We start from the raw sequence: 72,089 nt of genomic DNA, 5'->3' as shown, positions 1-72,089 counted from the left end.
CAGGAGTCTTCATGTGAAATGAATGCATAATATTAAGTAGATTTGGACAAAATCTACTTATATATAAGAAGCACTAATCCATTATAAGTTTTCTATCCTAATTTTTATTAAATAGGGGACAGTACATCAAAACACCAGAGTATTATGTTGTGATCTGATCAAAATGTCAGAAAAAGTTATAGAATAATATTTTTGTATCTTAAATTTTTCCATATCTTGTAACTAAAGGTTTATTGTGTTTTGGGTCCTGCAGACATTATTTAGGGTAGTTTTTCCTGTAAGTCCTTAATACCAGCACGAATCTATTTAACTGTAAAAAAAAATCCAGAGAACATGCATTTTATGAAGATAATAATATCTAGGCATGCCAGATACTTTATTGTTGTTATAAAATATTATTTGATAATTTTATGATCTTGTAAGGTTTATTCTAATGCTCCTCTACCAGGACTCTCCTGTGTACAAAGGGAATTAGAAACGTAGCAACTTCACATCAGAGTAAATATTTGTTGAGTGAAGAAGTTGCCTGCTTTATTTTCATAATGGGTGTCAGTAACAGTGGCCAAGCCCAGAATTTTCATATCACAGCACTGAAGATTATTCCCAAGCATACACAGAGACTCATTTCTTCCTCGTTTTCAAAACTTGAGCTGAGTCATAAACTACAGAGCATAAGGAAAAGCAGACAAGTGAAGAGAATAAATAGGACACAATGAAGTGCAGTAAGAGTGTGGGGCAGCTGTGCAGCTGGAGCTCAAGTGGAAATAGCTTCTCAGAAAACAACCAAAGAAACCAAAACCACAAACTGCATCCTAAAGAGGGTTCTGAGAGGGATTGGATTTTCTGTACTGACATATATAGATAGGAGATATAAGAAATGTTATTATTTAGGAATAACACCATGCTGGTTCTGCAAGCTAAGCTAGAAATCAGATCTGTGAACATCCATGGGCAAGAAAACACACACAAGGCAGTTGTTTTGGTGAGAAGCTTTTTCAATGCAGCAAAAGCACAAAACCCAGCAGCTATGAATACCAGAAAGAAGGGGAATAAATCATATTACATGTTATAATAATACAGCTCTATTTGGAATTAGGAGTTATACTTCTGTTATTATCTCAGGAGAAAAAAAGTTCTTAACTTGAATAGTTACACTATCTGAAAAGCTAGCAACTTTCCAGGAAGCTCCTATTTTTAATGTGTTTCTTCTTTTTTTTCTCTACTTGGGTTTATTCCAGAGACAGTGTTGTATGTTATAAATGCCTAATTTTGTTTTATTTCATTCATTAGGTTGTTTTATAGAAAAGACATATATTTTTATATAGACCCTCATGAAGTAATTTCCTCAAATTCTTCAAATACCCAGGTTAGGAGCCTCCACTGTAGTGCAATATTTAGAGATGAAAAATGAATGGCAAACTTGTTTTTTTTTCAATAAGCTGAAGGCAGCTGAGCAGGTATGGGAAGGAAGAACTGAGTAAGCCATCCTAGCAGTGACACTAAGCTAAATAAATATTAAGCAACAAACTGTTGGATTATTACCATTTTGTATTTTTGAATAAGAACAATTGAAAACTTACCTGAAAGAGAAAGAAATCCAGAAATATTTTCTCATCTTTTAAATTATTACATGCTGTTTCTTTTTTTCTGTTAACTTTTCTCTAATATTCAAGGTAAGAATCTTCCTTACTGTGTTCTTGTTAGAGTAAAAGACTAAGCCAAAAGTCCATAGAAATACATTTGCAATTGAAATGTAATTTGCAGCAAAGAGAATGCTCTCACTTGAAGCAGTATTGGTTATTTATATGAATCACCTAATCAGAAATTTTAAAAAAATTACATTGCTTTACTTAGTTTATTAACACCTCATACATATTTTGAACATGAAACACTTGTGATAACTACTCCAAATTATATTCACGGATTCTGAATTGTCTGCTAAGGGATAGGATTGAACATTTCAATTGATAAAGGGAGCCACAGGCAGCCTGAGAAGGAAAAGAGGAGAAAGTAACTGACTATATACATTAAAACAGCTCTGCATCAATGGATGCAGATTCTGTATCACTGCCAATCTTTAGGAAAAAATTAGATAAAAAATTTGTGGGAATATGTAGCTAGGCATATCTGAACCTGCTTTGAGGCAGGAGAGTAGACCATTTTACTTAAAGGAATACCTTATTTTATTTTTTATTACTTTAATATTGATTTATTCATTGTCGTCTTTGTTTTGGTCAGCCTGAATTTGAGGAAAGACACTGGAACATTTTCTACTTTGCTCAGCTTTGTGCTTAATCTAAACAATGAAATGCTTTTTGTGTTTGTGAAAAGAGGCATATTTCTATTGAAGTTTAACAGAGGCCGGTATCTGTCAGTAGAAGTACCAATATCAAGCTATAACTTTACAAAAAGGGTTATGAAAATGTGTTTATTCAAACAATAAAGTTTTCAAATGCCTGCCATTGATCAGCTTCTATATTGTATGAAAATGTAGATGGTTTGAAAAGAGACAAATAGCATTCTTCAACACCCTCTTTCTGTGAAACACATAGCGATGTTTATGAGAAAATGGAAAAAAAGATGCTTAGACTATCTTACGGCTCTGTGTGTTGCCAGTGGGTGCATTCAGTGCAAACACAGCTGCTCTGCAGCTGGCAGCTGACTCTGTCCATGCCCTGAACCAGCTGCGGTCACCTTGGCTGGAGGTGGGAGACGTGTGAGAGCGCTGGCAGAGAGCTTTCTCTTACAGTAATGAAGTGTAACAGCTTGGGAAAATGCCTTTCTGATGAGTTGTCTGGACTGAAAACAAGCCAGGCACATCAAAGGACCTAAATCCCTGACAAGGGGTTTGAAAAATAGGTCTGGGCATACAGAGAAACGAGAACCTGGCAAACATAGAAAGGAATGAAAGTCTCTTATGACTGTACCATAGGATAATGTCGAACAAAGTGCTTGAGAATGGGCACCTCTTCCTAGAATTCTGGTATCACTTTACTGAATGCTTCACTTAGAGGGGTTTCAGTCAACCATTCAGATGTTTTCCATCAACCATTCCTCCTACACAGCTGCCACTTCATTTATTTCTGCTTTGAATGACTCTCTAAAAAATACCTTTTGAGAATTAGATTGGGTTGTGCTGTTTGTCACCTTCAAGAGAATAAAATCTTTCCATGAGTCAGGAAAAGTAATAAAGGATGAAGGGTTGGATTTGGAAGAGTGGCATATTTTTTCTTATTTGTTTTCTTAGGAAACTTAAAAATCAGAGCAAATATAAGTGGGCAAGGAAAGTAGGAAGAGGTCTGAAGCAGCAAACTGTACTTTTTGAGAAGGTTGCTCTAGTAAAATAATCAGAGGTTTGGTTGAGTTGAATTTAGTGTAATTTGTTGAGTAATGTCAAGCATTTTTGTCTGTGAAAGCAGAAATAAGAAGCAATGCTTGAATTTGAAATTCTCCAACTATAGCAGTGCAATGAGAAAGACATCTAAAGATTCCTCCCTCCTCAAAGTCAAGCTTTTGGAATTGCATACTCCGCATGACCTTGTTTTGAATCTGTTTCATTTGCTTGTGCTAGCTCTGGAGAATTTGAAAAACAAGTAAGAAAATTGACTTGCTATGTTTTTTGCAGTTGTTCTGACTGTGGAGAAGCAAACAGGAAAACTCTCTTTGCTAGTCCAGTATATTTTTTTTCAGCTTCCATTTAAATCTACAAGCCCTTTTTTGTCAGCAGTGTGTAGTGTTTTGTTTGTGGTGATGTTTAAGGGCATTTTACTTAGTTTAGGCAATACAATTTGAACCCAAACTTCTGACATTTAAAAACTCTTTTCTATTGCTTCTTTTCTTTTCCCCACAAAATCACATCCTATTCTTTTAGCACAATTGTTTTTCAGCCATATCCATTACATTTTAAAAGTATTTTAGGCAACTTTCCAGCAACCTTTTGGGTTTGCTTGGCAGTGCTTATTAGTCAAAATTTCTCCAGCAGGTCCCTTTCTTCTGTCCTGCTTCAGTAATATTTAATACCTAACTGGTACTGGGCACTTGGCCCAAAACAACATTGTTGTTTTGGTCTTTTAGTTGCAAGAAGAATTTCAGTTTTGCCTCTGAAGAACCCTGCAGTGACTGGTCTCTCTGGCTGTGGTCTGTTTTGCAGTGTGAGGTCCAGGCAGGACCAGACGAGCTGTCAGTGCTCTCCTGCCTTTTCCAGGTCACTGGCAGCCTGGAACTTGTGATTTTCAGTCCCTCTCTAATGGATTCATACACAGTTAATTACAAAGGGCCATTTTCCTGGATTGCAGCCAGAGTGAAGCTTTCTGAAAACTACTTTTCTGCAATGTCTGAACTTCTTGCTCCCCAAAGGTGAGAACTGTGAAGTTTGCTGTTCATCCACAGAGCAGATGGTGGCAATGCCAATTTCTATAGGAGCAGCTTACATGAACGCTGGTGTGGAAGATCAGTCATTTGGAGTGAGATGTTAATTAAATATTGTATGCTTTGGAGTCCTAATTTTCTAATGATGGTGCTGATTTAGTCTCACTGCAAATTCCAATAAAGCTGCTGCCTGCAGCAGCACTTACCAAGTATCTCCCTGCATTATCTTTCAGACATTCAGGAGTCAGACTCTGCAATTCAGCTTGACCTATTGTTTTCAGTTTTCCAGTGACAAGTAGCCTTTGAGTTTGAAATATTCCCACTGTGTGAAGCAACTTTTTTCAGACAGAGGCAATACTATAAAGTCATCTTGCATCAGCAAAACCACTGTGTGTAGTATGAATCAAGGAGAGAACATGGTTAAAACCCTTTTAAATATAATTTTCGGCTTGAAAATGGAGAAGAAAAATAATAATAGGTTTGTATTCAGTTGTGTTTAATTTCATATTATGACACTGTTTTGGAGACGGAAGACCAAACTGGCTATTTCCACCAGGTGTTTCATAAACACCTGCAAAGTCTCTGCAGCGAGAACAAGCAATTTGCAGAGAGAGACAGAAGACAGATTTTCCCAGGATAAACTTTTCCCCACTGATGAGTGTAATCCTTGAATAATCTTATGATCTTAGTGTAAGTCAATGCTGCTGCTATCAATCTATGAATTATGAATTCTCAGTAGATCCATGTCTTGAACTTCTCCACTGTAAATCAGTCTGATATTCCATTTTTTCCCAATTAATTAATAATCAGGAGACTTTAGGAGCAGAATGGATTACAGAAAGCCCACAAATGAGATCAGATGCTTTTCCTAAATTAATTCATGAATAAATTTGAGATATTTTTCTATCTTTTGAAAAAAAATTATGTCCTATTTTTCTGTCATAAGGAAACTAAACATAAAGAGAAAATAGAAAAACATCAGCAGTTATAGAATGAAACATTACAAATTTTTCTTCGGAGAAAAAATTGAAATGTACTTTTAGATTTAGGGTTTTTTATTAGTGTTGTAGTGCTTCAGAACAGATAAAATATGTATACACAATGTTTAATAGTCACACTTACTGGAGGACTGAAGTTACACATTGCATAAAAGAACCTAGTCTAAATAGTTCAGAGGCAGAGACAATACTGGTTGATATGTTATATGTGGCTATCAATATAAGTTGCATAATTTCAGCCTGAATCATAAGGAAAAAATTCATCTTTGGAATTTGGACAAATTACTTCATTACAAAAGTTGGAAAATATTACCTCTTAGCTTTTAGAAAATGGGTTTATTTGTTGTTCTTGGTCTTTAAAAATTACATGTTAAAAGTGAGGAATATTTTCTTTCACAACTTTTTAGGGTCCCCACATCTTTACACCTTTTCTTCTTAAATTTCCAAACAGCTGTTATAGCAGGAGGCCTAGGGAAGAATTACAGTTTGGGGATTGATAATGACATCCTAGAAACTGATGTCAAAGCTTCAGAAAGCTGCAAAAGTACAATAAGAGAGAATGATGTAAAACAAAACCAAAGTCATTGTGGGGTCTTTAGAAATGTCACTTCCAAAATGATCCTGTGTATTCCTAAAAAGGGAAGCAGTATTTGAGACAGTGATGGCTAACAAGGTTTTGTCCTGGCTACAGGAGTTTGTCACCCCAAGCAGGTGGACACCAAACATGTTTTCCAAATTCCTGTGGAAGAAACATGAGTGTTCCAAGCAATCTCAGGCAACAGCTATGGTTTATTAAGAAAATATGGCCATGGGATGCAGTAGAATAAAAACAGCCAGTCTTGCCACCTCTCATCACCCCTGGAGTTTGTTTTGAAGTGAAGAAACAACCTACAGAACCCAGAGCTTGTGAACCAGTCAATGAAATTCACTGTAGACAGAAAAGTTTGGATTGCAAAAGCTCACCTTTTTGTATTGTGTGGCCACAGCACACAAGTGCCAATGTTCTGCTGCATCTTCCAAGCTTCAAACTGATTCTGAGAAGAAAACAGGTCAGGGATTTTGGCTGGTGCACCTATGATATAATCTGATGTGTTTTCCACTGTTAGTGAGGCACTGTTCTGGTTCTGTTCTGACCTGAGGAAGATGCAGGGCTGCACTGCACTATCAGCAGGGCTGGTACTGCTGTCAGCCCGGACACTTGGGTTTCCATGCAGTGTGACAGAGCTCTGGTGGGGTCTAAGAGATGTGGAAGATGCTCACAGTTTGGGGGTGCATCAGTTGGGGTGCAAGGCTCTGTATCACACTGCCATTAAGATACTTCCTCTCCCGATTTGCACATTCAGACATTGAAGTCCTAATTCACTTTTATCCACAACAGAACCCCACTCCTCCCCCCTGCAAAATTTGTTAGAGTTGTGTGTCTTTAAGAAAAGGCAAATGAACTTTGCCCAGCTGACATAATTGTGAATAACTTTAGGACTTGCACTGTGTAATTCTTTATTCTATGAGTAGTCCCAGGGAAAATGACAAGGGCTTTAGAATTTGTTATAAACAACTCATTTATTCAGGAGCATTTGCAGAAAATATTTACTGATCCACTGTGAGGGATAGTGAGATTTTTCACATGTTTTTAATTAAACTGAAAACTTCTATGTTTGCATAATAGGCTGCTTTGCTTGCTTGGTTGCATACTGGTTTTGCTCTTTTTAATTATTTGTTATGCAAGAATCCTTTTCACCTTCTCTTTGCTCTGAGCAGTTTGTTGTTGTTCACAGTTATATTTTCACTGACAGCTTGCTTTGCTGTGTTTTCAGTGCATAAAGAGCAAAACATACATTTCAGTCTCAATTACTTTCATTTTAGATTAAGAAAAACTGAAATACAAAGTGAGAACAAATATAAAATCTTCATGAGAGAGAAAGCAAAGAATCTCTAAGATCTGCAGTTTAAAAAACTCTGTAAACCTTTCATCTTTAATCCTCTTATAATGCTGTCACTGGCTGACAGGCAGGTGGGGAGATTTTCCATTCTATGGCATAGAAAGGACAGATTTGTGATTAAGGCATAGATTGGGTCTCAAAGGATTCTAGTTCTGTTTACATCTTTTGATATAAACTTTGTATGGGTGTCAGTTAGGAATTCACATTGCCTGTATATTTATTTTTTTCCTTTTCTCTGTAAGGATAGCAGTTCTCTGTCTATTTAGGTGTCATAGTATCAAAAATGTTGTCTTTTGCAGTGGAACTCTAAACTTTGCTGTAATCTGAAATTTAGGCCTCCAGTTCAGGGATGCAGCTGTGCATGTGCCTAATCCCTGTGGGAAGTCAGACTAACAGTGTGTTCAGTGTGTCTCCGTACACCCATCTGATGCTGAAAAAGGAACAAATATCAGAGAAATTCAATGTACCAAACAATGCATCTATTAGCAATATGAAATTTGCATAGTACAAATGTTCAGCAAATTTCTGTTGGGAGTATGTTTATATTTCAGTGTATTTCTAACTCTGCACTACAAGCAGAAATGAATATTCATCTTTTTGGTGCTGCACAGACAGCGGTGGATATTTCAAGGGCAACTTCAGTAGAGTTTGAAATGCATATCAACATTTTAAAACACTCTTATTGGAAGGTATTACTTTTTACTCATGTTGTCTGACATAAAGAAATACATTTTGATGTTCACATTTAGTTGTGTATTTATCTCATCTTTTATGCTGTTCACCAGTCATGAAATCAAGCTCCTTTTCACCTAAACCAACATGCCTTGGTTTATCTTAAAGTAAGTTTTGTGCACAGCTGTGTGACCCCTCATTTCATATTCAGTCTTTCAGGCTTACAGTATTAATTAAGCAAAGATTTATACACCAATAAAAGAAATGAATTTGTGATGTTTTGGCAAGCAAAACATTTTTTTTCCAATTAGTGAAACTAGGAAGTTGGTTTTTAATTGCAGATTTAGAAACCTTAAGTGGCTTCTTGAGCTATCTGATGTCCTTTACTTACAATTTTAATATTCACAAGACAGGCGAATTGTGTCTCTAGGTGTTTTCTCACTTTTTCCAAAGTCTGTAAAATAGGTCAAGGAAGAAAAGAATCAGCTGAAAGAATGGAAAAATGGAAAATCGAATGGAGAAGAGGCTTGAACAAATGGCCCTTGCCTTTACCACTTCTCCCAGTAGCAGTATCATCAGAAAGTTCTTGGTAGGAATAATTGCTTGGCAGTGTGAGCCAATTTATCCTGGTTTTGCTTGCAGATCATGGAGATTATAGAGCACTCTAGGTGGAAACTTCTGTGCAGGTGTCCAGGATTGCTGCAGTCTCTGTCTCCCTGGGACTTTTGTCATTTTGTCCTAGACAATGAAGAAATCATTCAGTGGATTTACATTCATTTCCTCCTTTTATTCTTCTTCAAGGACCACTTTCAGAAATACATTTTCTGTTCCTCATTGCCTCCAAATATGTATTTCAGTCTTAAATGTATTAAACTCAAGGGATGGATGTAGAGTCCACATCCTTGGTTTCTATGGTAGCAAATGGAATTTCTTCCAAGATTGCCTGCATGAGTTAATATGAGGTACAATTGAAGGGTGATCACCTAGAGGAGGATTCTCGTTTCTTGAAACTGAAAAAACCTTAATTTTATGTAACTTTATTAGTCAATGATTAGGGAATCAGTATGGGGACAGAGAGACTAAATCCTGGGATTTTCACTGCCTGTGAGTGTTCTGTTCTGACATGTGAGATCATATTTGCCTGCTGCTGGTAAGGGACTGAGGTGATTAATTTCATAAGGTTAATAAATAAGCTGAAAGAGCCTGAATGTTTGCTATAGGTTGCTGTAGGTTTTGCTAACTTGAGGTAAAGGGACATTTTAGATTCAAAATAGGAGTAATGCAGTACATCTTTATAAGTCCTCCCCCAGCCTGCAGAAACACCCAGACCAAAAATCCCTTGAGACAAAGGGGTCTGCTTCTGTCCAGAGGTGGCATTCATAGTGCTTCCCTTCTCAATGGGCTTGGGCAGTCTGTTCGACAAATTGAAAATGCAAAGCAATGCTTCACCTCTCTCCAGGCAGAATGAGATTTCACAAAGAATACTTGGGTTATGTTTATCAATATCATGAAATGGTTCACTTACTTGTTTTCAATATTTACTGTAAAATGTGTAGTATGGTTAAACTGAAGATTACTATGAAGATGATATCCCTAGCTGGTAATTTAACCATTTAGTAGTAGAGCAAGCATGTTAGAGGTATGAGGGAGATACAGAGTAATGAATGTAATTGACTCTTTATGCACCTTAATATTTAGCTTTATATAAAAAAGTATTACAAAGAGATGATGTATCACTGAAGTGATGACTTTTTAAAGTTCTGTATGTATTGTCCAACAATCCAAGGAAAAAATATTTCTTAATTTGTGAAGAACCTTGTGCCTGCCTCCTACATTTATCTTTTTTATGCTAATCTGTGAGTCTCGGTTGCCATCTAGACATTTGTGAACTTGGGTGGAGTCAGCAAAATCCCTGACAAAATGTGACAAGTTACATCCAAGAGATGGTTCTGCAGTTTTGAGGGGTGTTTTTGCTGACACAGGTTAGAACATTGTTCCGCAGTTGGGAGTTTTTGTGGGAGATCCCAGCAGGGATTTCTTTGGTGCCTCTTTGGTGCCTCCACCTTACAAGGTGAGTGCGTGGGATTGAAGGCTCCTTATGAGCATGGACATCTCACAGGAAGCAGCTCTGTCCCGTGTCAGTTTAAAGGCCATTTTCCCTGAGTTTTACAACATACAGCAATGAAATGCCAGCTTTTTCTCTGGATATATATAATATATATAATATCTGGAGAAAAAGTGAAAATGTGAATGCTGAAGTTCCCATAGATGACTAAGTAACTTGTAAAGTTACTTATTTTTGGTGATCTTACTTCTCCCCTTATGTTCTGATTGTCTATTATACCAAGGACAGGTGACGTGAGATTTAAATTTGAAAAAAAACCTGCAAAGAAGGCTTTTGAAAGAAAATTGGTATCACGCTGTACAGGAGGAAATGAAGTAAAAATGTGGATCTACAGAACTAATTACAGATGGTAACTTCACTTTCAGGTGGGCATGTATTCATTGCTAGTTGTGACATAACTCTCCAGTGGTTCTGATTTTTAAATAATAATGTATTCCAAATTAATGGAAAAGTGCAAACTTTATAAATGTTAGTTCTTAAAATGTATCTAATGAATTTTTAATTTATGGTTTCCATTATTTTACCATATTTTCAGAGATAGAGTTCTTTTGGCTGCTTTCTTTTCACTTTCATTTCCTATGTAATAATTTTAATTTTTTTCTTAATAAGTAAAGTACGCTTTTTATATTTTAACTCTGAAAAGCATGTTCCTCATAACTTGTAATAATAGCAGAACATCTTGAGAAAATGATACTGTTTAGAATAAAATACTTCCTGTTCTACTGTGGCATGAATGACTTTGATTAGCATTCTGATTAATATTTTGCCTGCTACCTATGAATTAAATAGAACTTTTCAAGTTAGTAAGATTTTTTTCACTAAACCTGAGAAAGTGATGCTTTCCTTTTCTGTTTCAAAATGTTCATTGAATACATTTTCTAGGCAACGTCAGAATGTCAGTCCATTTATTGGAACTCTGATAAATGATTCAGACAGGATAAAATTATTTAATTGTGCTAGTAATCAGAATGATGTAGGGATCTGGTAGTATTTCTTACAGGAATGGTCATGATGTTCTTAGTCTACCAACATTGATTTAGTAAATTACTATGGCCTGAATATTCTAAGCTGTTTAGGAAGACAAATAGAGAACAGAAAATAAACTGCCAATACTTGTCTCTTTCTTTACCTAGAAAAGTTTATTGCAAAGCTAATTTAGAGTCTTTATTTTTAAAAACTTCCTCCCAGATATTACTTTTCAGTTCTATGACCTTTTTTTTTTTTTGTATGACAGGGTAAAATAAGGGCATTTTTGAAAAGAGCATCTTTTCCCCTTGTAGTTTTCCTTTCCACCATGTATGAATTCAAGAACTGAGATCTCATTTCCTCTGTGCCTGGATGCCAGGAGAGTGGGAGGGAAGGTGGAAGAAGCAATAACAGGGTACTTAGCATTTATTTGGCAAAATCCCCTGAAGAATTTTTACAATTATCTCAGATGTACATGGGATGTTAACTTCAGTCTGTTTACATAATGAAAACTCATGTGTCTGCATTAACTCAGATTGTTGTCTCTTCCCCTTTGTACAGGTAGGAAAAACATCCTCTGGAGACTAAAATGCATGTTCATGCAATGAGCTTGTATTCAGCTTATCCCGTAGGAGATATTACCATTGCAAATCATATTTCAGATTTGGGATGGATTTTATTCTTAAATTACCTGTTTTATCTTTAAATTCCTGTAAAGGATGAAATTGCCAATGGAGAAAAAAAAAAAAAAAAAAAAAGGTGAATCAGATTATTTTCAAGTTTCAGAGATTTTGAACAGAGCTAAGCACTTCACTGCTTTACCAGACAGGCATCCTGTAGTTTTGTTCACTTCTCAATAGCTCTCAACTATGCAATTATAGAAGAGATGTGTCATTTACAGTTGGGCAATATTTGGTCAGAAATGCTGATACCAATGCTAAAAGAAACTGTCAGAAGTGATGTAGAGAGAACAACAAAAACTTATGGTTCTTAAAATTTATATGTGGAAACATCACTTTATGGTTAACTTTTACAAAATAATAACACTGAATAGGGAAGAAATTTTCCTGTTTATCATTGATGCTGAACCTTTCAAATAATTTCCTTTTCCACATTGCCCTTTCTCATTCTGCTCAGGACTTGTGTTAGTGCAGTGGTTTAGGACCAGAAGACATGAGGAAGGAGGTGCCAGTAGCACTGGAGTAACAACCCAGCCAGTGGGGGGGACCTGCCCACTTGCACGGACTGTAGCACACCCAATTCCTTCATGAGCAGGTGAGAAAGCTCTTTAGAGGGTTTTGGAAGAAATCCATAGTTAGAAAAATCTCTTTTTTTGGGGTTCTGTTCAGTCCTACTTTCAGATGTACTTGGCACTCAGATTTGTTTCTTTGCACGCAAGTGCTGGGTATGAGGTTGACAACAGCTGGAAGGAGGAGCTGCCCTACCTCTTCTTGAAAGTGAGTGCTCCAAAGGACAGAAAAGGTTTCCAGTGCCTAAAAAATGGTATTTTATTAAAGCACAGGCAAATGCACTACAATGAGATGACTCTTCAAATATAGGAAGTTCTCATCAGTTACGGCAGACCATTCAGAGAAGTTTGAAACAGATGCCTTCAAGTGTACTGAGTTTGCAAGGTGATTTTTTTTTTTTAGCATAATTTTGCTTTCCATTTTACAGATTTTAGATAGATTTGTAGCTTGAGCTAATGTGTTTCCCATGTGACATTCTCTCCAGGTAACCACCCGTGAGTTGTTTTGGACCTGTCTGTACAAATACTCTGTAGGACCTGGAGGGGAGCAGAACAAAGTCACACTCTCTGGTGGTCATTCCCTTTTGTAGCAAAGCCTGATTTTGGATGTTTCTACAGTAAATTTAGAAGTAAACAAATTATTTTAACAAATCACAATTAGAGGTGTGCTTAAAATTATTTGTAGTTTGTTTTCATACATTTTGGTTGTGATTTTTTTTTTCTTTTTGCTGTGGTATGTTTGCAAAACAATCTGTAGAAATAAATGGGGGAACCACATGACTGTTTCTTAAGTGGGTTTTGCTGCAGTTTAATTTTGCAGAGTGCTTTCATTTTTTAGACTTATTTCTTCTCTATGTCAAATATTTGAGCTGAAGAACAAATGTTTTATCTTCATTCAAACATAACATGTAGTAAACTACCTTCTGTCATGCCCATATAGTCTCTACCTGTGATTCTTTGATGCTGAGAATCTCCCAAGGGCCATCCAGGGTAGATTGGCCAGTGTGCAATTATCCAACAGAGCTACTGAAGACCCTAAGAAACTGGCAAAGCTACTGGAACCAGCCAAAAAATGTAAGGATGAGTCACCTGAGGTTTGAAAGTATTAATGACATCATCTGTTTTGGCATGACTGTTGTCTTGGCTTTCCAGAAATACTCCATCTTCAGCAGCTGTAGACTATCCTCAGGTGCTTGAGGGCAGCAGGACAGCTCCTATATGGGGAGGGTATGGAGGGTGAGATTTATGCCACTCCTGGATGTTGTCAGGATCTGCAGATCATGCCAGTCTGGGCACTCTCTGAGCAGTTCAGCACAGAGGGATGGGTCTTAACATGAGCTGACATCAGCTCTCCTGAAAGCAAGTAAAATAAAGGTGAGCTTGAAGTTAGCAATTGGTCTGTTTTACCACTTATTTGTTTCCTGATGTCAAGTCCATTAACTTTATTACTTCACTTGTAGCTTCTTTAGAAGTAATAGTTTTCCAATTGCAAGAATTTTTCAGGATTGAAATGGGATCACCGATTTAGGTGAAACTGTGGGGTGGTGATTTTTGGGACAGAAGCATTTGTGCAAGAAAGATGCAGCACTGCTAAATCAGCAGGAAGCCATCAAATTCAGGTGAATGGAACTGAGGGCAAAGGAATTGGAAAGAGCACAAGAAAAGTGCTCTCTTCTATAAGAAATCTCACTGTGGCAGCAGTTTAAGGAGTTGTGATAGAAGTAGAACAAGAATGAGAAGTAGAAAAACTTTTGAAATTGGAATAGGTTTGTGAGATTGTAGAAGTGCTAAAACTATCTGTCTAGTCTTTCCCTTCTAGTCCTAAGGGAAGCACTGAGAAGCACTCTGAGAGTTGATGGATATGCATTGTTTCATCAATACAAACATGGAGACTTTTTTTTAATCTCAGTAAAAGCATGGTAAATTAACATGGAAGTTTTTGTTCTTTAATACTGCAAAGTATCCAGCTATGCTAAATCCTCTCTAGCAGGTCTGACTTTCAAGCATTTGTAGCCTGATTTGCTATTTTTATAGACATCTTGTAAATATATTAGTTGTGTGGATGTCTCTGTGCTTATGTCTCATTTTAGGAATGAAATGAGAAGTCTTGATTTGGAGCCTTTTTAGGGAAGGTTGGTGGTGCTTTTGTGGGGGTTTGGGTTTTGTTCCTTTTTTTCCCTATGGGTAAATTAGGATTAGGCTTCACACAGCAAAATAACTGAATATATAGTTAAGCTTATAACATATACTTGAAAATTCTAAAGAGTGATGGCAGATTAAATCTTATCAGATATAGATTTCAATATACCAGTATTAAAAAACATGTTTCTAATGGAAAGATCAATATTTCTAATGTTTTTCATACTGGCTGAATTAAAGCTGCATTAATATTTCCTTATTTCTTGTTTTTCCTTTTCTCATTTTGATAATCAATATGAATTTTATGTGAATCCAAATGAGAATGTTTTATCCAGTCTAATATCCTGTGATCTGGGTATTTTTCCCACAAGAAAGACAACATTTTAAAATATTTTTTTGAGAAGTAAATTGACGTTCTGTAATGAGTTATTCAAATGTGTTTGCTGACTTGTAAGCAAGCTTTTAGTTCATGTCTGTTATTCAAGATCTTTTAAAGGTCATGAGCTTTCTTTTACATATTGAATAGGTATGTTTTTCATTGTAAATCTTGTCTAAAAAAATGCCCCACAGTAATGTGTAAGTAGGAAGTCTAAATCTTTTCATCTACAGAATCCTTCTAAATAAGGAGGGGAAAGTGCACTGGCTCTTAATTTTTATAAATGGAACAATAGATGTCTCATGGGTATAATAAACCGATTTATCTGTGAAGCTTTTCATAAGATTTAATTAAATTCTTAGCAAAGTGACTGAAATTTTGTTTGAAAGACAACACTTGCTTTTTAAAATGTTATTTTGTCCCCTGGGCTGTAATTAGGCTGCATTTAGATGGATTCTTCATATTTTACTTTTCTTCTGTTCTTCATTTTTTCTACTGGGTTCTGCCCTGGATGATCCCTTAGTTTAAAAGAACAAGCTTCAGTCCCTCAGCTCAAGCCCACAGACTGTATTTTTCATGAAGACCTCATCTTGTAGCTGTTAATTTCCAAATAACAGTACCTTTCTACTATGGCTACACTAAATGTGGTCCTTCATGCATGCAGTTGAAGCCTGAATCCCAAAGGTACTCTATTAAAAGTTCAGAGAACTGCAACCTTCATTATTTTAGCCTTGAAAATTATTTTCTATAGATCATTTTGCCTCTAATTTGCTGTCTTATCTTGTTGTTCTGGGCTGCCACTTTAGCCCATTAATTCATTTGCAAATTCTTTTTCTTGCTTGTCTAATTCAGTTCTCAGCTGCAGCCTGGATAGAGCAGGTCAGCTTAAATTTTGACTTCAGCCTCTGTGTCATAGCCAAACCTCAGTTTCTCTCTTTAACTACCAAATTCTCCTACAAATTATTTTTTTTCACATTGTCCTGCCTTTTCTCTGAAGCATGAGAAACTTCAGCAAACCTGGAAAAGTCCTTGCTTATTGTCTTCCAGTCCTTTTTTGCAGCTCATCTCTACCATGGTCCTACAAAACCCAGATTTGGTGGTAAGGCAGATAATCCAAGCCCTTTTTTGTTCTGTGTAAAACAATGCTATTCACTAAAATTTCTGCAGTTAACAGAGCTATCTTCTTCCTTTTCTGACATTATTCACTTGCCTAATTCTTTTATAAGTATTTTTTTTTTTTTCTACATGTTTTAATACTGAAGGGCCTTGGGGGCACAGGTGGCAGAAGGTCTCAATGTTTGTATCTCCAATAGTTGTTGCAATAGCTGTGTCACTGAAACTGATACATTGTTATTGGGCCAGTACAACCATGGTATAGATTTATGTAATTGTGGGAAAATGAGATGCAAATGAGGTAGAGTGGATTTTTTAAAAGACTCCTTGATTATTTTCCCCCTTTTTAGTGAGTGTGTGTGTCTAGCATTTTTTTATTGTACAGAGACTAAAATTATTCCATACTTGCTTGACAAAATGGGGTTTTTTTTTAGGGCTGGCTAACATAAAAAATAGGAGAACTATTGTTGAGTCATGTGATCTCCCTGAATACCAGCTCTTTATTTACAATCTGGGATTGTAAATGTTGTAAATGTATAAAGATTTATAAATGCTTTGAAGGTGTCCTGTTTTGGTATAATCCCTGGGATAACAGTGTCTTGTCTCATTCAGGATATTACATCCTCTTGGAATGTAAATAGCAAGTAAATAATTGTGCCACTAGAGTATACTTGATAAAACTTCCAATGCCAGTCTGAACATCCTCAGACACATCCCAGAGCAGTAATATTTCTGTGCAGTGTGATGAGCTTGAAAAACGTCTCAGCAAGCCTGGTGCATCAGGAGTGAGTGTGTTCCCTGGAATACAACTGGGAGAGTTAGTATGTAGAATGTATATATTGGCATAATGTTTTCTCTGATATACATATGTGAACATATCTCTATAGATAGGTTTCTGGGCAGTTTTCTTCTGAATAATACCACTTATCACACCCAATGTTTTGTGTACTGTGGTGGCAATCTGGATTTACAACACAAAGGTTTTTTCTGTACTGGATAGGTAAATAATCCCTATTAGAGGAACACTTAGATTGCACTTTGATATCAGTTTCTTGCTGGGAATTATGTGTTTCTTCATGAACAATCCTTTCGAATTTCCTCCATTTTCCCCAGAAGGAAATGACAAATCCCCTCACTAAGTGTGGCAGGAGGGAGGTTTTGGGTAATCACTGATCAGGGTCTCATTTCCTTTACTTTGTGTTGTGATACACAGTGAGAAAAGTTCATTCACCTCCTTAGGGCAGATGTGGCACAGTTTTCCAGTTTGTGTGGTTTTCATTATTGAGGTGGGGATATATCAATTCTTAACTCGTCCTTTGCTGGAAGGAGAAGCCAAACTTGCACAAGTGAGGGATTGGATCATTTGTTCCTCATTATTGAATCTGATTCATCAGTACTGCAGGTTTTCTTAGACACAGGTAACCTGGTGGCTGAACTAGGGTGAAGTGCTTAGTTTCCCATTAATTCTGCAGATCGTGACAAAAATATAATTCTGTGTATGCTAACCAAAAGGCACTTGGACTTGAGAGCATTAAAGGGCTGCTTTGGACTGAGTTTCTTGGCAATTATGTATAAAATCTATATGGGAACAGGGAAAAATTGAAACTTTTAATGTATAAAATTAGTCACTCTTATTAATTGCAAGAAAATGAAAGTTCTTAAATCACTGACTACTGGGGAAAAAAAAGTTAAGATCAGTCAGGTACCAGCTGAAAATCAGTCAGGTACCAGCTGAAACACCTTCCTATGTGAAAGGTGACTGGCACTCATTCAGATAGTGGAGACTCTCTAAGTAGATAAAGGAAAGTTATTTCTCTTTAGAGTACTTCCAATTCAGTGGTTTTTTAAATTTTTTTTTGGGGGGGGGGGGAATAAGATTACCTTCAAAAGAGTTAGTCTCCCTTCTTTAAAGTTATGTGTGAGCCATCTGACTACAAAATGAGACAATGCAGAGGGTTATAAGGATTATAATCACTTATATTTAGGCAGTTGATGAATCCAACTGGTCAATCAGTCTAATTCTCAAAGCATGCTTTTAACAAACTCATCACAGAAGAACTGGAATTGAGTGCAGTAGTTTTATTGAAAAAGTTCACAGGTGTGTGCAATTCCTTTATTAAAATGTTTTCAAATACATTGGACTAGGAGCAATTGATGATCAAGAGATATTCCTTTTTTATACATTTTTATTTCCAAAACTATACAGACATTGGAAAACTTTCCTTTTCCTCCATTTCAATTAATAATGATTCTGTAGTGATGAGCTATAGGTGTCCTTTTCAAGCTGCAAGCCCACTTTTCTGGAGGTGGAATTTTGCATCTTTGACAAATTAAAAAAAAAAAAAAAAACAAACCCAAACCATCAGTCATATTTACATGTGCTTGAGGTTGCATAATTGAGCATCATACAGGTTCTGAAAACCAGTGGTTTTCAGGATTCACCCAGGTGGGTTGAAGGTTTTAAATACATACATAACTGCATACATGTGATTTAGTAGCCAAGACACCCTCTGTTCCCTTTTGTTCTGTGCTAGCCATGGTAAAGGTTGGTTTTAGTAAAGGTACTCACTGAGTGAAAGCAGCACTGACAACAACTATTGCTGGTCAAGGACATGAATGGGCAGAGAATTGTGTGTGTATATACAATAGAAGGACTAATGTTTCAAAATTAACTTGAAGATCTTATGTAAAAATAACATCTATATATGTAGAATAAAAGCTATTTCCTCTACTGGATTGAAGAATAAAAGACCCCCACAAACACTTGAGTAAGGAAAAAAGTGGAGCTCAGCATGGGAAAAGAACAATAGAAGCACATGGGTTAAATTTGGAAGCTGATCTTGCAATGTATAATTACTGGAGATTCAGCTGAAATATAGCAACATTACCAATGGGAAATGAAGGCTACAACTGCAGAGGACACATACATTACACTTTATGAGCTATTATATTGGCCAAAAAGATTTGTCTATATGTTACTTAGTTGAATCCTTAAGGCTTCTCTAATATCTTGCATGACAGTGCTGTCTGCTTGGATCTTCCATGCATGAGGGAGAGGGGCAATTTTTCAAGAAAAAAGAAAATTAGGTTTGTCCACATTTCAATTACAATAGCACATCCAGAGACACAAAATAAAAGACAAAACTTTATAGTACCTTTTTTAATTTATTTTGGCCCCCAAAAGATGCATGCACTAGGCTTTATGTACTATAAGGTATTGAAATATTTACAGCATTGTACATGTGCTCTTAAAGGAATGGCAAAGGGAAAGGTCTGTTTTCATCTTGGTGGGAGTAGAAGTTAATTTTCCTAGCTTAATAATACCTATTCAAAGTGAGAGATGACTCTTCCAAAAAGAAAAGCCCACAGAGAATAAAGCTATAGCATAATCATAGCCAATGTTAACAAACTGTACAGCACTTTACCTGGGAATTCTCTCTCTCTCCTGTGTGGAATCACAGTTTCAACTATTTAGTGATGTTGCTATGCTCCCGTTGTCCTGTCTGCCCTGTTTCTCTCTATTCCAGCAGGTATAGGTGTATATTACCTATTGACATGATTTTATTTTTAAATTATTTTGGCATGTGGAATGGACATGTAATTCACAATAACCTGATGGCAATTTTTGGACAAATGATATGACTGGTATTTACGGGATTATGGCACTAAAGAATTCAGATCACTATAAAGCGCATCATAAATACTTCAAGTGGATTTAGGAAACCATCTCTCTAAGAAATTCAGTGAGTAAGGCTCATATCACTGATTTCCTACTGCTTTTAAAGGTACAGATATGATACCCAGTAGACCAGGTTGAACAAGCAGAAGGCAGTTGGGAAGAAGATGCGGGCGTAGGAGTCCATTTTGGCAATGCGGATGTGTATTCTGCCGTGCCTCCACGCGCCCGTCCGACAATCCTCAAAGCAGCAAAAAAAACTGGCACAGTCCTTGCCATCGAGACACTCATAGCCATACTCCTCATCCCTTTCTTGGAGGTGTGTAGCATTGTTCATTTGAATTGTTGCTGATCGGGGGCGGATGTCAATAGTAGGTGCCTAAGGTGGAGTAGCAAAAGAAGAAAAAGATGGCAGAGGGAGAAACTGTTATTATCACCAGACTGGCTGGGGATGATGTCAGCATGGGCATGATGGTTCTGGGGGGGGTACGTGGGAAATTGCTGAGATGTTCTAGTGACAAAATTACCTTGAGCTTATTAAAAGCAGTTGCATCATACCCATTAGAGGAAAGCAGCACAAACCAATCTAAAGTTAACAGCCATGGGAAATCAGCTTCAAAGTTAAACTGAGTAAACATGAGAGGTTAAATGAAACATCCAGGAATGTAATTGATGGTGTTTGGAGTTTTTGTTTTATAGTTTATGTAGCTGCTTGATATCTGAAGGCAATTTCTGTATTGCACTTGAAAGGAACTGAATCAATTGGAAATGCAGGATTTTAAAAGGGGTGGTTCATGTTGAGAAAAAAGAATATGTATATACAGGAAAAAGGCAAAACCTAGGTTTTTCGAATAAGATTAGGAGAATCTCTATAAGACTCTTCAATTATTTGAATATTTGCAGCTCACCACCTACTAATGCTCACCAACTAGGAGGTTCAACATGTTCTGATTTTATATAGTAGCTGTACATGTATATCTACATACATATAATTAGAATGAATTGAGCAAGTTAAGCATTTAAATAACATTCACTGGGTGAATGCTGGAATGATAGGCATTGAAATTTCATGCTGATAGTTATTAGGGAAGTATAACAATTCCATTCCAGAAGTATGTAAAGTCAATGTCATTTATTTTATGCAGTTTCTTCCGCTCTCCCTCCTCCCCACCCTCCCCACCTTTAAAAAAAAAATTTTAATAAAATCTCTGCATTTCTGAATGGAGATAAGGTTTCAATGTGGAACACAACTAGATATATTAGGTAATTTTCTCAATGTGTTCATCCAGTGACAACATTAGAATCTATAGGCATCTTAAACCCTTTCAAAACTCTGACTCTTTTTTTTTTTTTTTTTTTTTTAAAACCCTTCAAAAACCTCTTTTTTTTTTTTTTTTTTTTTTTTTTTTTTTTTTTTTTTTTGCACAATGAATAACATTTGAGTAATTGATGGTGACATTGAGTTTTTTTTCAGGTCAACATCAGAACAGATTTGACTTTATAATTAGGATTGAAATCACAAAGGTTAAAAAACCCAGGGTCAGAGTTGAGTTCTAAAAGGGTGTATTGCAGGTTTTAGGCTAGCTGGTGGTATTGGATCCCATGGCAAATTGAGACAGAGCAGCAGAAATGTTTTAATGTTAAACTCTCTTAATTCATGCGATCCAATAATGTTGGTCACTCCTGAACTTAGGTAAGTTCAGAACCATAGTGGTATTTGGGCTGCTGAATCAACTCTACAAATTGTTTAGAAATTTGTAACCATTCTACTTAATTAGGAAGTAGCTTGAGGAGTTTTCTCATTAATTAAAAGACCAAACAAAACACCACTCTCATCTAAGCTCTACTAGTTAAATTCAGCAGTCGCATGCAGTGAATTTCCATTCCAAAAAACATTATACCTTGAAGGAAAACATCCGAAGAAGCTTTCATTTTGTAGACAGAAAAGAGAATCAGAGGGTTTTGTTTTAAATTAAAGAAAGGAAAGAAAGAGACAAAAATAATGTAAATTAAAAATATGTTTCTAAAACATGGTAAGTCAAAAAGAACTAAATTTATAGAAAGATTGGGATTACAGCAATTGAAACAAGTATCTGTAACATAAAATCCCCCACATTTTCAACTTGTCACTTTCTTGTTTACATCTGGGCCAGAGACATAAGCTATCAAACTCCTGTTAGGTTTTCATATCCTGAGGGAATGCCAGTCTTTTATGCTGAACTGTTTTGAAAGAGACCATTCATGGTTTATAGAAGCACCTTTTAGAAAGAAGACTCTTTACCTGCAAACTGTGCCCTGAACACTACTTTTACAGTTGTTAGACTCTCTGATTAGGATTCTGGCAAGCATTTATAGTTCTGTTTCTCCCCAGACACTCACAGATAAGCAATGTAAAGAACAATTAAATCTGAGATACATTTAGTTTTGGTCCTCTACCTGACTGCATAAGACACACAAATACTTCTATGTCCATCTAACACAGGACACATCACTTGATCATTTTACCTTTTTTTACAGCCTACCTCTCAGCAGCTTTTAAACTTGAAATTATAGGAATAGTATGTAGTGAAAGGTTCCTTTACTGCTATTTTTTCTATATCCATTTTTGTAATGTATTTTATAACTAAAAGAGAATATCTTCAAAAGTCTTTGAATATGTTAGCAGAGCAAATATAAATTACTTTATTCCTTGTTAAATGCTTGATATGGAGATAAAAAATTCTCTCTATTAATGTAAAACATTTGTCCTTCACATTTTTTACTTTTTTTGGTTTTTTGTTTGGGGTGGGTTTTGTGTGTGTGTGTGTGTGTGTTTTTTCTTTTTTTTTGGTGGATTTTTTAAATCTAGAACAAAGAAAAATAAATTGAGAATGAAAAAACAGTGGATTAATGATTCATGCACGTTTTCTTAGAGATAATATTTTACATCCATGAAATTAATATTTGAAAATTTGAAAACACTTCCAGTAGCTTATGATATTATACTGAAAGATTGCAATGAAATAAAAATATCAATGTTGGTTTTTTTTTTTATGGGTTTTTTTTGTGTTTTTTTTTTTTTTGGGGGGGGTGTCGGTTTTTGGTTTTGTTTGTTTTTTTGTAGATGTTTTAGAGATTCTAGACAACACATTTGTCAGCGCAGTTGCCAAAGGCAAGGAGAAATCTGTCCTGGACAAAATAAGCATCAAATTCTTTCCTTCTCTGGGCAAAAGCCCAAATTGCTACTGAGGGTGTTCCCATGTTTTTTTCACTGCTGTTATTATATACATTATTTTTACTTTTGGGTAGCATATATCCATAAGTATCATTATAAACTACTGGAAAATCACTCTCTAAGGCAAAGTAGGTAAATAAGGTAAGAAATATACAAAAGAAGAACTTAAGGAAACAATAGAAAGGAAACTGATGCTAAGGGGAAGTTGGAAAAAACACACCAAAGTTTGAATATAAAAGTTTAAATGTAGTCCTGGTAAACAAGGTAGTCATGTCAATAATGTGGACATAAGTTAATGGCATAGAAATTGCTAATACTAATACAGAGAAACTGAGATATTTTCTATGAAGAGATCTATATATAGCATAAATAATGGCTTTGGTAGTTGTGGTTTGCAGAACAGTTTGGTTAAAAAGATCTTTATACTAAGAAATTAGTTCTCCTAATTAGTTCTTCCAGAAAGCTGTAATATGTTTTTGATTCTCAAAGTGAATGTTTGCATTCCTGTTGTTATGAAGGATGGGGATATAGGTAAGAGAAAAGTATGGAAAAAAGGGACAGTTATAAAGAGGGATTTAAATGCTCTCTCAGAAAAACTAATTAAATTTTAGGCCTTACTAAAGGCCTTAGTTTTTAAAGGTAAAAAGATACATACTGGGTTTTTCTTCTTTTTGTCTTTATCCTTGCTTGGCTTTCTGTTGCTGACAAAGTAATGCAAAGTTCCATATTCCACCAGTGCAGAGAACACAAAAATAAAGCAGACTGACACAAAAAGATCCATGGCTGTCACATAGGAGACCTTGGGAAGAGATTTACGAGCAATTGTACTTAGGGTGGTCATTGTCAGGACAGTTGTAATTCCTAGTAAATAGAGAGAGAAAACCAGAAATAACATTACTTCAAGTAGAAAACTGATTTTGCCAGTCATCTCTCTGTGATTGGTTTTGAAACAACTTCAAACCCACAGCAAAGGTATTCAGTAGCACATTCTAGCAGTGAAATGCCAGTTCAATGGGAGCTTAGAGGATTAACAGGGGTGATGCAACGTTTTTGCATGGTCACTGCCAGTGCTGCTCTGTAGAGGACTTTGGTTAGATGAATTCTAAGACATTTAATTTAAGGTTTTGGTTTTGTAGTTTACTTCTGGGGAGTTTTTATTTTTTATTGAAAATTCAAGTTTAGGGTTTATGCACTTCAATGCTTAAACAGAGCAAGAGAAAGATCTACAAAATAGAAGTACTGTGACATGTCTCACCATCCCTTCCCTTTCAGAACATTATTGCATATACTGCAATGTGAAAAATATTTAAAAAAATGCATCAGAACAGTTCAAATCTGTCACAATTTTTATTGCATTGTTGGTTTTACTTTCTTACTGGTGCAAACAGATTAACTCTCAACAGAGGGACAAGTCTGTTTTGTGTATCTAGGTAAAATTTTAAATAATAGCTGAATGCCTTTATTAATTTTTTACTTCTTTAAAACAGATTTTATAGCCTCTTTTTAAAGAGGATGTGAAAAAACCAATAAAATGCTTAAAGCTTTCTTTTATGGAAGCCACTAGTCCCCTGTTATGCTCCTTCTAGGGAGTCTGGAATGAAAATTGTGTACCCTATTTTACACTCCAGTGCTCTGTGCTGTGGTTCTGTGAAGAAATGAAGACGCAGAAGGAAAAACTGAAATAATTCTCACTTGTGTGGATTTAATGTAGAAGTAGAAAGTGTGTTAAACTTTCTGTAGCTGGATGATTCTGCTTTGTTATTTCTTACAGCTTCTTTGCACAAGCAAGATTAATTTAGTCTCCTAGTTTATTTGTGGAGCAGTTGCTAAATGTGTAGAAATTTCTAATTCTGATTAATTGCATGTCACATTTTCATGTATAAGGTTTTGGATACCACCAAATTCAGCTGATTTTTTTTGCCTGAAGTGTATACTTGATTGTTGGTTTCTGAAGTGGTCATGGTGGTACATTCTCCCCTTATTACCACTTGGACACACAGCCAGAAAGTGGATTCCTTCTAGGTAATTATTTAATTTGTGTTGCCAGTCACTGTAATATGGAAGTAGAACAAGTGAAACCAATGCACCCTGCCTCTAATGCAGCTATGGGTCCCAATCCTCTTGATGTTTATAAAAATTCTGCTGTAATCAGAAAAAATGTGAAAGCTTTTATTGTTGACAATCTGCAATAGTCAGAACATGGTAAAAAGGAAGACATGCAAATATAGCTCAGTCTGTGTTATTCCTTGGAAATTACTGCATTCCTCTAAATGAGGAGATTTCGTGTGAAGTTTTCTGTTCTCGTATTTGCAAACTGGTGATCTGCAAAGGTGTCAATTAAACATGATAATGCTTGAAGGAAACAGGAAATATAAACTCACCCAGTGATGTTCTGGCTGGAACTGCATCCTTATTAATCCAGAAAGAGACCCAGGACAAGACAACAATAAGTGTGCAGGGAATATAGGTCTGAATAGTGAAATAACCCATTCTCCTGCTCAGGTTAAAGAACACAGACATGACTACATAGTCTCCTGTGAAACAAAAGCAGAGTAAATAGAATAATATGTTAGAAAACCAACATAAAATTTCTGTGTAAGAGCTAGGGCTTTCCTATTCCACATCTGGGGTGTGTGTGCATAAATATTAAACTGATTCACCAGATGTACTGATGGCAAATACACACACACATCTTTAACACAGCTCTAGCTCAAGGACCAGTGGATTTTCCACACTAGGAAAATTAGCAGTCGTGCAGATTAACTCAGGGGACTTTGCTGTATGATTTCAAGGGTAACCTGCCTTGCATAGCAGAACTTCTACCCAAGTAATTCCTCATAACCACACCTTCCTGGTATGATCCCCTTGCAGCAGCCCAGGGTGTGCTGGGGGTCCAGCCTTCCTCCAGTCTGTATCCCCATCAGTGTGCTCCCAGCTCCGCTCTCAAGTGTTGCATGCTTTCAGATGTACTTCCTACATTCCTGTTCTTAACTATTCTTCAGGGCTATGCTGTGTCAGTAATTATTTATTTTCCTGCTGATCTTCCTGTTGTATTTTCTCCTTTAAAATAATTTGAACTCACATTTCCTAAGTGACCCCAAAAGCTGGGCTGGAAGTTCCTCAGGCGTACATAACACATCATTCTTATTCAGTAGCTTGTGTTTGTCTTTCCAGGTTCTCTTCCCCTCTCAAATTAAGTAAATTCCATCTGGGTTCAGGAACACAGCCAAGCTGCAGTTTTTGGTGTGGTTTGTTTTTTAGTTTTTGGGGGTTTTTGTTTTGTTTTGCTTTTTTTTGTTTGTTTGTTTGTTTGTTTGGTTTTTTTGGTTCATTGGTAGTATTTGTGGGTTTTGTTGTTTTGTTTATTTTTTGTTGGGTTTTTGGTTTTGATTTGTTTTTTTTTTTTTTTTTTTTTGGGGGGGGGGGGTTTGTTGTTGTTGGTTGTGGGTTTTTTCCCTAAACTAAAAAAAAACCTATTTCTTATCATTACTTCAGATTACAGCACTCCTGGGAAAAATCTTGATTGCAAAGGAGCTACGGAACCCCAGGGTACAAAGACTTCATTGCAATTCAGTGAAATGCAGCCCAGAGAAGTCTCTAATGGAAACAGGATATGATTTGCAAATCTAGAGTGAGCTAGTTTTCCAGCATTATCAAAGAGTCTCTGTGGCTAATGCAAGTTCTGCTTAGATCAGTACCTTTAGTTAATATTGAGTTCCTCTTTTCTGGCATAAAAAAATTTAAATTTCTCCCAAAATAATCCCTTTGAACCTGACCACAGAAGAAACTTCAGAGGTATTTTTCAAGTGGTGCTTCTTTGTTATTTTTTTGAATTTGAATATCTATATTCCTGGGATTGACTGGCTTTAGTTTAATTATATTATGTTATAATTAAACTAAAAACATAAAGCTCCCAAATTTTAGATATGCAGTTTTTAAGGTGATACTTCTGAATATGAGCAAACAAGTGTAATAATTACAGTCTGATTATTTCCTTAGGTTACAGACAACTTTGCCTTGTATGTGCATATCCTTCTTATACCAAAAAAGTCCAACCAACCTACCAAAAATACAGCACTCATCAGCAGCACTCCAAAGCTGAAGCCATAAAATTACAGTATGACTCATTCTTCATCTCTCTGGATCATATATTAACTTCCTAAGGAGTGATTATTTTTTCAGTTTTTGGAATTATCCCTTTATTCATTTACCTTCATATATGCTATTAATAGCATTGCTATTTCCATTTGATTCTGCTACGATATGGCAGAGATCACTTGAAGCAGTAGCTGGTTTACTTCCATGCAAACATTTTTAAAAGAGAAGGATTTTGTGCTCACTGTTATTATATCAATTTAATGGGACAAAGAATTTCCAGAAGTAAGAGAAGAAATATAAACCCAAATATAGATTAGAGCATAAAAAGGTACAGAAGGCCCAGAACTGAAGTTTAAAAATTAGATGTTTTATTGCTGTTCTTGTTTCTTTCTACTGAAGTTCCAACTGCAATGGGCTCTTTTGGAGTAAATGAGTGAAGTACCAGAGCCCAGGTAACTACTTGCTCCTTATTTTTTGTCCTATACTTGCACAGGTCTTTTTGCCCAACTGTTTGGCAGCTGTAACCCTCCTGCCTTGTACTCAAAGGAACAGAAAATATCAGACTTCAGTATACAAGCCAGAACTTTTCTACAGGTATTAGAGTTAAATCCAAAACTCAGCACCTGTGCTGAGAAGAGCTAAATAGAGATGATCTGGACCAAGGCATAGTGCAAGCCCTCCCTCACACACTGTCCTTGTTCAACAGCTGTGTGTGCAAACCGGCCCAGGGGTGCTGTGTATAACGTGTGAATATACATCTGTGTGTGTAGTGAGAGAGCAGCCTCAGTCCTTCTATTTTACAGACCATTTCCAAATACTTTTTTTTTTTTTGGTTGGTTTTAGTGGTGATCCCCTGGTGTCTGTGGAGACTTGTCTGGATTTTTCCCTTAACCCAAGGAATGCTCTTTATACAGACAACTATTACAGTAATATTTTTACAATATCGTATGCATTATTTTAATTTTTTTGTTGCTGTTCATAATGTAATCCATAAGACCATGTAAAACATAAACCGAACTTGTAAAGGTCTTAGTCCAGCCACTGGCAGTGAAACAGAGCTTTGAATTCTCTGTCATCTCAAAGGTGCACTTCAGAGGGCAGTTCATTCCCACAGAGCATTAACAGTGTCCACAGGACCTGTGCTGCACAAACTGGAGACACTCTAGGTGAGAGTGTTTCATATCTAATCAAACAAAATTCTCTCTGCTTTTCTTTTTTTTTTTTTTTTTTACTTTTCCTTCTATTTTTTTTTTTAAATACACAACTTCATAAGCAAATATGTTTAGAAACAACATCTCTCTGCTAACAGGTTCCAAAAGTTTAAAAGAGATATAATTGTTGTAGGACTTTTCAGCCCTCACAAATATTATTGTACATCCCTTTATGCAAAGGCTTTCTTCCCTCGCTGATACTTGCATTTAAAAAATCCAAACTACTACAGAATTATATTTGTAGGAAACTCTATCAGTTTCTGTAATTTAAAAGTCCACAGCATTGTTCTGACAGACCTTATTTCTCATGCATTTTAGAATTGGAAAGGTTTGACTGAAAGCTCAGGGAAATAAGAGACCATATATATTTTATATGAGTTTTAAGGTTTCTACTAATGGAGAAGTTAAATCAGGGGATGTAAAAACTTCAGTGTCAACTATAACTTGCCAGCCAGTGTGGAATTGACCAAGATGATGAGTCACTCAAGGATGCATAAATTCTTTTATATCACATCTTACTTTCTCATCTGAAAGCCTGCTGATGCTGCAGGCTCTGCTTTGTTGTGGAATGTTTCAGATCCTTACAAAAGAAAGGAATAATGTTAATATTTTACCTTGCTTTCTTGGGGTTTTGGGAAGTGGGATGTACAGATGACTTTTTTTTTTTTTTTTAGGTGAAAGTAAGAAAAACAAATGGAATTTAGGGATTGCCAAGACAAAGCAAGTTAATAATTTGGTAATGTACTTAATATCTCTTCTAGCCTTGAAGTAATGTGTTCTGGTTTTGTCTGGGACAAGGGGCATTTTCTTCTGAGTAACTGGCACAGGGCTGTGTTTACATTTAGCATGAGAATGGTGCTGATGCTGCACTGATCTTTGTTGGTGCTAAGCAGTTCTTACCCCAAGTTCAGGAGTTTTCTGTCTCATGCTCTGCAGGTGAGTAGCTGCAGAAAAAGCTGGGAAGGAGCACAGCCGGGACATCTGACCCAAGCTGGCCAGAGGGATATTGCACACCCTGGGATGTCTTGCCAGTGCCTGAACTGGGCGAGTGGGCTGGGAGCTGCCAGTCACTGCTTGGGGACGGGCTGGGCATATCAGTCTTTGGTACTGACCAACTGCATTGTGCATCACCTGCTTCTCTTGGCTTCTGTCACCTTCTCCCCTTATCATTGCAGTTCTAACTAGTGTTATTTGCATATGTCTAATTATAGTAATATTTTGTTTAAATTATTAAGTTGTTCCTGTGTCAGCCCATGAGGTTTACCTTTTCTTTCTGATTCTCCTCCCTGCTGGGGAGGGCTGGTGGGTGGGGAGTGAGTGAAAAGCCAAGTGTACTCAACTGCCAGCCAGGGAAAACTGTGACAATAATGAGATAAGGAAAAGAGGAGTAAGTGGTGGAATGCTCCAGAGAAGTATCTTGCTGGGATTGCCAAGTTTACTTAAGTGATGTTGGAACGATATAACAGCAGGTCTTCTGAGATTTTGAATAAAAAAGTTCTCTGAACATACAAAATAATGCAAGACCGGAGATGTGAAATTTAGGACTCCGTCTCAGTTGTCACAACACATACATCCAAAACGTCAAGTGCATTAAGTCCCGTGTGGAACATGGACTTGACAGTGCTTTGCTTTAATCACACCTTTCTTGATGGAATCTTGCCCCAACCCTGTTTTTATCCAGATTTAGTTTATTTTCTGGCTCTATTCATGCTTTTCTCAGCTCTTTAGCTGAGACCAGCTTAAATACTCTGTTATTTTCAGATTATCCCTGTGCCTCAGGTGATTTTTCACTCCTGGTGTGATTCCTGCATGAAGCTGTCAAACTAAGACATTAGTTTAGTAAAAAATGGCTAGACTTGATCCTCAGCACAATGTCATTTATTAGTCTTCACTTGGCAAATTTATAATAGTTTCATTATTACTTCATCCTGTTTCCCTGAGCTCTGTCTCTTGTTTGTCCAATATTGTCTGCTGCAGCAAGAAAGCCTCTCAGACTTCCAGATTGCTGTTTGGAGCACTGATACACTTTTGGAGTTTTCCAGAAATGAATGATAGTGCAACCTGACAGTATCTTTGTAAGACAACATACTTAAGCACTCAATGACTGGCATCATAATTAGAAGATTTTGGATTGCTTAGCCATTCACCAGAGACCTTACATTCCTATTGTCCACTCTGAGGTATATTTCTATTACACATGTCTAGAAAATAACACGTCCATCATTTTCAATTTTTAAAGAAATACAAAATTTCCCTGGAAAAAATTATCTTATTACACTGAGGAGCATAATAACTGATCCTTCATATATTTAGATCATTCCTCTCTTTCTCTGAATGTACACATTTCTCCTATTCCTTTGTAGTAATCTGTGTTTGTATCTGCATATAGACAGACGTCATCTGAAGACACAATAGCAAATTAACCAGTTTTGTCATGAAAAGGACAATGACATATATTTAAACCAGAATGCACTCCCTCTGGGAAATGGTATCCAGGTCATATTTATCCTCATGTATAAATGCTCATATCACGTTTTCTACTAAGTGCATATTCCTCCCAATTATGTTTGGAAGATCAAGAGATGCAGAGCAGTGTTCTGACTTGAGACACAGCATCTTCATGTGTCAGCATAAGTCATTTCCAGAGTAGGAGATAATTTGAAAATTAGATTAATGCATCAGTATTCAGTGCTTGTGACCTTAGTAAACCCTTGCAAAAGGTTTTATTTCTAACAGTCCTGTTCCATCCTGATTTACAAAGGCTCATAGAAGTCTGGATGAACTTTGGAAATTGTGGTCTTCCTCCTAGCCTACACTTGTGTGACATAGTGATTTGAATACCAGAATTCTGTTCTACAGCAGTGGAAGTGAATTCCTGATTTGAGGAACCATCTGTGCATATGTGCTGGCCTAGGTCCCAAAGGTTCAATAGAAGGAATTAGTCGTGCCAGGAAGCACAGCCAGAGGGAATGTACACTGTACTTAAGTGATTTAATCAGCTCAGTGGGTGTGATCCTTCATTGCTCCCTGGTTGAAGAGTCGTTTATACCTGTGCAAATCGAATGGGGAATTACACCCATTAGTGCTCTCTTTATGCATGTTTAAGTGACTGTGCAAAGTGTAAGGTACTGGGGAAAAAAAGCCTCTAATTTGTACTCAGATGTGATTTGGAAGCTAGTGCAAATGAAAGAGAAAAGAACACCTTTATAACAACACAAGAAATTGGTGTCTTAATTATAGTTCAGGTAGCAGCACTTAGAGCTAAGATTATCTCACACTTAGTATTAGGAGATTCTTTCTGTTGTTTAAAATATTGCTGGATTTAAATTATTGAAAGAACTGCAGAAGAGCTTCAAGAATCATATATTGGTCCCACAGTCAAGTTACTTCATTCTCAGACGGTTTTTGACTGGCGAAAATTCAGTGTTTCATTTCTGTTAAGGATATGGAGTTGTGAACAGGGAAATTCAATTAGGTGAAGGGCTGGCCTTGTTGTGCGTTCACATTATTAGTCATTCAAGCCTAACTTAAAAGCTTTGGAAAACAGTGAATGTATGCATAGACATGTCCATATGAATAAGGTTTTTGAGAGTTTATAAGAAGATTATTTATTTCTGTTTCTTACAAAGCTACACTCCATTCTGAAGGGCAGAAACAGAGGGATAGTAGAAGTGGCTCTCTTCTCAATCTATGTTTGTTCCTTTATATATTCCACGACCTAAAATGTCCAGCATTTCTCTGTGCTGCTGAGAGTTTACAGCACATGAGCTCATCACCTCATGCTGACTCCAGGGTGTCAGGAGTTTCATTGTGGAGATCTACTCCCTGAGCAATGACAAGTCTTCTATCCCAGGATCTGAACATGATTTTGTTTGGGTGTTTAGTTACCTTGAATAATTTTCTCAATGTTTAGTAGTATAAAAAAATCAATGTCTGTTTTAGTTATTCTGATAATGTTTATACTGCAGTGCCTTTTGTGTTTAAAATTTTAAAATCTGTGGAGAAAACAAATTATGTAGGAGAACATTGGTAATGAATCAATAATTACCAGAAAAAGCTACCAAGTACCTTTATTATATCCTTTTAAAATCTGAAGTTTTTCTCGCCTACATGAATTTGTTAAACTGCCAAAAAAAGTCAGATAGGAGAAGAGTAATGCATTATCCAAGCTCTCCCAGAATTTCTAGCTTTCATTTGCTCCTTAAGAACAGATCAAATTACTAAAAACTAGGATTGATATAGGTTATATGGTATGTAATAAGCACAGTTTTGTTTGTGCAACAAATACCAACAACCTGGCTCCTACAGAGATGCACCCACTGTCCAGATACCCAATGGGCTTTTATCCCCCAAATTTACACAGAAACCATACAGAGAGGAGCAAGCACTTTTTAAAATATTTGTTTAAAGGGACATATGAAAATACAGATATAAATGGAACATTTTGTCAAAATTACTTCATATAAACAATATATAAATAAATTACATGCTTCTAGATGGGAAACCCTATCCAGTTCATCTTTCTGGATGGAGTATACATGGGGAAAAAGAAAAAAACAAAACCTCATGCCACAGGAGGGCACTGTCACCACAGAATAGAAATGAGAAAAGCTTGCAAGTCTGCCAGTGGAAAACCGAATCTTAAAAATTTCTAATTATTCTTGCCATTGAGTGTTTCTACAAAAACTAAAATGGCACAACTCACTTGTGTGGGTCTGGTATTAGAGGAGCACTTTTAAAGACCAAGCCAAGTCCTGTGTGATAGAAATATCCCCAAAGTAGCCTCACCTTTGTGCTACAAGTAAAGAATATAAACTGAATCAATTGTTAATGAAGAACAACTGTGGCAGCAGAATTTATTTTCTTTTCCTCATAAATAGCTAATAGATACATCCTTGTTCTCTCTCTCTTTTGCTGTCAGCATGGCCAGCAGTCTCTTTTTCTGCTAGGCAGAGAACACAGCTAGTGCTCTTGGTTTATGTCAAAAGAAGGAATGGAAAATGGTAGTTTGATGGAATAGATGTGTTTTCTTGGGTTTAGTCATGGTACCTGGAAATACTATTAGAACAGCAGTGCATGATGTCTATGAACATCTGCTGTAGGAGCTTCTAAATCTCTCTAGTTCTTAAAAAGTGGCTAGATTAGTACAGACTATAAAAATAATAGCAACTGGGACCAAAAGGATTCAAAATGCATCCTTCATAAAAGAGTTAGGCTTGGTGCCATTTTTAGACAGATATTCAGCAATAATAGAAAATAACTAATTGGTAAACTTGTGGGGCATTGCCTGTAAAGCAGCTGATTTCCTTCCCACTGTGTGCCCTCCTGGCATGCTGGAGGTTACCCAAGTGGAGAGAAAATGAAAGAAAAAGAAAAGAATGCAGACAAATGTCAACTCAGGCGTTGGTACCAGAACTCTGGTGTTTGTTCTGCTCAGCGGTGGCTGAGGCAGATCCCCATCCCCAGAAAAGGCAGGAAAAGGGAAGAATGGGTGTCAGGAATCAGACCTCTCTACCAGATCAAGCAAATATCAGACTGTGGATGACATTGTACAGTGCAGCTCTAATCTAGGATGAAAAATCACATAAATAGCTTTAGATTGGTATTTGTATTTGTCCTGATGAATCTTCATTTGGCTTTTATGTCCATCTCTTTTCTTCCCTGTCAGGGTCTATATTTGGAGTTTTGCTGGCTTTTACTGCCTTGGTGGGGGCACTGAGTCACCCTGCAGCCTCAGTGGTTCTGTGAGATATCTTACACTGTTACAGTGGCATAAAGAAAATATGATATTTGTTCTAAAGACACAGTTTTCTATGAGCATTCAGATTTAACCTATTCCAATAATTATCTTCTGTGAAACCTAAAGTGGCCTATTTTTCTTTTCATTTTCCAACAGATCAGAAAGTTCATAAGTCTGTCAAGTTCAGTACCAATGTCCTTCTAAAACTGGTCTTTTGTCACTGTGCAATGTTTTTACATATACGGCACAAAAATAATTTTGGCTGAAGTATTTGATCACTGGGCACATGATTGAATTAATTGTCTTAAAGACAGGACAGAAATTTGACCACAGTACTAATCCTATGCTGATATGTATGAGATGTATTTGTTCCCACAGACAGAAATGAGATGTCTGGGGAAAAGGCAAAACCAGAGGAAACTGTTCCCCAGGGATCTGACCTTGAGACCTTCTCCTTATCTCATTCTTTGCCAAATGCCCTTTTCATTGGTTCTGTCCTCCACAGCTTTTTGTTCTTTAATTGACAGATTTTTAGACTGCTTAAGAGCCAGAGAGTTAAAAAAAAATTGAGTCTCTTCCTTTCCAAAAATGCTTAATAATCTCTTTCCCTCTGAGGTTTAGCTGCAAAATACCACTAATTGTTTCATAGAGAAGTCACAATGTAAAATTAAATAAAATGGTATAAATATTTAGGACAAAGAAAGAAAATATGCCATGGCATTGCAGGTGTTTGATTTTAACAGGCTTGCACATGGAAGCAGTGCCATTCCCTACCTGACTGCTGGCATTACATAAAAATGAGGTGAGCCGTGGTCATTGCTGGTACAGCACAGCAACTGTACCGAGAGATTTCCCCAAAAAATCTAATAATAGAAATTCTTAATATCCATTTCTAAGCTGTGATTATGCAATGAGGTAAAACAATACTAAGATTTTGACAAAGCTTGCACAGTAGTCCATTTATATAAGATTATCTCTGGGATTCAGATAGCTGCAAGCCTGGTTTTCAATTTACATTCTAAGGGATGAATCCTAACTGCATTGCACAGCTGGATGGAGGGCAGGAGTTGGGAAGAGATCTGCTTTTTTTTTTTTTTTTTGGTGCAGTTTTTAAAAAGTAAGGCACTAAGGTGTATGTCTATGTGTTAATATGTCTGACATTAAACACCTTGATTTCCTGTGGGAGCAGGCAGAAGAGAGATGCAATTAGTTTATGTTTATGAAATGACAATCTCAGCTGATGAAACTTCTGCAAAATGAGATGAATCATTACACTCATCCAAGCAAATGAAATTTCTTTATGTATGACATGACTTTCTGCCCAACAGTTCTGGATTTTGTTTGGTCCTTGGCCACTCATTCCACTTGAAATGCTGTTTTCTCAGTTCATTTGACAGAATGTGTTCCATTTCTCATTAGTTTCTAATTATAGGAGGAAATAATGTAATGACACTAGGCAGTAATTAAAATCTATTACTCTTGTCTGCACCTTCTCTTTGGAATCACAGAGACAAGATTTAGCCTGAGAATTTTTTGTTGCTGAGAAATGTCAGTGTGTGGAAATGTACTGAATGGAAACTTAGGTGTGTTTGTCTCTAAGGTTTTATCTGTGAGTGCCAGAAGTCTGAAAGGAAAATGAACATTACTGACTGCATGTGTTTGCCCATGATATGATTTTTTTTTTCTAGTTTGTGACATAATTAAAACCAATTTTTTTTTGCTTGTCTGTGAAGGTGAATAAGCTATTACATTGGCATTAGCAAACACAGGAGGGTTTTTACTGTGCAGGATTAGTATTGAGATGTGACAGCAGCAATAGGTTGCTGCTCCTGTGAGTGAACCATTATGTTCCAATGTGCAAATAATCTTCAACTTATAGTGCCTTCTGCTCTTTCCATTCCTCCTTGCCTAGGAAGCATCAACCAAGGATGAGAGTTCACTGTCTCATCTCTGAATGCTTAGGAATTGTTCAGGTTCTCAAGAACCTCTTTGACTCACTGTGACAAAAAGTGCATCCAGTTCAGAGGTTAAAAAATGTGAGGATTACAGGAAATATCAAGTAAGGAGAGAAAGTAGAGAGTCACCATTTGCAAGCAGCAGCACCAGCTGGGGTGCTGTTCAGTCAGGAATTTTGCTGTGCCTGACACATCCTGTGTCCTTGGCTTTTTTGGATGTCTGGTTGCTATCTGAATACCTCAAGAAAAGCTGTCTGCTTCAAGAAAATTATGCACCCATAGCAGGGCTCTGTGCATGTTTAAAATCATGACATGCTTAATTTTGATTATTTAACCTATTGCCATAATAATACAGGTTTTGATATAACGCAGTTATCAATATAAGCAACTAATAAATATGTTTTATTATAATAAAACTTTATATTATATATATTATATTATGTATATTTTATGTTATATATTTCATTCATTTTAAGGTATCCAGATGGCATAACCACTTTCTGACAGCATCCAAACCTGCCTGCTGCAGGGGGAACTGGAAATAACTTCTGTTTCTGTGCTTCAAAGCATGAAGTACAACACATCCCTGGTACTTTAGATCAAACACACTATCAGAATTATGAAATGGCATGGAATAAGGATTGTCAAAACTATGTAAATTTTATCGTGTTGAAATTTTCAGCAGTTCATGTCAGAGAAAGAAAGCACAAAATGGTGACTGTTTTTGTTTTATGGGGTGGCAAAGCACAAGATTGATACCATACCATGGTAGTTGGACTTTCTAGGTGACTCTGCAAAGGATTTGTCTGAAAAGAGAGTCTGGGCAAGTCCAGGTGTAATAAGAGAAATAGAAGATGTAAAAATGGGAATTAAATAAATGTGACACTTTGAGGTCTAGGTTAAAAACTGCTAATAAAAATTAGATACAGACCTATTTGGTGACTGCAATTAGATAAAAAAAAAAATCAAGTATTTAATAATGTTGATCCCAATAACAGCAGTCCTACAGACATGTTGAAGAACTCCCTTGAAATTACTCTTTCATGAGCTTTGTGCAAGTCCTAGTTGCTGAAATAACTGCAAGTGACTAATATAGTTCATAAACATCCCTTCTCAGATTTGCTTTTATATCTTTGTGAATTGTCTTTCACAGCAGAGGTCATTCTTGAATTCCTCTGAATGCCTTTCATTTGGGGAGAAGAGGAATTTGAGGATACAGTACATTTAATCTTGGGTTTTCATGTTTCCAGTTATTTTCAGGGCCAGGAGACAGTAGTACATAACCTGGGGCTGCAATAAAACTTGATGTTTCCTCCTACTTCCTCTCCAGAGGAGAGAAGGCATGACTGTGTGGAGGCAACGTTCTGCAGGGGAGCTACAGATTTCACAGATTCATTCTGTCTGAACGCCCCAGCAGAAGAAATATTTATACAAGGAAATACCACTCAAACAGCAGCATCTCGCTTCCAGTGGGTGCACAGGGAGATGACTGGGAAGACAGTACCATAAACAAAGAGCCCAAGGGGTGCTGGGAGGGAGGGATGTATCTGCCTTTATTGCTCAGCTTCCAGCATTAGACAGATTTTTTTTTGCCTTTTTTTTTTTTTTTAAGTGTTTCAATTCTGTTTACTTTTAGCTTCCATTAAATATTTTAGGATACTTCATCAGTGGATATTTAGTTTTAAACCCTCAGAAAACCAATTCAACTAACCAAGAAAATACTAAATTTTACTTGAGTATGAGACTCTAGAAGGCAAAACATCAAAGAGCAAAAGTTATACAGATCAGACCCAAAGCAGGGTGGTCACCTACCAAATGTCCTGTGCTTCAGAGAGCTGAGTAAGAAAAGAAAATGCCTTTGAGCACAAGAACCCAACATGGTAAAATGTAAATAGTCCTGCTGGAAAACACTGTGCACTCACTCCCACGTGAGCTGTGCTTTTCTCCTGCTGGACATGGGAAACACTATACAAGAACAGGCTGCTCCCATTAGTAGGCATGTTTCAAGAAGGGTGCCTGCCTCGTAGGATTTAGAGCTGTAGTTACATTTATGCTTGAACTGAGCTCAATAAAAAGAATATATAAATTGCATGAAGTCATGTGTACTACAGAAATAAGTGATGGGTTGCATATATTACTATATTGCATACAGCCATACACACATGACTTGTGCTTTTAAAATACCGCAAATCCTACATACAAAAGCTCAGAATGAAAGGAAAAATATTTTCACTAGACACATCTGCATCTGTGTTTAGGTTGACTTGTTTGAGAGTAACTCATTTATTGTCAACATTTTGAAAGCATCTAAAATCTGTTAAAACCATGGTTTAAAACCATAACATATAAAGATATTACCAAATTCCTTAGAAGAAAGTGTTCCAGATTTCACATCTCTGACTATTAAAAATATGACATTCTTATTGTTGGTGTTTAGAGCAATTTTTGATAAAAATATGATAAATATATTTCTTTTCCATTTGAGACACTCTTCTAGAAGAGACTGTTGCGGACGAGTATTTGAGAGGCAAACATGATTTTCATTCTCCTGCTATCAGTTTGCCTGAGGACAAGGTCTGCTCTGTGTGCAGATTCCAAATTGTTTCTCGTTTATTAAGTATTTTGTCTTGCAGAAGCCAGGTGCAAACCTTCAGCAATGTGCAAATTAATCTTGTTCACAATCAGGGGCAGCAGCAGAAACATCCGCTGGCAAAAGTAGGTGTTGCAAAATTGTCTAAGGTGTGATTGGTGAGGAAATGAAATGGAAAAAAAACCTAGCTCTAATAGAACAGTTATTTATATGCTGAGAAAGAAGATGGCAAATGTGTTTGAGTGTGTTTTTAACCTCTTTAGCTTTCTAGGAGGATATTATTGACATCAGGTATAAAGTAAAAGTGTTGAAGGAAAGAAAAAGCCTTTAATACCATTATCTCTTTAGCTATTAGAGGGTGGAAAGAAAGTATTTTTTTAAATGAGAGAAGAAATAAAAACACTGAAGTAGAAGGAACTAGGTTATTATTAAAATAGTAAATAAATGTAGAGTTTAAAAAAACGTGGAAGGTGTTCAAGAAACTAAGAGCAAGAAACTATGAAAAATGGCAAACAATGAGATGATGTTCTAAAACTGTACTTAATACCAAGAGTAAGGCCACAGGCCTGAAGGGAGGAACAGAGATAAAGGGGATGCTTGGTTTGAAGATCATGTCTCAAAAGAGACAGCTATGAATCATGAATAATTTATACCCAGTATTGCCATTTGAAGTCAAATAGATCAAGCTTAGGACGTGAAAAAAATCTTTAAAGACCACAGATAACCATCTTGAAGCTTTAGTTAGCAGTTTCACAGATAGAGGTAGATCTTCTAGGTGTATGTAATCACCCTAGTCCAAATCCTACAAGGTATTTAAATGGCTCGCTCTTTTCAAGAGGAGACTTTGAAGAACTATTTGTTTCTCAGACAGACATATTCAGGATAAAAGTTCACAGCTACTGTAAAACTGGTTCCCCTGGGAGTCCCCATTCCATGTCACAGTGTGTACTGCCATCACATTGTATGTTTTCAGCCCCAAAAGTGTAACCTCTTAATATCTTAAAAGTGAGGTTACATCAATGTGAACTCCATGGGTAATGTCTTTTTAAGACTTTTTTTCTTTTAACATTTGAAAATGTTATGTTCTGGAAAGCTTTTAAAAATGAACTGGCAATTGTGGATCCAAAGCACTGTGAGACAAAGCGAGAAGGATGCATTTGGAGTCCCACAGGACTGGGGAGGGAGCTGTGGATTGAGCTGTGCCCTGTAGGCTGCGCTGCACCCTACACATGGCAATGTGATGCGATGGCCCTGGAAGCCAGATCTCTGGGGGGTCTCCTGTTATTTTTTTAGAAGTTCAGGTGCTGGGTTTGTAAAAGAGAGGTAAGGCTGCAACAAGTGACAGGCATCAGAAAAGGCTGATATGCTCAGAAGAGTCTTGCAAAGTGTTTTGCATTTATCTTTCTACAGAGGTTGCCAGTGGGGTGAGAGGTTGGATGCAGAAATGACGCAGGGGTCATTCACTCTGGGGCCCTCATGATGTGACCTCAGATGCCATAAAGAGAGAAGGATACTCCAAGCCCAAGAGACAAAGCAACAAAATTGCAAACATTAACTTCTCACACCCAACAAAATATTTGCTCTGAAGGGGTTCATGAGTTTCCTGGAAGTGATGTAGGAATGGAAATGCCATCCAGTGTTCTTCAGGAAACAGAGATCCCCACCAGCAAATGCTGCACTGCTCCTCCGTGGTGCCACGGCCAGCAGCACGGGCTGCTCCTGGCCCAGCTCTGCTGGCCACCTTCCCTAGGAAGCACTTTGCTGCTCACGTGCACGTACTGCAGGTGGGGGAGAAGGGGCAACCAAAAAGCATTGAAAACGCTGCCTTACTCACTTTTGTTCTACTGAACTCAGAGGCTTAATTTGTAACATGACTTTCAGTTTTTAATGTATCAATGATAGTGGTGTTTTCAAATTGCATCCCAGCAGCTCCCAACCAGATCCATTTTAAACATTTTATTATTTCTAGAAGTTCAAAAGATGATGACTGATTGTAGTTTTTGAAAAATACATATTTTACTGATGTTGTTTGCTCCTTGTTTTTTGATCCTAATGTCTCTATGTGAACACATTTCTAAGACAAATAAATGTTGGAAAACATGAATACAGGTATAAACAAAGTTCTTCAAGCAGTTCTCTCAACATGAAAGAATTTATCTGTTGTCCATTTGTATTACCTTGAGCTAACAATCTTGATTTTAGAATACAATTCCACTATCATAGGAATTTTATCTCAAAGGAAAAAGAGTTTGTATCTCCCAAGCTTACATTTCCAAAGTAAATGAATTAAATGTCACACAATTAATACTCCTCATTGCCCTTTTCTGAAAAGCTACTTTTTCCTTTAATTTTTTTTTATATTGTATTGTAAGATCTTTTTTTCATAGGTAGTCTCTGCTGTTCTCTAATAATACATTCTTTTGACGAAATTTTTTACTTTTCTTGTCACCAGAGGTACATTTTTTCTCTCAGAATGGAAAGATATCCAAAGGTTTTCCTACACCTGTACTTGATAGTATGCTAGTTGTTCTCTAAATATTGTCATAGAGTTGTTGACAATCCTTGTTTTTCAAAATAATAATGGAAAAAAAATTAATTTTCTTCATTTTCAATAATATTTTTTTCTTTTTCTAGGATGAAATCAAATAATAGAATTACTCAAGAACGCTTTTTCTTAGATCAAATCCTTAGCACTAGAGCAAATTGGAGTGGCAGTATGCTGTCATGAGTGCCCTGGTTATTGCTCCTGCATTTGTATAACCAAAGTCAACAAATGCAGTTCCAACATTCTGCTGTTTCACCTTAGGATTTTGTAATCCTAAGGGGGACAATCCACCAGCTCTGTTTCAGACCAGACATTTGCTACAGTAAGACAGGAAAGGAAGTTTTAATGAACTAGAAGGATGGTTGAAAGCATTCCAACTTGTTTTCTTCTGGTTTTGCATAAATATTACTGGGTAGCAGCAGAAGATAATCAGATCAATGCTTATTCTTTGTTGACTATTGTTTTTGCATTCTGCATAAGTAGAGAAGGAGTGTTAAGAAAGGTCAATTATTGCTCTTTGTAATTTGAACTGGTAGGGTGTGAACTCACTGGAGGACTTTTGGAGGGAGGCAAAGGAAGTGAGGTGTTGGGGGTATTTTTAACCTGTGCACTGAGAATGGAAGCAAGTTTGTGTGATGGGCTGTTACCTACACAGTGTGACTCTACTTCCTCTTCAAAGTCATGCTCTCAGATTAAAATAGAAGAAATTGAGCTCCAATCAAGAAGAACACATTATTTGTATTATTCAATTTTTTCATAATTTTCTCGATTTTTGGAACAACAGACAAGAAAGAAAAAATAACAATTACTGACCAGTTTCATAAACATTTCTAGTCTCTAGCACTAAGACACATAAAGGGTGTTGTGGCACTTTACGCATTAAATCTTGAAAAATATTTTCAAATTCTCCTATGTAGGGCATGATACAAGAAAGTATTATTACATAAATTTTATCCTGCAGCTCTTTAGCCTTAATTATGCAATCTTCCTGAGAGTAGCAAAGAACTCACTTAATAGACTGTATCACTTTGTGAGATAAGTGGCATATTTTTAGCTTCTGTAATGTACATTGAAATGAGGGCAATTATGGCTTGTTTCAAAAGGCAACGTTAAAACACACATTATTTACAATTCCGAATTTGTTTTAACAATACAAAATGAGGGAGTTAATGTTTGAGAATATACAATGATGATGACAGCTATTTGAACATTAGACCATGCTTAGTGTTAGGCTACTATATTCCTCTGTGAGAATGTGTTGTCAGCCTTGTAGGATGGGATATGGAATTGTAGGTAACACACATCTAAAAATGTAAGTAAATTATTTTGTAGTCACAAAGTGCAGCAGAGAGTTTCAGTAGTTTGTACATCATGTACACATTTTCATTTAACACCCTAGTGTATTCTCTTTTTGTTTCTCCCATTTTATTTGATAAAAATAATTAACAATTAAAGCTCACTGTGAAGATCTCTTCAAAGTTAGTGATGTTAATTTAGTTTTATTTCCTTTTTCCATGTATTTTTTTTAACATTTGGCTTAATTTGAGTATTATTAGCTCCCGTGGATGCTGCCTGGCTCTTGCTACATGTGACACAGACTTGTATGTCTTATTTCCAACCAGCCTTTCAATTATATCTATTCAAATACAGTGACAACAAAACAGCATCTTAGCTAAGTAGGTTACTAAAAATGCAGTGTAATGACAGGGGTTTGAGAAACTAGAAATTGCACTTGCAAAGTGAAGGGATTTAACTGTGTAAGAACAGCTTTAGAGGAATATGTTTATTATTTAGGACATATATGTGCCCCAGGCAAAATGAAATCTATTTCAAATGAACTCTCCCTGTTCTATACACATTGTGAACACTAAGCTGTCCTCTTCTTCACACATCCTAATGAATTAATTTTTCTCCACTGAGAAACGAGAAAGATGGTGAATAACTAAATCAGGCCAAGGGAAGAAAATGTCCAAGACATTATCTCATAATCATTGTACTACAAACATGTTTCTTTGACATAAAAAAGTCTGGAAGTGAAACATCAGTACAGAAATTGACCATCAGTACTACACTGATAAGTTTGCAGGCTGTAGAGGTTATCTAGTACTCTGCAGATGAAAGGATGAAGTGCTCAGGAACCTTGTGATTTATCAGAGGATTGCTTGAAATTTAGTTATTTGAACAGTGTACTAAAAATATTTATTTATATCAGTGATTTAAACCTGCTCATTACCTATTGCAAAATTGCTTATTACTCAGACTTATTTTAATTCTAAAGCAATTGTGACTATACATTGGTCTTTTACTGCTATGTCACCTGGTCTAATCCTTCTGAACACAAAGATTTCTCCCTGCAATTCATTATAATTAGATTTAGCTGTAACTCCAAGAGTGACATGGCAATGATTTTCCCTTGTGTTTCTGAAAGATCACTCAGTGATTGGAGGAGGTTGATTTCATTGCCAAACAGGAATTATAGGAGGGAGTTGGGATAATATGCTTTGCATCGAGGAGTCACCAGTACTTATGAAAATATATTCATAGGGGCATAAGAGGCATCACAAGAATTTTGATGCTTGTTTATGTCCAGGAAGTGTTTTAAGATATAGACTCACCCTCTTAACTTGCTGATTTTATCATAAAATTAGAAACATTCAAAACTCTGGTTTTTTCTTACTTTTTAATAATTCAAATATCCTAAAAGATCTAATTATTTTCTTGTTGTTAAATGAACAAATATGATTTAAAGGCAGTGTTCTATCAACTCTACAGAAGTGTATTTAATGCAAAACCAATCTTGCTTGTAACATCTGTGTTTTTGTAATTACCCAGCAATAAGTTCAGTGAAAATGCTTGTAAGATCCTACATTATCCCTTATTCTCTGGTTACTTGTATATTAATTCTTTTTATCCTTATCTGACCTTGCTGAAGCTCAGTTTAAGCTCTAGCAGGCCATGGTTTTGGATATAGAGAACCTTATGAAGGACAGACAGAATAAAACCTTGACCCTCAAGAATCTTTATTCATTTGGGGAGTTATTATGGGGAGGATTTCAGGCCCTTTTCCTCAGGGACAGTCATGATTTTGTTTTGCTGAGGTAAGTCAGTTGCCATTGAGTCTAGGAAAGTCTGAGAGGAAAAAAAAGGCTGAATTAATGTCACTGGAATTGGAAGAAAGTCTTTAACCTCTCTCAAAAAAATGAAAAGTAATCATCAAATAGCCTTTCAGCTCTTTATATGATTAGGTAGAAGCAGGTGGATTTCAATGCCTGAATCTCTATAGATACAAACCTGAACAGAAAAGTCAGATTCTCTCAGTCTCTGAGATTTTTAAACCTATTGATTCCCTAGGAGTAGTGTTTGTTTTTTTTCCTGCCTATTAAACCAAAAAGATCTAACCTGTCACTGTGAAAGAGATGGCAACGTGAAGGAGTTTTGGCTCTGGGTGCTTTCTGCACCACCTCCAAGGGTGATGTCCCTGCAGCCAGTCATGGCTCTTGCCATGGCCAGGTCATAATGGGAGTAAAATCGTAAGGTGTTTTAGGGTTACCTTAAGGTCATTGGCTTAGAAATGAGGATTTCCATTGATGCAGCAAACATAAAACCAGGATTTTCAGTTTATTGTGTCTGCCTTCTGCTTTAAATGTTTCACTGTCCTACAGAGACAGTATTCTTTTATCAAGCACGTTTAAGGTCATAGTTTAATATAGCTTTTCCAAAAATAAGGATATTGAGATAAATACCTCCCAATACCATAAAGAGAACAACAACAACACGCAGAACACCTTAATAGCCATCTGGGTTTTCTGACTTACAGCTTTTGTCATTATTTGCTCCTCTGTAAAGTGGATACAAACATGTTTAACTTCTGCCAAAAGCAAGGTGCAGGCAGTAGTACCTTGTACCCATTCAGTAGATCAGCATCTTCAGACAGGAAATGTTTTGAGTTCTCAGACAGATCTCCCTGGCAATGGCATATGCTGCAGTCAACCCATGCTGGAGCCCGAGGCTGTGTGTGGGGCTGGCAGGGATTTCTAGGTGCAGTGGAGCTCCACTTATGCTCATTTTTAATGTCAGGACTATTTCCCAATGCAGATCTACAAATCTGATTGCAGCTGTCATATTTTGCCTTAATAAAGAAACAGGAGACAACTCCTGGGGTTTTTTCAGCATTATGAAACCTCTGGGGACTGCATATCTGCCAACAGTTCAATTCATTAGGATACAATATTGAAATAAAGTATAAAAGCTTGAAAATACATCCTCTTCCACAAAATAATAGCTCTGACTATATTTTCCAGATAAAACAGAAACCAGACCCAGATTTACTTATGTGGTTTAACAGATGCATAGCAAGAGGAATATTCAATTACCCATTTATCAGTTCTGAGCAATGCACTGTCTCTATTGCATAGCTCCCATTAGCTCTCTAAAACATATAAAAGGAAGAAAATAAAGATATTTACAAATATTGCCTGACCAGTCTTGTGGCTCCTCTGCAGCTTGTTGAATTGCTATTTATTAGTCTTCTAATGCCTTTATATCTAATTAAAAATTCAGGACAGGCTCTGTAAATAAGCAGTAGACAATATCTGATCTAAAAAAAGGAACTACCCAGTTGTAGAAATGAACTGGGAATACCAGAAACTCCATCTGTCCTGAATAATTACACATTTACAAACAGTTTTGCATAGTACAATATTTTATACGTTCAAAACAACTGGAATAGTGAGTAGAAGTGCAATTTATGTAGGACTTGTATGAAATTTATGGAAACCTATTGATAGAATTTCAAGAATTAAGCTGCTTCTTTCCTCTTGGTCTGTGGTATGATTTAATAAACTCTCTGATTTTAGGGTTTCCACTATTTACCTCTCTACCAGCATTGATCATTGTTATGATTTAAAAACAGTATGGTTGTTTTACTCCTTTGATCATCAATAATCTTTTATTCCAGACTAGTTCCATACTTCCAAGGATTTCTATAGGTCATGTTTTCTAAGCTCCTTACTTGTTTTATTCCCCTGCACTACCCTGTCTTTCTCAAAAGATTGCATTTAAAAGTGATTTTTTTATTGATCAAGCAGAATGCAGCAACCATTTGGCATAAATTTTTCACAGTGCAGTGAATATTTCTCCCAAGTTTACACACCACGCTGAGTAGCACATCCCAGGGGCAGGTTTTTGCAATAACATCACATTCTCTGTCCTTTGTGGACTACTACAGCCCCCCAAATTTAATTTTTTTTTTAAAACTACTGATGTTTTTATATTTGTGCAGTTGATTATTTCCTTTCTACAATCTTTCACTCTTAGAGTAATTAATTACAAATTTTGAAACGTCCTATTTCCTGTTCCCAAAGTGCAACATGTCCTTCTCGATATAATCCACGTATGCATCATATTTAACAAATCTAATACTACTGTATCACTTGCTGCTTTCTTTGTAAGGACTACTCATTAGTTTGTTTACTAGTTTGTTTTAGCCTTGTGCATCCCAATTTTGCAAGTCGGTGACTTTTTGTTCTCAAGACTTTTCCATCAGTTCATCCTTTTTTTATTGGAGAATCTCATTGCCATTCACTGGATGGGGCCTTGTACTGTGAGCAAAAAGGTGACACACAAGATATGCACTCTTTGAGTAGTGATTATTGACATGCATCAATAGTACAAAATGTTTTAAGCCCATCTAGGTTTTTAAGTGTGTGAAGTCAGCTGTAGTAATTTATATAACTCAAATGATATTAAGTCTCAACATGTGCTCTATTGGAAATAATCTCAACTAAACCAATGCTGTTTACACATAATAGATTTTAGTGAAAAAGCAAAAAAAAAATGCAGATAATGTTTATGGACTAGTCAGTTATTTTAATGAAATGTCCATAAGCAGAAGGTTTATAGTTAATTTTTTTTAAGAGTCCCCACTATTACTGGACTCAAATTGGATTCCATTTGCTAAGTTATTTCTTGCTGCTTGGTCAGTGACTTTCAAAGAAAATAAAAGTTGCATGTAAATGTTCAGTTTGGAGAGAAACAAGCTGATAATTCAGGATTACTTACTTCAGATAAGAGAAACAGAGGGATGGTTTGTAATATTCCAGTTGTTTTTTTTCAGCTGTTGCTGGGATTTGCTGGGATTTGCTAACTAAGGGACAGAATTCTGACATCTGGCCCTTTGAGTTAATCTTGTATTTCTGCAGTGCGTGCAAAGGAAGAGCAGCAGATAAATGTATTAATTTCAGCAAGAGTCATCAGGTCTTAGGAAGCTTACACTCAAACAAGCCCTGTCCTTCTCTGCCCATAACCCAGCCCACAGCTCAAATGTTCAGCTTGGACATGACAGAAAGAGAGTAGTGGAGTTTGTAATGGCCAAATCTCAGCCATCCTGATTCTCTCTCCAGACACAAAGCAAGCATTGCCCTCAAGGACGAGAAGGTGTTGGTTGCTGGGAGGTACAAAGCTGGAAACAAGAATTTATTTTGAAATTGTGTAAATAGAGACACTGAAGGTTTACTCCAGTTTCAAATGCCTTAATGCTAGTCCCAAGATCCTTTTGTTCTCTAACTGTTCAATTTTGTATTTTCTAACATCCCTTCTTTCATTCTGGTTTCTCTGGGTTTTTTTCACCTCAATTTAATTTTGGGGAAGAGATTGTGGGAGTATTGTGTAGCCCTCTTTCCAGCATCTCATTAATTTTTCCACTGCCTCCTCCACTGTACCTCAGATTCTATCTCCACCAAAGCATTGGCATTAGTTTGTACTGAAATTCTGCACTGAAAGTAATTGCATAAAGTGTCAAGATTATTTTAGCTCTATGGGTACTCAAACATTTAACTAGGGTACTCTGGCTGCACCTAGGTTGCTATTAAACTTGGAATCTTTTTTTTTTGTCCTTACTGTTCATAAAACTTTTGAAAATATACTCAAGCTAAGGGTGTAATTATAGGTAGAGTGTGGGTCTGACTGAGGAATACTGGACTTAGTGTAGTTTCCAGCATGCTAATAAGTCATTTAAGGAAGCCATGAAGACCTGTTAGGCTCTGCCGGCTTTAAAAAATTATTTGTAGGAAATAGACCAGATCCACATCACCTGCTATGGGCTTGGGTTTTTTTCCTGCCTTCTATTATTTAGATACCATAGTTAGGTCAAAATAAAATCTAATTTTGCATATCTGTGGTTATAAACCAAGAGGAACAATGAAAATAAAACACAGGGTAACTGCAGCAGAAGAAATACATACACAGGATATTTTTCCAAATTTTTATACACAGCAGTTGTGAATGCAGCAGCAGCAGGCTGAGTAGCTTTCATGTGCTTTTTAACTTAGGAATTGAGTGACGACTTTTTGCTGCTTTAAAGTGCATGCTAGCTGCTAATTACTTTATTTTAATTCAAACAAAATGGACTGGTGTGCGTCGTCATATTAAAAACTATGGATGCCAAATTATGGGAGCACTCCAGGTGAGTACTAACAGCTTGAATGACTATACACTGAAAAAGGAAAGGTTTGCTTTGCATGAGAAAGGGATTTTTTTTGCTCTTTTATATTTTACTGTTTATTTCCCAGTATGCACCTCGTTGACATTAACAGAATATTAGAGCATGTTTTTGAGTCACCAGTGCACTCAATCAGGGTATAGGAAGCTTGTTGCACGTCAAGATTTTATTATTTTCTATCTCTGGTCAAAAATATAAAGAGTTGATTAGAGAATGGCTCAAGCAGAAAATTAAAGAAAATAGCAAATAGAAGAAACTCAAATTAAGGCTGAAATATAGATAGTTTTCAATGTGGGCAGGATGAGACTGGAAGCACACTTGGGTGCAATGCTGCCATTTGTGCTGTCTGAGGGGAGATGTTTTTATTGCTGTTTATATTTTTGCTTTGAGAGCCTGGTGTAATGGTGGTTATTAACAGCTGTGGCTCACAAATACGCTGCTCTCCTGTCCTCTTTTGCACCTTTATGTTTGTTTTCCTCAGAAAATGAGAAAAGTTAACTGCTTTCTTCAATGCTTGACTAAATACCTTCCTTGGCTACAGTGGCAGCAGACTCCATGAGGCATCCATCGCTGCATTCTGGCTTTTCCCTGCTCATGAGACTGAACACATCATTGGTGCTCAATGTCCAGAGATTAAGGACCTGGAACTTGAATTAATTTTCCATCTCTTTGCTTGTTCTGTGTAATGTACAGCAGGCTCTATCTCACTTTCTTTTTTGAATAAAACAGTAATGCTGGCCTTTTAGAAATAAAATGGGTGGGGGCGTTTCTGAAGTCAGGATAAACACAAATGTCTGAATTTAAATTAAGATACTTGCCAGAACTATAAAGTAAGGTAAAAATTGGAAGCAATCGGAAAAAATCCCCAACCTGCTTACATTTCATTGTTCTTTTTGAAAGTAAGAAATTAAAGACAAGAGTTATCATGCATATACAAGAATATTAATATGCAGTTCCTCTTTACATCTCTCCTCATAGTCACTGGTTTTCTTTCCACCGAGAAATAAAACAATACATATATCTAGAAAAATATTTTTCTGTTTAGTTAGTAGGGTTAAAATTGTATTTTTATTAAACACTGAGTACTTCCTCATTTATCATTCTAAATTCTAGTACTTGTTTCCAAGGAGATAGAAATATGAAGGAAGGACATCTGAGACTCTGATTTGTAAGGCTGTTCTCTTTAATGAAAGTTGAATGTGCCTTATTTTAGGGAACAAAATAAACTTGAAGCCTGTGTAGTAAAGAAGTTGGTACTTTGAGTTACGCTTCTGTGCAGGCTTACTTTCAGTGTCTGGCAGTGGGAAGGGGATTGTAAAATGTTCAGTGCAGTGTCAGATCATCCTTTAGTGGCTCAGTTCTGCTGTTTTCTGCACTGAAGCAGTGCAAGTTCCCCCACCCATCCACCCTTTGTAGCAGTGGCTTTCTCCTGACAGTCAGAGGTTTTTTATGGAGAACAAGAATGGACAGTAGACAACAACTGGTTTTTCTTCCTGTAAGGAGTTCAGAAATGCCAAAGCCTGTAACTGTTCAGTGCAGTGTAAATGCTAAGTTCTAACCAGAAATATCTTTCTTGGTTTAATTCTGTTAATAAAATCCTAACTGAACCTGGAGGCAAATCCTTCAGTTGTCTTACCTGAAGTAGTCTTCACCACCTCAGTTGTGTTTCTTAGTCCTGTGAAGGCGAACTGGTAAAGCCTCCAGGAGCGGGTGTCCCCCACCTCCACCGAGCTGCGCTTCCACTGGTAAATGATCTCTTCTCGGGGGTAACCATCTTATTGCAATGGAAAATACACAATGCTTTGGTTCATAGTCACTGCTAGGCTGTAGGGTGCTTTGGGGAGTAAAAATACTACTAGGCTATTTCTGGGAAAAACTGGGGAAGCATATTGCAAGTAAATTATAGATATGTTTTTCTCAAGTTACTTACTAGTGCCTTTTACTTAATGTCACATTTCATTAATTATAAATTATAATAGCACTTGAGATAAATTTTTCAAAAATAGGTTTTCCACTTTTTTGGACCTAATAGGATGCAACTTTGCCCATCGTCCAGATGCATCTGCAGCTGGACCAGAAATTCACTAAAACACCCATGCACAGAGAGAAAGTGGAAGGCCAGGACACCTTGATTCTGAAAGTAAAAATTTCTTGTTTTATGGTCAGATATAAGGATAGATTAATCACATAGAGTCCAGAAATTTTATAATTTTTAATAGCAGTCCTTGGTGATATGATACATGCACCGAAAAAAAATCAAAATAAAAGTAAAAATCAGTGGGGTATGTCAAATTAAGAACATAACCTTCACTGACTCTAAGTGTGTAAAAATAAATGTATAATAAGAAGTTTAGTGTGAGTCAGAAAAAGGAATATTTTTAAGCATGTTACTTACAGCTTGAAAATTCCAGTGGGCAGGAATGGACATCCATTGGGAAGTTGTGTAACTGTAGCTGACACTCAGCATCAATTGTCAGCCTGAGAAGAAAAAGATCAGGATATATATATATATATATGTATAAAGTAAAGTATTGCTATCTATGTAATTACTGGAATATTCCAAGCATAGCAATACATCATGGTTACTGATAAGCAATATTTCTTTTTTGGTTCCATAGACCCTGATCTTCTACTTTCTGGACTGTGTAATACAAGAAGGTATTAAAGTTCTGTTCCTGTGCATCTGAAATGGCAGCATTACTCATGACTGACAAATCCATAGGTAGGTAGATATACAGGTCATCTCATGAGCAGTGACAAATCTTTGTGTCACAACATGCCATAAAGCATTAGGAAAATGTATTTTATGTGACAAAGATTCTATTTCAGAAATGATGGATAGGAGTCCAAATTTAGACATCTGCATCCAAGCCAGCCATCTAGACTCCCTTCAGAGCTAGTGCAGAGGCGCTCTGAGGATACACTTCCTCTCACTCCAAAATAAGACATTCAAATTTAATCAGAAGAAAAATGTACCAAAAGGTGTTTGTCTCCACTGAATATTAGGAGAGTCTCCATGCTAACTCAGGTAGTGTTGATGCTAAGCTCAGGTAAAGACAATGACTTTCAGAAATCCCAAGTAAGGTGAAATGTACCCTCTGGTGTGCCTCCTAAAAACTCTACCATTTTTATTCACTCCTAGCCCAGCCATGAGCTGCAGGATGCTTGGACTTTGGAAGAGAGGGAAGAGGTGGGGTGAGAGATGGAAAAAGGAAAGGGTGGGGTAAAATGTTTGTTTCACGAGGTGTCTCTGGGAAAGCTGTAGGTTTCTGTTCTTTGCTGATTCTGGGGTGTCTAAATGATGAGCCCTGATTTGTCGCCAGGTTCCTGAATGAAAGTGTTATGGGCAAATGACCCTGAGGTCTCACCCTGTGGGAGTACTGGGACCACCAAGTTAATGGGGAGTCCAAAGACAACTTTTCTGTGTTGGGGATTTAGGAAGAAATCTAATTTCCATGTTTCCCTTCCTCTTCTAATTTTCATCATCTTCAGTACCACAGATACTTGATTTCCTGCTGGGCAGGGTGGTTCTTAATCCTGGGGAGGTGACTGAGAAAACTCAACCAGCCCTTCTGGATCCCTCTTGAGGACAGAAGTTGATCTGGGCTTATCTTTATCAGACTAACTTTGATTTGCATTGGATTTCAATTCTTATTATTCTATTATCTCTTCTGGAAATGCAATATGCAATAAATGTAAAATAACTACAAAATAAAACTCCTTTTTATAATTCAGACATTATAAAACATTAAAAGGTTGTCTTAACCAAAGCTTCACATCTATTCATTAAAATTATGAGTGTACTTTTCTTCAAAACATTTTTTTTGGCAACCAATAGAGTAAAAGCAAAATAAAACTTTGACAAAATGTAGTCTAAAGCTCAGATAATCTTATGTCTATCATCTTTGATTCTATAATCTCATTTTAAGTTTTAAATTCTCTTGGAAAAGTGCTATGTTTATCTGTATTTTACATAAACCCAAATATTATATCACATGCAAGAAAAAGTATATAAAAAAAATCTCACAGGATTTTCACATTTAGGACATATATTATGATCATTTGGAATATGATATTTGAGTTGTTACCTATGGCATACACATAATTATTGCAGAGGTAATTTGTCTTAAAAGAAAAACTATATACATGACTGGGGAACCTGGTCAGGTTGAGCACATCAAGTTCAGATCCATGAAAATTTTGGTGGAATGGGGCATATCCCTAGGTTTGAGTTAAATATTCAATGCTGGGATGGCATAATCTTATTTGCCTAAGATATTTGAGGAATAGATTGCTTTTTCAGGGGGGAGTTTCATCTGATTAGATTAATCAATTCAGAATAAGTGGCCTTTCACATATGTAGTAGCTCCTTTTATACCATCTACTTAATTCAAGGATATTTCACATTTATCAGTTGAAAACAATTAAAAAGTGGAATTGACAAAACCAAGGGTAAACAATAAAAGATACCTGAAAATGAAGACTAATTGCTATAAAAATGCCTATGTTAATGTTAATATAGGAAGGTGACTATTGTGGAGCAAGACAGTACAATATGTAAGAAGAAATAAAACTTCTTATTGTGCCAATATAAAATAAATTTCATACAGTTCATATCTTCTAAATTCTTCCCTTTTTCAGGGTTGTTTGTGTAAATACATAGGAAAACTCAATATTTTTTCCCTTCAGGTTAAGGGAAAAATGTCAAATTACATAAATTCACAGGATTTTTCTCTTTGGCTTTCCTTGGAAAAAATGAAATTAAAGTTAGGTGTAAATACCTCAAAGTGTAAAGGACTCTGCCATCATTCCAGATCCTGAGCATCCTGTTAGGAGTTGTTATCCAGTGAGCATCAGCCTTCTTGGAATTTCGGAAAAATGTGTCTGGTATCCAGATCTTCCCAACCATGTTGCTGTTTAATCTGAGCACTTTTATGGTGCTGTTGAACTTCAGACGTCTGTCATACCACGTTTGGGCGAAAAATATATCAATTGTATATTCCTGTTGTGTTAACCAGAAATACTGATGAAAACACAGCACTCAGCATTCCACAAAACTCCTGATATGCTTTCCTTAATTTCACATGAAAAAACTGGGAGCTACAGAAGGTGGTACTAGAACTGATAAAACTGATCTCTTTTGGTGAAGTTTTGTGGCATGTTTTACCAAAGATTACTGTTTTAAAACAATTTATTATTTTACCATTGAGGGTAAAACTAAGGTGCACGTGAGCCTTATATGCACCTTTCTAATTCTGTGTCCCCACATCTCAGCCCACACCTGCTCAGGTCAGAGAGCAATTATTATTTCCTTGGATCTAGGACAGGAAAAGCTTGAGCTGACTAGTTGCCTGTGCTCCCTGGTTGATCTCAGAAATGGTGAAGTCTCTGGAGAAGTTCTAGGCCTTTTACCTATTATCTTGTGGTGGAAAAAGTGGTAATATCATCATGAATGGTTTTCCCAATTTTGTAGCAGTCTGGAAGATTGGTTTTATTGGAGTTAAACTGTTGTAAAGCATTTGAGAGCGGAGCACACAAAAATGTGAGGATATGTTAAAAATATTATTTGTGCATTTTCAGCATATAGCTGTTTTCTAACTCGTACAGATTTATAGCTCATAGAGTCCTCCCATCCATAATTAAAATGAGATTTAAAAAGTAATATAGGTATGGCACAACATTAAGAACTAATGGAAGCTTTGTAATGTCAAAATGATGGAGACTTTGTAACAAGGCAAATGGGCAATCCTTTACCTACCATATTGATAGCATTCACAGGGCCAATGCTATTTACGTACATGTCAGTGTGAATTATTGTCGGTTTAACTGCAAGAGAAACAACAAGAATCAGTAACCAATGAAGGTCAAAATCAACTATGTGAAAGTCAAGCACGAGCATGTTACTATGGCATCTCTCTGTGGTTGTGTCACATTTAAATATGCATATAAAATAAATACAATTTTTCAGCAATGTCTTCAGTTCAAAATTAGTTGGAGACACTGCACAAATTCTTGTATCATTTATTCTATCAAAACAAATTCCCTTTGATATGCTGTGAGAACAAATACTGAAACAAGTGTTCATAGCCTAGAGAGGCTCGTCTGACTGAGAGGATCTGCATTTTGTCTCAGGTCACAGCAGAGCATCAAAACAAAACACTATCAACAAAAGCAAACTTATTTCTCTTATGATGCCTTGCATCACTGTTTTTACATTGTAGTGCCAAATGCAATGCCACATGACTGCTGTGACCTGCATAGGTGGCTGTAGATAAGTAACAATTTTGCGAGCCCAAAGCCAAAATACTTAAGGCTCTAAGGCAGAAATTAAGAATAGTTGTTACATTAAATTATTTTGAAATCACTCCATTTCAGCTTTATTCTTCTTATATACCTTGGCTACAGCATGTTTGTTTTTATCCCAGGTGATTTTAGGGATGCTTTACTTCTTTTCTGTTTCTAAAGTCTTGGTTTAAGTGAAGACAAATTCCTCTGCTAAATTACACTGTATACATACACTGAAGGTTAAAGACTCATGTTATCCTTCCCTGTGAAAAAATCCTTAGTTTATAAGCCACTATAAACTTGTTAGCTTCCTTCATTAACCTTGCTGCTCTCTGCTTTCCTCTGTCTACCTCATCCATGAAATCTGTGCCTTTTTCTATAATCTTATTACTGCTGTATCCTCCTCAGCAGAGGTATAGTCTGCCTGCTCTGTGCTCTCACGGGGCTTCTCAAACTGACTGAGATTTTTTCTTTCGAGTTACCTCAGTAATCAGTGGAGAGGAAGATCCCTCCAAAAGGTGATTGGGTCAAATAAGACTTCCATTCTGAGTGCAGGCTTGGCTCTGTTTACCTACACTGGCTGTGGGAATCATCTGGGCAGATTGGCTTTGCTTGACTGCAGTTATCTTTTGTGAATCTCCTCCTCTGTGCCCCACTCTGTCACCTCCTGCCCAGGCTGCATCAGTGTGTGCAAGCCTGCTGCTGTTGGAGGCTCTGTGTCCATCATATCATACAAGGATTAGGCTGTATTAGCCTCTTTTTGGTCTTTCTTTCCATTGTATTATTCGTGATTCTCTGAGAGAATCTCTTAGGTGCAAAAAAAAAAAAAGATAAAAACTTGCTTTTTCTTTCCCCAGAAGTTAAATTCTGAACATCCTATGCAGGTAAATCATCACAAGCTGCCTGATTCAGCAAATTATAACACTCTTATTAGACGTCTTAGGATAGATTCAGCCATCTTAATTTATGCCAGCCTCCAAAATCATGACTAATTTACATGCCTCTGATGTTTTTCTGCATTGCATTTTAGTCTTGTAACTACTTTGAATGGATTCTGCTTCCTGAGTAGCATAATATGACATGAAAATTCCTTCTCTTCACTGCTTAATCAATAGTGATGTAAAACTAAAACAAACGTACCTCCTATGTCAGGTCTCAATTTGTTGTCATATCCTTCCAGCAAACCATTTAAAATAAGAGTCACATCACTCTCATGGACTTTGGGAGTCAAAACCCAAGTCTTATTTGAAGTGTAATCTTCATAATCATCATCTCCCTTTTGTGTGGAGCTATTAAAGAAACAAAAGTGAAGAAAAGAAAAGCCTTGAAAAATACAAATTTGAAGGTAACTTCTTCTTCAAAAAACACACACACGTTTTATATTTTAATAATACTATAAAAACATTTTTAGAATTTCCCACTTTCAAAATTAGACTCCCAGTAAAGATGCCAAGTAACAGTTGAGGTTACAGTTCACTTTATCAGCATTTCCTTTCAGTATGGTTGAGATCACATTCTGTCTGTTCAGAGGAACAGCAGTGCTTATCACCTTTGTCATGGCTATTTTTTCTCTCATTGACTCAGGTGGGACCTGTTATGAAACAAATCTGTCACTTGGCTTATGCAACTCTCCACCAAAATATCACTTATTATGTACACATTGTTATTGCTTTACTTCTGTTGGAGAGAATGATTTGATGAAACACATTACTGACAAGAGCAATAATTATATTTATTCAGACAAACTTCTCATGCAGCTTTTCTCCACTCGGATGAACTTGAGCTTATTGTGCATTTAGAAAGTTGAGCACAAATTTTTGCCAAGAGTTTTCCTTTTCCCTTTTGCTAACCACAACCCACAGAGGATAAAAAGTCTGGTTGTTGGGGTTTTTCAGAACTATGACAGCAGATCTAATTTAACCTGCTCAGTAGAGTAAAAAAAGCAAGTTCAGAGTCAGAAATGTGTAGACTAGTCTTAATGGATGTTTTGTTTTCCCAAAATCAGTGCTTCCAGTTCTAGAGGAGAACATTGAACCTGCTTTAGAATATGATGTAATCAGATATTTTCATTTCAGAATGTTAGTGATAATCAGCTGAACAGTGCTAGGCAACTATGTTTTTTTTGCATAATATGCCAGTGCCCATCTTTGTGACAAAGTTTAAACACTGCTGGCTAGATATGGAATACCTTAATGATACTGCAAATATCTTAAGCCAGCATATAGAGTGATAGGGTGAAAAGCAGAAAAATAAATTATTTTCCAGCTGCAACTAGAATCTGGAGTGGGAAAGAGCACAGAGTAGCAGATTCTCATGGGAGTTGGATCTTCTGCGTGCCACACAAGACTGAAAGAGGCCCAGCTGGCCATGGCCATGGGTGCAGTAGGGAAGGGACCATTCCTCCCAGAGCCTGAGAGCACCATTTTGTTAACAGCGATCTTCGCTCAGCTGAGGTCATGCCCTCCCTTCCCTGCAGTGCTCTCCTGCCGCATCCAGCTTGTACCACCCAGAGTGCGTGGCCCAAAGGCTTTCCAGTGCTGGTGTTTGGGAGCTGTAAGCCAACTGCACAAATACAGTCTCACTAGGAAAGAGGTTTTGGGTTCTTTCTTCCCCTGGGTGCAGCCTGACAGGGAGGGGCTGTAGCTCTTTCTGCCCCAGTGTAGGACACTGCCTCCCAGGAGGTGCTGAAGGCACAGGGAACTTTCAAGCAGCCTGAGATTGCATAGGGCTGTAGCAACTAGCAATGTGCAGCACGGAGAGAGAGCTGGTCTTGCTGTGAGTTGAGCTGGGAAGCTGCTGATGAATCTGATCTACACCTTTGTTACGTGTGCTGGGTACCAGGCACCGACTGCAGCCTCCAGGCACCGCCTCACCCTCGTGCAGCAGCCGTGGGGTCTGGAGCTTCCCAGGTCAAGAATTGGCAATGCAGCCTCTTCATTCTGGCTGCACAAGCCTGGACTTGTAGTGCTTTATTAGGAATCAAAAGCAAAGTTTTAATTGGCAATATGGTCCATAGTATTCTGCTGGTACTGACAAACAGGCCAATTTAATTAAATTGGGAGGATTTTTTTTTTTTATTCATTTGTCTGGAGTTCAAAGATCTAATTGTAATTCAGAGAAACATAATTGAAGCCAAATTCTCCCTCCTGGAGGAAAGGAAATACTTCTAAATAAAGTCTTTGCAAACAGAAGGCACTAGATGATATGTTTTCAAACTAAGCAAAGTGAATGAAGAAAAATAACTTTATATACAAGAAACCTTATTCCTGTTTTATAACCAATTAAACAACCATTCTCTCAAAAGAATATGTTTTTCTGAATAGAAAAGAAAAATAAATCAAATGCATTCTTTCACAAAGGCAATATGTTACTGAATATCAGTGCAATGAAAAAGCTTCAAAGCTCAAACCAGCTGAGTAGTAGAGTCTGGTCCACTAGACAGTGAAAGATTAGAAGTGTGTTTGTCTAGAAGTTCTCTCAGATCTAGAACAACCTAACTGAACAGCAGTCCACAGTAACTGAAACTTCCATTCCTTCTTGGAACTTACTTGCATGACAGAAACAACTGTTTGTTTGCTCATCTCTCACCTCAAGCCGTTTTGGCAGTCCACATCTCCAAAACCAGCAAATACTGTATGAAATCAGTGGGAGATGGAGGGAAAACACAGCCAATGTATCTGGGGGAAAATGCTACTGAATTCCAGCTTTTATGAGAATTCCACAAGGATAACAAGTGAGCATGGGTATGCAACTGTCTGTCTGTGTAAACCTGCATTCCAGCCAGAAAAATCAGAGGTGCTTCTCTATCCAAATGAGCAGAGCTTTAGCAATGCAATGCCATTAATACAATGAAAATTATAATGACAAAGCCCTTTTCATCTCCTTAAGATTTTCAGATCAGTCCTTCTGATGATATGGCTGAAATTTTTCTAGTGCTTTTAATGTCCAACCCAAATTTGTTAAAGCCTAGATTATACCCAAATGCATATTGAAAACTATTTTTGTTTTTCTGACTGCTAAAAATTTTCAAATCTAGTAATATAGATATGAAGAGAAACACATATTTACCTGTTTGAAAATTAAACTTTAATTTTTTGAAGGTTCATCTTTCTGATACTGATACAAAATCTCACCACTTGAGATATTCCCGCTGTGATATTAATGCCACTGCAAGATGTCTGCAACACTGTTTTACATAAATCCATACATTTCCTTGCTAGAAAAGAGATTACTTAAGAGGGTCAGAACCCAAGCTTGAAACTTCAAGCCATAGAGTAATTAAAGTTGAAGGCACTTTTGGAGGTCATCTGGTCCAATCCCTTCTCAGTTTGCCATCTGAGTCTGTGTGTGGTGGCTCTGATGGTAATCACTGACAAATATAGATATATATCTATATGTATGTAACCACAAATGTTTAATATGCAGGGGGATATTTGTATGTCTTAATTTATTTGAAATATATCTTCACAAAGCAGGAAGAGGGCAGAAATTACTGTTGCTAATAAGCATTTATTAAATTAGATCTGATTTTCTAAATAATATATGCAAAGATCTATGAAATTCTATCTCACTCTAGAATTATATAAAAAATCTCATTCTGCCAGTGAGTTTTTTACCATGTCAGGAGCTAAACTAATGTTTTTTATCTTCCTTCCTAAAACAAACACATAGTAATACTAATCATGCATTGAAGCTGTTGCTCAATTTGTAACATTTATAAAGCTCTTTTGAGTGCTCATTGGTGAGGAGTAACTTTAGCACAAACTGAGGTTGATGCAAACTAAGTATTCAGGAACTTATTCTTCAAATCTTTGCCAGTGCATTTGATCCATGCATTTCTTTGCAATACTCTCTGGGCAACATTTAATCATTTTTGGTGCAAGTGTAATCCCTGTGGGCAGAGGTACCCACTGCAGGTGGAGCTGGGGTCACCAACCAAGGGAAAAAGAATTAATGAAATGATGCTCACTTCCATTGTTAGAGCTTCCTTTGTGGGCCCCTTAGCACTAAAGGCATTATTTCTATACTGGAAATGCATTAAAATTGTAGAAAAGGGTATCTCTGCTGGGAAATCACTGATACATTAGGAAAACAATTTTTTCCCATCTTCCTTATTGATCCTTCTTTAGAAGACATGGTCAAACCCATTACTTAAATGTTTCATTAATGTGCTGATACACCATTCTCTTAGCAGACCAAAGCCACAGAAGTCCACATTATAGTTAGGGAATATATATATATATATATATATATTATTAGATTCAGCATGATTTCTTTTCTTTTGTGCTTTCATTTCCCTTGAAGTTAGTATGATTCCTATGTAAACATAATCTTCACTTTAGTAAAACTTAGTAAATAATTATATTAATGGTATATAACTGTCCTACATTATTATGCTTTCAAGCCTATTGGCTTAAATTCTTTAGTTCAAAAATTAATATAGGTTACCCATTTCAAAACTACTGTGTTTTAGTTAATACCTAATATAAAGTCAACACTATAATTTTGGATGATCTCTGCTGTCATCTCTATATCAGAGACAATCTAATGTGAGTTCCAGGAGAATCATATGTAATGCTTCTTGGAAAGACAGTAGGTATCTACAGAGGTAGAGATAGGCCATGCATTATATAATAACACAGCAGCAATAATTTTATAGTCTGAGTTGGAGGATAGATTGAGCACATCTTATTTAAGCAGTGAGCAGTAACTCTCAAACAGTATTACTTTGAAATAAGGTATTACTTCCTAATCCACAAAAATGTGATTTTCACAACTTGTTACAAGGAGCAGAAGAGAAAGGAACTCTTCTCTGGCAAAAAAACCTTTCACAGCTGGTCAGTCTTTCAGCCTTCAGATATGAGGTCATATATTAACTCCTCAAAATCTCCGTAGTTCCAGTGACTTTAAATGAGTTATGCCAGCTTGTACCTGCTGTGGCTCTGTAATCTAATTTTTCTGAGTATACAAAATTAATTTTAACTATAACCAAGAATTTTATTGTGAAACTTCACCTAATTAATTGCTAATATTGCATTGTTGTTTACAAGCAGAATCAGAGTAGCTACTAGGTGCTTAAAGGAAAAGACCTGTAGCACTATTGAATAGGTAATGCCTAAATAATTTAAATCTAATTAAAAATTTAAATTTATTTTTCAAAAAATCTGGGCAACTTCATCTTTACACAAAGTAAGTTATAGAGTAAGCTATAGCGTAAGCTGCAAAGGTTTAATAAACTATTTCATCATAAACTGAGTTTTCTTTTGAAAGCACTAATGTTTTCTACATCTCAGGGAATAACTGAAACAAGACTTGCCAGTTCACCTAACTGTTTAACTAGCACTGTTTTATTTAATGAAGAGTCAAATTCAATTCATTCTCTGATGTGCATAAAAAATTACCTTAATCTATAGGTCATACATTATTCATGGTGGCAGCAGGGTCAGTGGGAAGGAAAGATCTATTCCAGGTTCCCAGTGTGGGTACAGAGATGCTGTGTGCAGATGTGACATTAGAACGTGGAGATGGCAGATGTGGAAGAGAATACAGTGTCTCTGGAAATCTAACCATGTCTAAATTCTCCCTTGCTGACTCTCATTTTTTGATTGAAGCAGAAAATGTTTTCACAAAGCTGTGCCATGGATTCTCTTGTCCTGTTTGTGTTTCTGTTCTGTCCGTTTGTGTTGTTTAAATCCCAAGGCTAAGTGTAGGAATGAGTTTCTGTTCTTGCCATAAAAATGGCACCTATTTTCTCTTTTACTATTAAATGCTCCTCACAAATACCCAACCTGCAATTTTATTAGGACTGCAAATCATGTAATGCAAAGATTAATCTCTTCCCAAATAATTTCCCACATCAAAGATGGAAACTCAGATGCTTTTCTTGGAGAGGAGAAGATCCAGTCAGTTATCAGAAGTTACATAAAAGAAAATGAAGTTGAAAAATTTGGGCTAAGAAACCACTGAGAAGCTGTCTTGTACTCCCTTCACCTAGATTTGTGATGCTTCTGCAACTCCAATTCTGGATGAAGCTATAGTGTTCCAGAAGAGCCTGAAATCCTGGATTCACAGTTTTCAGCAAAGGCTACAAGGGTGTATGAGCTGTATTTTGGCCATTTGTTGTAGTCATGTAGTAAGGGAGGTTGAGGAAGCTCACAGGAGGAAAGAAAATAATTTTGACCTCTATTCAGTGGTTGGGGTGGGGTGGATTTTAGGTAGGTCACCTGTAGAAGACAGTTTATTTCCTAGGCACTGCTTCTGCTGCAGCTATCATTCTGTGTACTACTCAAATTATGTAATGTAGTTAAAATCTTGGCCTGAAATGATTATTTAAAACAAAGCAAAGGTACATTTTTCTGTCATCCCTAAGTCACAGAGGGACTGGAGCACATATGAAAATAATTATTAAAAGAATATTACCGTTCTCATAAAGAAATAGGTACAGCTGAAAAGCTTAGAATATGGGACTGAGCACACAAGTCTCAAAATGGTTTTTTTTTTCAAGGGCTAGAAATTACGAGAAGAGCACAAATTAATGCTCCCAGCAATGACTTCTCAGTCATCTTTACTGAACATGAAGGCCCCAAACTGCCAGCAATCAGTCATTCATGAAAACTTTGCCTGCCCTGAGATGTAAGGCTGTCTGGATTCCTGTGAGCATTTACATTCTGTTCCCCTGAAGAGAAGACACCAGGCAGCACAGCACCTATGGATCATGCTGTGGATTTCACAAGCTTTCCTGTAGTCATTCAGCAACTCCCAGCAGCCTCAGTGCTGCTTGTCAGTCATTTTGAGCAAAGCAGTGCAGTTCTGAAACCTCTTCACAGGCTTCTAAAATATTATATGGCAGTGGTGGTTTTGTATAAGTGTCTATAAAACTGTCAGTCATAGCAGACTGGTTTAGCTTCCAGTCCTTTAATTTCTTGTCCAAGACATGCACTCACATTAACTACTGCACTTGAGATGTAATAAGTTTTAGCTATTTGTAACTATTGTTAAAACATCTATTTTCCATATTTTCACATTCAGCTGAATTTGGCTACAGCAAATGTTTATAAAGAAAGGTTTAAAATGAAAAAAATAACTTGGTTTGTGTTTTGTTTCATTCCTGTCAGTTCATGAAAACACTTTTTAAAAAAGCCCTTTGGAGTGCATTTATTGAGAGTGCTAACAATAAACTTTCTGGTTTGCAGTATTTACAGTGTTTTCTAGTTCACTGTGCTGAAAAATTGTAGTGCAATTCTTGCATTGCACAACTGATTGGATTCAAGTCATGAGTGACCATGAGGGTTATTGTCCCTTTTAAAATATTTCTAGTTGCAACAATATGGGCTCACAGCCAGTTGTCACAAAAATTACCAGAAACAGAGAGCAGTGTTAGCAGCTCTGGCAAAGAACCAAAATCTGGTGTAGCACCCAGTCTAGAATCTGTTTCTCCAGCAGACCATTGAGGTATATTGTTAAATAAATTGATAGTGGTTATCCATCACCAGGTCTATCAGAACAGATTGGTGTTATTAACCAAAGCTGAATTACACCACAATATAAAACTCGTGGGTACAGAGAGGAATTGTATTGTACCCCGAGGGAGGATAGCGAAGTGTAAAGAGATGAAGGAAACTTTAGGCCAGTAAGAAATAGAAAGATAATTATAGAAACAAGCATACATCATTCATTTTGAACAGCCTGAGCTTGAAGTGCAGCATTTATAGCTACTAGAGCTCTGGAGGAGTCTCAGATGTGATCAGATGATTCAGATATTCCTCCATAGCTTAAGATGATTATTTCAATTTTTTTTTTTATTTTTTTTTTGAGCTGGAATTTTATATGACTATGTTTCTTTATATTTTATTTACTGGAGGTTATATAATCTACTTCTGTATCTGTTTTCACTGTTGTTATGGATATTTGTGTTAGCAGTGAGCAAAACATTAGAAACAAACAGAAAAGGGAGAAATATTTGCAGCTATTCTTCTGCATAAATTGTAGGGTTAACTTGAGTTGATCTGCTTTATTTGAAAGTATCTAGCTATATCTAAGTGTAAAGGGTTTAATCTTGGAATTGTGTGAACCTCAGAAGGTTTCTTTTTTGTTTTACTTTCATTTTTTGCCACTCGTCTCCCATCCCATCCCCTTCTCTCCTTTTTCAAAATTTTAACCATTCTATGCATCTCCCAATGTGAAATCTAAGGAACATGGAGCATGATTTTTGCCTGTTGCTATTACTCAGCTCCTGTAGATTGCCACTATACCTAACAAATCTCAAGAGAAGGAGTAAACAACCGCTACTGAAATGTGATTTGACTAGGTCGGTTTTAGCTTGAGCTCACTTCATTTTTTCTGGCTGTGTTTCATTGTATATAATTGTCATTTGTTAGTATTCCCTGTGATATCTCTTCCCCAATGATGTACATTGCTTTTATAAATGATTGCTCTAAAATCTCACTATAAATTAAAAAGCTCAATTCTCTTCTCAGTGAGTAAGATTAGGAAAACATGAATGCCCTCCAGCCATCTATTTAAAAAACATTAACTCAAAACCCCCAATCCTATTGCTCAATTAGACTTGAGAAATCAAAAAATAGGTTCTTGTTCTGTAGTACCCTATGAGGCACACATAGTTGTGTTTTTTCAAAATTCTTGCATGATTTTTTTCTGTATTTTGTCTGCATGGTAATTTCACCCAGAAGGAAGTCACTTCTGGAATCAATCACTCATGATGTAGTCATCTTCTTATCACTATCTGTCAGTGTTTAAAAACAAACATGTGAGGTGCTAGAAATGTCAACAGTTTTTCTTATTGAGTAGCAATCCTGAGCATTTTTTTCAAATTTAAAATACTTTTTTTTTAAATTGGTCTACTATCATGAGCTATAATTCAACTAAGGCTGAACGTAGATTCATGTTAAGCTGAGTATAAATCCTTATTAGAATTCAGTCTATCAGGGAGTGTTTTCATTCTCATCTTCTCCATCTCAGTACTCAGAAGAGCTCTATAATGAAGTGTTCCTGGTGTTGGGCTGGGAGCCAGGAACATGGAATGCTTACCCCAGCTAAAGGACCAGTGTCCTACTTGCTGTGCTAAGCCAAGTGATATCTTCTCTGCATGTGAGTGTAAACCATTTTTACAACATTCATAAACACATAAATATCCCTTATTATGTGTGTTTGATGAAGACTAAGTATGATGCTGAACCATCTCACGATGGAGGAGGAAACAATCCCTAACCATTCCTTAGGGAATGACTTTGCATTGTGCTTACCAGCACATTAAAGCCCATGTTGTTGGTAAAGCAAGTGGGTCAGGTAAGTCCTCAACGTTTAGGGAGCCAGTCAAAAAAAAAATTGAAACTAGTATAGGTTTATTCTGAGTGTATTAATAATTCTTTCTTCTCTCAGATCATGGAAGTACCATTACTGGAATGTTTTTAGATAGAAAGGCATCTGAATAAAGAGCTGAATGAACAGAAAATAGCTGCTCAATACACATGTCTGTAATTACATCATGATGTAGCTAACTCATTCACAAAATAAGAGTAAGCAAATAGTGAAAATTAAACTGGTTTTTGTTGTTTCTTTTTTAAACAATGCTTCTGATTTAACTTCATTTTTAATGCATGGTAACCAATAGTAACCCATGTGTTCCCACATAAACTGACTTATATCATGCAAGACGCTGTTTGCACTCATGCTCATAAAACAGACTGTGCAGAGGTGGATGTGGAATTTAGTTCTGATAACAGGGTAGATGTGTGATACATTAAGAATGTAAGTGGCAAACTAATGTCTCTATGTCAGCTGAATAGGAAAATCATCAACAAGTGTTCTGCAATTCCCCTATGGAATTTATTTGTTTTGATGGATTTTCTTTGGTGGATGGTACTATCAGGATGGCTTCATGTCAGGGTCTCCTTAATCCTGTGGGATATATAAGCATGCCAGCTTCTGGGTGAGGACTGCCAGCACCTGTGCTCTAAAATGCACCCAGGCAGGGTTTCTCTACCCACCCACACCCTGGAGAAAAGGAGGCTTAGGGGGGACCTTATCCCTCCCTACATCTCCCTGACAGGAGGTTATAGCCGGCTGGGGGTCAGTCTCCTGTGCCAGGTAACAAGGGACAGCACAAGAGGGAACAGCCTCAGGTTGCAGCAGGGTTGCAGGTTGCATTAGGTTGGATGTTAGGAAAAATTTCTTCACTGGAAGGGTCGTCAGGCATTGGAAGAGACTGCCAGGGAAGTGCTGGAGTCACCAGCCCAGAAGTATTCAAGCCATGTGGATGTGATTCTTGGGGACATAGTTTAGTGGTGAACATGGCAGCATGGGGTTAATGACAGGGCTCAATGGTTTTGGAAGCCTTTTCCAGCCTTAATTATTCCATGATCCTGTGCCTTTACCCTGCCATGCTGCATTCCAAGTCCACTTCTCCCTGCCTCTGCTGTTGTAGCAGCCTTGTATTTCTCAGCACTGCACAATGATGTCAGTAACTCGTTCTCCATGGAGTCATGGCTTGTTATTATTGTCTAAATAAAACTCTGGTTGTACCATACAAAAAGTCAAATAAATTAGCCATAGATGCCTGGTTAATTAGATAAATGACTGTGGCAGCTAAACCAAGTAAAAGGGAGCTGTGGGCAGGTCAAGAGGAGTTCAGACCCTGACGAGCCTCTGTCCTGAGGCCATGCTGGCTCTGTGCAAAGCAGTGCCTGTGGTGTGTTGCTGAGCTGCAGCTGCAGTTCACACATGGTGCTTCCAAAAATCATCACATAAATTGTGATGCAAAGCTGCTGCATCGTACTAGCTTATTTATGCCCCACTTTTCCAGAGACAATTTCAAAAAGAAATGCTGGGGTCCTGAAAATTTTCTAAAAAGCTTGCTTTGGATCCACAGAACGAAAATCTCACTATTCAACTATTTTCAGCTATCTCACTATATTCATCTTTTTATGCAAGAATTTCAGAACCTTTTTTCTGAAAGAATTGTGAATTATTTTAAAAGTCCTAACTAATAAATATGATGGTGAATCATATTTATTTTATTTTAGTAAGAATAATTTTATTTTATTAATTTTATTTTAGTGAGAAGAAACTGTGTATGGTCTCACTTAGTGTCTTATCTTTCTTCTTTTTTTATCAATCTCCAGTAAGTAAAATGTAAGGCACATAACATGCAAATTCTACCTAGCTCTGAAGTTTTTGACGTTTGAGTGGGCTCTAGGCATAATGATCACTGCAAAGCCAATCTTCCCATCCCTTGAATTTGAATGTGACTATTAAAGCTCGTCAAAACACCAGGAAAGTAGGAGCAATTTCTATTCCATACACATACAAACATATATCTCCCAGAATTCTTTTTTTTCCTCCACAAATATTTTGGCATACCTTTTTTACTCTCGTCAGCATTATAGAATTTTACTTCATAAACTGTCATTGCTCTGATTATGGTCAGAGAAGTTTTTCCTTGTAAAAAGAAATGAAAATTTTACAGAGAAAGATAGAAACTTCTTTTATAAGTAGATGTTGTTCAGGGCTGGAGAATGCTGGGTGCCTCATAATTGGAAAAGAGAGCAATAATAAGAAAAATAACCAAGTATGAGTGGGTTTGATTAATGTGTATAACTGGCTACTATACAGTCATAGTATGGGTATAACCATAGACATATTCTGGAAGCATTATTTTGAAACACTGCATTGGGAGCCAAGTTTATCCAGCACTATTACCAATTTATTTCTGAAATTTCTGGAGAGAAGAAACCATGTTAAGGTCTAAGAGATGTAGACTCATGTAGCTAGAGTTTAAAAATATGTTTAGCAATGGATTAATACAGGGTGCTGAAGATGCTACAGAGAATGATAAAAAGTCCAGAAAGACATACAGTGGTGAAAATATTTCCTTCAGTTTCAGAGATTATATAAGAGGATTTTCTTTTTTCCTTGTCTCCTCATCTCCTGCAGCTCTGTACTGTGGCTAAGTCAAAGGATCCACGAAATGTGCTGCAGAGTGTTTCAGTTGAATATCTAAGTGTCTGTGTATTCAGGCCACAATGTCCAGTTCCTCATCAGGTTTCCCTGGCACCATCAGAGCTCTGTAGAGCAGCCACTATGGCACAACAGCAAGGAGCTTTAAAGACCAAGCAGGGATAGGCAGATGTTACCAGCTGGCATTACCAGGTCATCTTGGATTAGTCCATGGCCAGCTGTGAGGCCTCCTCAGAGAGATGTAAGCACCAGTGGGGTCATTTATGGAGTCTGTACTTGTGAGCATTGAAGCAGGGTCCACAAAGGAATTTAGGATAGCTGCACAAAGTATCATGGAAACTCAGAAAAGGCTCTGGCAAAATGCAGAGGGTTTCAGACCCCATTTGCTATGATACAGAGGAGGCACCAAGAGGCTTCAGAGATTTTGTTGGTGGTTTGTAGATCTTACTCAAACTGCATAATCAGGAACTCTAAAAACAAGTCTTTCCAAGACTTGAGCAGATGCTGGTGGGACCATCGGGTGAGGATGGACACCTGCAAACCCCTAAAATTAATGGGAGATGAGCAGAAGCTAAGCATGAAGATGTTTTACTAATCATAGCATATCTCCCATATGGATAAATCCATCTTCAATTTCCCTTGCTACAGATCCAGCAGCTTTTTATGAGCTAGAGACTTATGTGGAATAACTGACAGAGTATTGATAAAAAGAAATTCCACTGGAAACCACTGAAGTAAAACTCTGCATGCAATTTATCCTCCTGAGATCCTGGGGAATTTGGCAAACACACCTCAGGATAATTTGTTTAATAAAAAACAGGTGCTATTCTAAGCACTACAGTTTTACAGGACAGATTACCAAAGAAATAATTTAGAAGAGAGGACATAAATGGAATACATTTTCTGGCAAATGTTGCATTTTTAGCTTATATCTGTCAGATTTTCCAGGATTATGCTTTCCATACTGCCAGCTGCTCAGTATTCCAATCCTTGTGCAGAAAACCATGTTGGTAAACATTTAAACACAAATGAAAGTGTTTTCCTGCATAAAGGTTTGGATGCTTAAAACCTTGCAAAACTGAAGCCCAGCTTAGCTGCCTTAGCCTGTTTTCCAAGGTGTCATTGCAGACATGACATCTTTGTTAAAGAAATACGTTGTTTACCTACCACTTGGAATTGCTGCTCGTTAACTAAAATGAGAGGTCCTATTTAAAATATGCACTATTTATGATTGGAGGTAATTTGACTATTAAACTTTTGGGCTTTTCATTAAATCCTTTCATTACAATTTTATTGAGGAGCTCAGAACATTGCATATGCAGGTAATGATTACAGATAACAAATGTTTCTCATTTTTTAGTCTGAATATATGTTGCATTGAATTTAATCACGTCTGTACTTATCTACTATAGAGAGACAAAGAGAGAGCCTTGGGGTAGTAACAGAAGAATTCATTTTACAGATACAGTACCTTTCCTCTTTCTTTTTTTTTCCCCCTTTCCTCAATAAATTGTATAATTAAAGCTGCTCACAATTTTCCCTTCTAGTATTCACCACAAGCCTTCACATACTCAGAACTTTTTCAAAGTTACCATAAGAGCTGAATTTCTTGGTTTCTAGCCAAAGATTAATTTCATTTCAAAGCCTAAAATAAAATCTACTTTTTGAAATCAGTAAGGCTAAAATTATTCCTATTTCCTTTTAATATCAAATATATATATGGATTGTTTTCACACATATAATCCCTAGATGAAAGAATAGTAAATTTTGGAACTCATTATAGAAATAATAATTTTAAGAGGTATACCAGAGTAAAAATGGTTGGCTATTACGTGGTTAAAATGCATTAAGTGGGTAAAACAGTGGTTGAAAGTGGTCGGATATTAATAGCAGGTAGTTTGAAATTGCTTAATTTAATTTCAGAGTCCCTGGAGGTGCTGTTGGCATGTGGTGAGAGGAAAGAACTGTCCTCACCTGGACAAAAGAGCAGTACCTTAGATTTACAACCTTTTGTCATAAAGGAGGCAGAGCTGTGGATCAGGATCACAGTAACCAGTGCAGAGAAGAATGTTTTAATGTTGTTCACCATTTAAATATGGGTTTCAGAGCCTTGTTAAGTTGTGCTGGACATGGAATTTAGGAATTTGGCCCAAAAGATTTGTCATGACTTTAATCTCATGTGCTACATTAGAGCCTTATTAAGGCTTTAAGTAATTTTAGGTGCATGCTATAAGTCCTTAAAGCAGCTTAGTGAGGTTTTTTAGCATTTCCTTTAGAAACCAAGAAATAAAATGAGAAAAGGCATACTAATGTACTGTTAATTGTTCTTGCCCCAAAGGGTTTACAAATATCCAATATGTTTGTTCAATACAACATGGTCTGTGATAGTGGTTAATTATTTGGCTTCATTAAAAGAGTAGTAATATTTGTAATTGTATTCTAAGGACCTCCAAGTATTTTACTGCTTTAACTTTCCCCTCTTCCAAGTTCTCACCTTGCCAGAAAACAGTGACTTCTTTACTCCATTACAAAACAAAATTTTAATACTCAAAAACTTTTGAGCCCTTACAGGCTAGAGGGGCAGAATGCATCATTTACGTTACATATAGAGAAGCAAAAAAATGTCTTTTCAGTATTCATGTTCAGCTACTAAGACAGTTCTTGGCAGTGTAAATATTATTACATGGGTCACACACCCCATCTTCCTTCTGAAGCCACTACCAGCTTTCTCACTTGTGTTCTTCAAGTGTGGAATGGCTCTGGTCTCTGACCTGCAAAACACATACCCAGGCTGTTTGCACTTCATGAAAATGGTTTCACTGCATTTCTCATCTTTGTTAATTTGAACATAATAACTCAACTTCCCAATCCCTGCACTTGTTTTCTGTTTGAAGCATAGCAGGTTTCTTGTATAATCCTGGTCTTCATAATTCACTTCCAGACCAGGTTCAGTTCTGCCTCTTATTCATACACAGCAAGTGTACATCCTTCCTGGACTCATAGCTGAAGTTCTTACTCCTTGAATTAAGTAACTCTAAGGGCTATCAGTAATTCATCTAAGAAGGTCAAGCTGACTGTAATTTTAATTATATATCAATTATTTGTTGGCGTTCTTCATTCACTGACATTTGTGTGCCTGTTTGCCTTTCCTGTTTTATCTCATGGTATCACAGTTGTTTTGAAAATATTGTCCATTCCCAAAAATAAGAATGAACTGGTAATTTACATATAGAATTATGTTGTTGTTTTTTGGAGATTGGGTGATTATTTTTGTGCACAGAGAGTCAGTTCAAAACCTTAAACTTTGGAAGAATGGCTCTTAGGGATATAAAAGAAGAAACCAGAGGGATTGATCCGGATAGTAGAGGGGAAAAGTCATTGCAGACTTCTTGATAAACTATCTTCCCTTGCCTGCTTCAGTATCTGCTGTCCACCTGATTGAAACCCTTTTAGTGTTAATTTGTAGTGTGAAGTCTTTTGTGTCTTCACCAGTTTTCGGAGAGGAAATGCAGAGTACAAACTCTACCACCCTTCAGTGGGATGTACACAAAATGTCCAAGAGATAACGGATCTTGGTGTCTGGTTATGATGGGCACATCTCATTCTGCTTTGGTGACATCCTTCTCCACCTCTAGCAAATATATGTGTGGCTCAGGAGGTTCCAGAAGTGCATCACTTAATAACACATTGACTAATACATTGATTAGTTTAGTAAGGCTTTCTAGCATTATCTGATTAATTTCTCTTAATGTTTTTTTTTTTTCTCATTCTTCCTTCTCCTGCTATCTCTTTTTCTTTCTCTTGGAAAATAATCTAAGGGAATTAAATGAAAGTAGAATTTAGTGGATAATCGTCAATCTGTTGCAGCAGGCAGAGTTCTGTTTGGATCTGAAGTTATCTTGCTGTGGATTAACAAAAGCTTCATATGACCAGAACATGCCATTTGTGTTACACAATATAATATTGAGCCACTAGTGAAGGAAAACATTCATTTTCTCGTATCATCCACTTTTTGGGGGGTAGGAGTTCTGGCAGAAGGTTAGTAGGGGTATGTATGGATCCCCTTTAAGGTGTATTTCTCATCAATGTATAGAACCAGAAGTATTTTTCAGCAGAACATGAAGCATTCAAAAAGTTGAAGATAAATAGCTCAGAAAGAAAGGTGGCCTTTTATCTCAAGGGTTCACATCAAAGTCCAAGATGACATTCAGTAAAAAATACAATTTCATACATGACTACCTGCGTCATTTGGGAAGAGCTTATGCAAGCATAAAAAGTAAATAACTTTGTATTCCATTCCTTCCAAAAGATCATTATCATCATTCATTTATTTTAAATGGCTTTTTTACATATATT

The 72,089-nt window shown here is 36.7% G+C and overlaps 1 protein-coding gene across 4 annotated transcripts; it reads right to left on the bottom strand.

Moving 5' to 3' along the window:
• Positions 1-19,725: 19,725 nt before the first annotated feature.
• On the bottom strand, positions 19,726-54,288 carry GABRG2 (gamma-aminobutyric acid type A receptor subunit gamma2). 4 transcript variants are annotated; one of them, XM_041487993.1, is made up of 8 exons: positions 54,232-54,288; positions 53,255-53,475; positions 50,869-50,951; positions 50,110-50,247; positions 25,218-25,370; positions 23,492-23,697; positions 21,524-21,547; positions 19,726-20,001 (listed from the first exon to the last, which is right to left on the bottom strand). In XM_041487993.1, exons 1-8 carry the CDS (start codon positions 54,271-54,273, stop codon positions 19,726-19,728), a joined length of 1,143 nt encoding a protein of 380 aa, XP_041343927.1. In that variant the 5' UTR covers positions 54,274-54,288. The 4 variants fall into 4 exon arrangements, with proteins under 4 accessions (XP_041343927.1, XP_041343928.1, XP_041343929.1 ...); XM_041487994.1 differs by having other exon boundaries at positions 25,218-25,367; XM_041487995.1 differs by lacking the exon at positions 21,524-21,547.
• Between the last annotated feature and the right edge of the window lie 17,801 nt (positions 54,289-72,089).

This window comes from Pyrgilauda ruficollis, unplaced genomic scaffold (assembly GCF_017590135.1).
Source record: "Pyrgilauda ruficollis isolate IOZ18807 unplaced genomic scaffold, ASM1759013v1 scaffold86, whole genome shotgun sequence".
NCBI classification, from domain to species: Eukaryota; Metazoa; Chordata; class Aves; order Passeriformes; family Passeridae; genus Pyrgilauda; species Pyrgilauda ruficollis.
Note: the sequence above shows the minus strand (reverse complement) of the source record. Positions and strands in the feature narration are given on the sequence as shown.

Coding starts and splice junctions, on each gene's coding strand:
- GABRG2 (XM_041487993.1), bottom strand. CDS start 54,273: ATGTACGTAAATAGCATTGGCCCTGTGAATGCTATCAATATG. Junction 53,476..54,231: donor CTGTGAATGCTATCAATATG/GTAGGTAAAGGA, acceptor TTAACACAACAG/GAATATACAATTGATATATT. Junction 23,698..25,217: donor TCCAGCCAGAACATCACTGG/GTGAGTTTATAT, acceptor TCTATTTACTAG/GAATTACAACTGTCCTGACA.